The sequence below is a fragment of the Astatotilapia calliptera genome, chromosome 4, assembly GCF_964374335.1.
Source record: "Astatotilapia calliptera chromosome 4, fAstCal68.1, whole genome shotgun sequence".
NCBI classification, from domain to species: Eukaryota; Metazoa; Chordata; class Actinopteri; order Cichliformes; family Cichlidae; genus Astatotilapia; species Astatotilapia calliptera.
Window position 1 is genome coordinate 36,364,614 of NC_137425.1, and position 60,948 is coordinate 36,425,561.

Below are 60,948 nucleotides of genomic sequence, written 5' to 3' on the forward strand. Positions count from 1 at the left end.
GGTCTTCCTTGGTCTCTTGTGTTCTGGGGGCCTCTGGATGTCTGGAGTTTTGATCTCCTCCATACCTGCTTCATGCCCTGGAGGACGGGGCTGTGCCCCCCCCCCCCCCCCCCCCCCACACCCTCTAGCAGATCATTACATGAAGGAACCTTTTAAAAAACAAAAAACAAGCGCGTCCATGCTCACAGGTGTACACACGGGTGATCACACCCACAAACTACACCCTTTTTGGCTCCTACCTCAAAGCACACTGTGTTCTGTTGATCTTATGTGCTGCACAATAATGTTTAATATTTAGTATTTACTGTCATATTCCCATATATCATTGTGATGTTGTTTATTCTATTACTCTTGTTCTCTTCTGCTTGTTTTCTTTTTTCTTTCTCAGCAGGTGACCCAGGTGATTGATATATGCATTTTTTTCTTTTTTCTTTTTAGAGACTCTCCAAGATTATATTGATCAGTGCTTTCAGGATCTCGTGATGAAGAAGGCCCAGTGTGCAGCTTCCCCGGCCAAACCTGAGACGCCGTCGTCGAAAAGACAACGCCAGGCAGATTCCCCCGGCTCAACATCGCCAGCCGGCAAAGATATTGCCGACATATTGGAGTCAATCGACAAGCGATTGTCCAGTTTCGACGCAAGGCTGTCCTTGGTGGAGATTCTTCACCGAGAATTTAAATGCTTGCGAGAATCCCTGGAGTACAGCCAGCAGCAGGTGGAAACGCTTGCTGCTGAAAATGCCACGCTAAGGGAGTCGGTGAAATGTCTCACAGATAATGCTACCCAGCTCAATAGAGAAAATAAAAAAATAAAAGAAACAGTTATCGATCTACAAGCTCGTAGCATGCGTGATAATCTGGTATTTTCTGGTATTCCAGAAGCCGCTGGAGAGGACGCGGAGACCACGGTAAAAAGCTTCATCAAAACCCACCTGAAGCTGCCGGAGGACACTGTGAAGAACATCGTCTTCGATCGGGTACATCGCCTCGGCCTCATTCGGGCTACGGCCGGGAGACCACGTCCTATCGTGGCCAAATTCGGCCACTTCAAACAAAAGCAACATGTGAAAAGCCGCGGCAGGGAATTAAAAGGAACGGACTTCAGCGTGAACGACCAGTTCCCCAAAGAGATCTTGGAACGACGCAGGGTCCTCTTCCCAATCCGACGCGGCTTCATCCAGAAGGGCTCCCGCGCTGTCATCGCTGTGGACCGGCTGTACGTGGACGGACAGCTCCACCGCGACCCCAACATCACTCCGTGGCTGTATTAACCTCACACCAGATAAGAATCAGCTACACCATTTCCCTATCCACTCACACTAACTTGCATTAACATCTGTTTAACTTACCAGTATCAAATCGCATCTTAAAGTGTGATTTCATAGCAGAATTAACACCGTCACTCTCCGTCAGTGCTTTAATTGGAATGTTTACGTTTTGTTTTTGTTTGTTTTTTTCTCGTTTTTTCCCCCCTCTTGGTTTTATGCTGCTCACCCCTGTCCTTGGTTTCTTTCTTTATTCCTTTCACTGCCTCGATCACCTGCTTCGACACTCATCCGCAAACATCCTTTATTTCGACACATACGCACCATGCGCTCAACGGCAGCACATTTACATCAGTCAGACAGCGCACACAGTCATATAAGATACACACACACTTAAGCCAAGCCTACTCACATTAGTAACTATGCATACACAAAGTCAGACTCAGGGAGCATCTCGCCACACATTTTTTCTCTCTCTCCTTCTCTTTATTTATGAACAAGTGACGTATTCTCTCCACCTGGCTAAGCGACGCACACAGCATACATCCCTAGTTATACACAAACATCTATGGGTACACTGAGGTTCATTACATGGAATATAAATGGAGCTGGCTCCAGAGAAAAGAGGTTAAAAATATTTAACCAACTCAAAAAACTACAGGCGGATGTTGTCCTTTTACAAGAGACCCACAGACCTCTTAGAGGTTCGAATGAACTTAAAACACCGGAGTTTCCCAATGTGTTCTCAGCTTGTTATAATTCTAGACAAAGGGGAGCAGCAATTTTAATACATAAAAATATTAATTTCACAGTACTCGATACAGTTATAGATCCAGAGGGCAGATTCTTAATCATTAAACTATCTATACTTGATAAAAAGCTATGTATTGCAAGTGTATATGGTCCAAATGTTGATGATCCCTCATTCTTTCACGGTTTTTTCAGTGCACTCTCTGAACACTTAGATGGCACACTTGTTCTTGGAGGCGACCTCAACCTTGGACTAAATGAAGACATGGATAGGCTCAATACAGCGGGAACTCAGCGTAATTGGCAGTCCACAAATATAATCAAACAGTATATGAGCGACTTTGGTCTTTGCGATGCATGGCGCTCTCTTCACCCCACCAGTAAGGAATATACTTTTTTCTCACATGTCCATCACTCCTACTCTCGTCTGGATTATTTTTTGGTCAGCAGCTCACTGCTGAACGACATTTCAGACACTGAGATTCACCCTATAGCTGTCAGCGATCATGCTCCTGTATCTTTAACACTAATGCACAAGAATAATACTACGCCAAGAAAAAACTGGAGATTTAATATATCACTACTTAAAGATGAAGACTTTATTAAATATTTTAAAAAAGAGTGGACTTCATATTTGGACTATAATGACACTCCCGAAACATCAGCTTCTGTTCTATGGGAAGCAGGGAAAGCTGTGATGAGAGGTAAAATAATTTCTTTCTCATCACATAAAAAGAAAAAAGAAAACAAAAATATTCAGGAATTAGAAAAAAACATCAAATCACTAGAAGAAGCCTACGCGTCCCACCAAGATCAGGAAACATTGAACAAAATACGCAAAACAAAACTAGAATTAAATGAGATAATTGATAAAAAAACAAAATTCTTAGTACAAAGACTACGCCTACAAAATTATGAACATGGTAATAAATCCGGTCAATTTCTAGCAAACCAGCTAAAAATAAATAAAGAAAAAACAACTATATGTGCTGTTCAAGATTCATCTGGGAACACATTATATGATCCGATACAAATAAACAACATTTTCAGGGATTTCTATAAAACGTTTTGTTCACCACAAATAAACCCATCTAAAAAAGAAATTGATCAGTTTTTGGACAACATAACTCTTCCAAAATTATTGGACACTCAAGCAATGGCACTGGATTCGCCACTGACACCAGGTGAACTCCAGGAAGCTCTGATAAGTATGCCCAATAATAAGGCTCCAGGTCCAGACGGCTTTCCTGCAGAATTCTACAAAGAATTCTGGTCGATTCTAGCACCAGTTTTCTACAGAACGTTGTTGGAAATTAAAGAAAAGGGCAGACTTCCATCAAATATGAATTCTGCAAACATTAATCTCCTGCTAAAACCAAGCAAAGACCCTGTATATCCCTCAAGCTATCGTCCAATATCCCTTATAAATTTAGACCTTAAAATAATCTGCAAAGCTCTCTCAAAGAGACTGGAGAAAATAACCCCCCTCTTAATTCATCCTGACCAAACTGGTTTCATAAAAGGTAGGCACTCATCAACAAATACACGTAGATTACTTAATTTGATAGACTACTCATACAGTAAAAACCTAGAAACTACAATATTCTCTTTAGACGCAGAAAAAGCATTTGACAGAGTTAACTGGAAATTTCTATTTGCAACTTTACACAAATTTGGTTTTGGATCCTCTTTCATAAACTGGTTAAAAATATTATATAATTCCCCAACAGCTTGTGTTAGAACAAATGACCAGACATCAACCAGCTTCTGTCTCTTGAGGGGCACCAGGCAGGGATGCCCACTCTCCCCTTCACTGTTTGCAATTTTTATTGAACCACTAGCAGCAGCAATTAGACAGAATTCAGTAATTAAGGGCATAAAATGCAAGAACGTGGAACATAAAATCAGCCTTTATGCGGATGATGTGTTACTCTTTCTCCAAAATTCACAAACCAATATCTCTGGGGTGATTGAATTGATAAACTCTTTTGCAAGAATATCAGATTACTCAATTAACTGGTCAAAATCTACAGTCCTACCGATTAATTGCTCCTTCCATAATTCCTCTTCTACACCACTGCAATCGGGAAATATAAAATATTTAGGTATTAATGTTTCTCCCAAGCTTTCAGATCTAACTAAATTAAACCATATCCCACTTTTAAAGAAGGTAGAAGATGATCTGGCTAGATGGAAATGTCTACCCATATCACTCATGGGAAGGGTTGCCGCTATAAAAATGATGGTCTTACCAAAAATAAATTATTTATTCTCAATGATCCCAACTAAACCGCCACAAGATTGGTTCAGATCTCTAGATTCATGTATGTCCAAATTCCTTTGGAAAAATAAACCCCCACGTATAAGCTTAAAAACACTACAAAAGACCAAGGATAAAGGAGGACTAGAACTGCCTAACTTTCAGCACTACTTCTTAGCCAACAGGCTTCAGTTTATCTCAGGATGGCTAAAACACACCCTCTTAGATGAACCTTGGCTAGATGTAGAACAAGCACTTTGCAATAATCTAGAGATCTCAGACCTACCATTTATCAGCTCAAACATCCAACGACATGAATGCTTTAAAAGCATCAACATCAGCTCTTCTCTGACAGCATGGTGGGAGTTTCTAAAATTGACGGAGTCTTCATTAATCCCATGCAAACGTACACCTATCTGGAACAACCCTGACATATTACAAAACAATAATATGATAAACTTTTCAGATTGGAGTGGTAAAGGAATCAAATATTTAGAACATATACTAGAAGGAACAGAATTTATTTCATTTGACAGACTAGTTGAACAATATGGGATCAACAAGAAAAGATTTTTAGAATATCAACAAATTAAATCCATAGTAAAAAAGAAATTTAACCTCAGTCAAGTTGAACTACAAACACCACCAAGTGTGGTTCAATTTCTTACTCTTAAAACCCCCAAATTACTATCCAAAATATACAGAATGCTTTCTAAAACAGATGAATCAATATCACTTCCTATTGCAAAATGGGAAGCGGATTTATCAGTTAACTTAGACCTAAACTTCTGGTCTCAGATTTGCTTAAAAACCTTTCATCTAATTAGAAATCCCAGTCTTCAATTAATTCAATACAAAATATTACATAGAGTGCACTATACAGGTCATCGGATGTTCAAGATGGGCTTTACGTCTACCAACAACTGCTCACACTGCCAAACCAATTCACCAGACAATTACATCCACGCTCTTTGGTTCTGTCCACCAGTTCAGGAGTTTTGGCGCGAGATATGTGAAGACTTATCAAAGTGTCTGAAATGTAACATTCCAACTTCCCCCTTAGTGTGTTTGTTGGGCAGCTTAGATAATGTCACTACAGAAAAGAATATGGCCCATATGGTTTTCACTGCCCTATGCATAGCCAAGAAAACAGTCCTCATGAACTGGAAAAATAAAAATAATCTTAATTCTAACCAATATAGAAATTATCTATTAGATTACATTAGTCTTGATACAGCCTCTGCCACCACATCAGATCAATTGCTCTGGGCTCCTTTGATCAGCTCCATCACCTAGTGGGGGTGGGGGGGGGTCATAGTTTGGTCCCGCCTTCACTGTTGTGATTGGTGAGGGGGTAGGGACAGGCTTAGGGCGTCGGGGGGTTCCCCGGAGGCATTTTCCTTGGGGGGCTCAACCCGGGGTAGCGGTCATGTCCGGTTAGGGGCTCTGTTGGCTCTCAGGTGACTGTTTCCTCGCGGCTGCGTGCAGCGGGACTAGGGGAGGGTCTGTGCTGACGGACGTGGGTTACTGACCTGGTAGCCTGGCTGCCCCTGGGTGGGTCCGGGATGGGCGTGAGGTTCTGGGGGCGCTCCGTCTCTGGGCGGGGGCCCGGGCCGGGCCTCGGGGGCTTGGATCCTGGTTGGTGTGTTGCCGGGGTTGTGGGCGGGTGGGTGCATGGGGGCCCAGCCCTGGAGCAGGGTGCCGCCGGTGCATCGAGCCACCTGGGGGGCTCTTCAACTGGTGGGGGAGATGGTCACACCTTGCAGGAGCTTTCCTCTCCTCAGGGGCTCTCTCTACAGGAGGGGGAGATACAGGAGAGGTGGAGGAAGATCTCAGCCTGGGTGTTTATTGTCTTATGTAGTCTGGAAGAAGAGTGGATGGTGGGGTGGGTGCAGTTTTCTCTGTGGTGGGGTTGGGTGGACTGTCCTGGGCTCTTTGGGGGCGGGAGGCGCTGCTGCGCTGGGCCCCGGTCTGGATGGGCCTGGGCCCCCTTTCCCTGGTGGGTCGTGGAGTATGGGGGTGCCTACTGGGGTCAGCAGGGGAGCTGGCCCCAGGGAGGGGTCACTTGCCCCTTGCTTCCTTCCCTCCCCATCTCCAGCTGCCTCCCTCTTCCCGCTCCATCACAACCACCCACACATGCAGGGCCTTGGAGTAGGGGTATGTCACCAGGGTGCAGAGGAGGCCACCCCCCCCCCCCCCCCCCCCGTCCCCTTCTGGCTGCCCCTGCCTCAATTTTATCCCACAACTTAGACATTCACATTACTCACACTCTCATTACACATACATATAGGATCTTGGGGGTGGGCACGATACACGGAATCCAAAGTACCATCAGGGTGTAAACCCCACCCCTGGCGTCGTTGCCCACCTCTCAATGTTAAATACACGTAGACATTGAGGGCCAGCAGGAGGGACCATGCGCTTACCTGCTGCTCTCTGGCAGGTAGCTCCATGCCCTCCTGGGTTTTAAATGCACCTTAGAACACACATGCATCAACACTACAATGAGCGGGTGGAGGGAGGTTTGGAGTCTTCTCTCACCCCCATTCTCTGCGACCTGCTGGAGCGGGGGGGCTAGGAGGAGGAGTTGGCCGTCCGACTGCGGTCTGGAGTGTGGGGCCTCCCTGCTGCTGCGGAGTCGGGGCGGTCTGCCTCCCCCCACCGCAGGGAAAAGGGTAACACCACCTGGGTCTGGGTGCAGTTCCCCCCCCTCCAGGGGCAAGGGTACCTAGACCCGGGGCTTAGAGTACGCTTGGGGAGTGTGATCGTGTGTACAGCGTCTCTTTATGTCTGTCTCCACGTTGGTTGAGTGTGGAGTAAGTGCATATGAGAGCATGAGGGTGGGAATGGATGTTTGTATCTGTGTGTGCCTGTATTTCTGTGTCTATATGTCAGGTTGGGTGTCAGGCGCCACCTCTCTGGGGACATCTCAGGCCCTCCAAGGTATGGAGGCCTATCTCCCCCCACCACTTCCCCTGCCAGTGGCGGACTCCCTCAGACGTCGGTGCGTTGGTGGTTCTTTGTGTCCGGGGATGGGCGTCCAGGTACACACCGGCTCACTCCTTGGCGGCCGCTTATCGGGGCCTGGAGCCTGGGGCTTGCTCGGGCCACTTCGGAGGTGGGGTGCCCCCGGCCTCTCGGCCTGGGGCTCGGTCACTCAGGCACAGCTGGCTGCCGGCGGAGCTCATGGGCGCGTCACTGCAACTCCCCCTGGCTTCTGCTCCGCGGCTGCTGAGTGAGCCCTCATCTGGGACTCTCCTCAGCTCTTTCTGGGACAGTGGCGCGGCTGCCCCTCTGTTGGTCTTCCTTGGTCTCTTGTGTTCTGGGGGCCTCTGGATGTCTGGAGTTTTGATCTCCTCCATACCTGCTTCATGCCCTGGAGGACGGGGCTGTGCCCCCCCCCCCCCCCCCCCCACACCCTCTAGCAGATCATTACATGAAGGAACCTTTTAAAAAACAAAAAACAAGCGCGTCCATGCTCACAGGTGTACACACGGGTGATCACACCCACAAACTACACCCTTTTTGGCTCCTACCTCAAAGCACACTGTGTTCTGTTGATCTTATGTGCTGCACAATAATGTTTAATATTTAGTATTTACTGTCATATTCCCATATATCATTGTGATGTTGTTTATTCTATTACTCTTGTTCTCTTCTGCTTGTTTTCTTTTTTCTTTCTCAGCAGGTGACCCAGGTGATTGATATATGCATTTTTTTCTTTTTTTCTTCTTTTTTTCTTTTTCTGCTCATTCTGTTGGTTTTTGGTTTTTACCCTTCTCCCCCGTCCCTCTTCTCAGCTGTTTCTCTTTCCCTCTTTCTTTCTCCCCTTCTTTCCCCCAGTCAAGTCTGTCCCATGTTCAGTAAGTGAAAATAAAATAAACAATAAAAGGTGAATCAAATGGACCATTATGGCAAGGCTGGGATGGTCAATTTGGTAAAGTAAATCCGTTGGGCATCTTTCTTTGCCTTTAGACAACAATTCTGATGCAAAAGAGCCAAACGGGACAGGCAAAAAAAAAAAAGAAAAAGAAAAAAAAGAAAAAAAGAAAACATTCAAACGTACAGCTCTGCTATCACTTCCAACATAAATGAAGACACGAAACTAAACAGCAGTGACGTTTGTAGGGTTACTGAAGTTGGGCTAGCTGGTATTTAATGATGTGCTACGTGATCGCTAGCGACACAGCTATGTTAGCATAACATAAACAGTGACGCTGGAGGATGAACGCTAACACTTTTCCACTCGATAAAATTAAACGTGAAGCTTCCTGATGGTTAGAGACAAATGCAGTCGCATGGCAGGATGCTGTAAACGGACCAAACTTCAGTCAGGAGAACAACTGAGATAATCCATCCACAATACGAGGTTAGTCATTAATATACTGCAACAACATGGGAATAGAGCAGCTGTGATAGAATACAGCATTAATGAATCGATGGGACAGAAATGGAGGAAGCAAGAAGAATGAGTTGAATAAAGTTTGATTTATCTGACTGCTTTGTTTCGCTTGATGTGTCTTATAATCCCGTGCACCTTATGATATAAAGTGCACAGGATTAAAAATACGTATTTGACTTTTTTATTTGGCACACTGCAGTTTAATGTTGCAAAGCACCTCTTTTTAACTTCAGTGGATATTATACATGGTTATGCTCAGGATATGTCAGCCCATTTCTACTGGAAATGCCTTTTGGTTAAACTTTCAGCAAGGAATTTGCATTTGCACTGTTACATTTTTATAAAGCTTTAATGCACATAAAAACAGCTGCTTGTTTAAGTGACAATAAATGGATGGGTTCTTTGTGCTAGTAAAGTTGTGGAGTTGTATTTTGTCTCGCATCAATTATATCGTCAGTTATATCGTTATTGCAAATTTTCAAATATATATCATGATAAATATTTTTGGCCATATCGCCCTGCTCTAGACCAAGGGTCAGTTAACTTATTCAAAGAGTTGTCTTGATGCATGCTCAATCCAGGTAAGTAAATCCCAAAAGGTTGATTCTGTTCATCTGGGTCAGTACTACAAGCAAAAACATGGGTGCACTATGGGTTTCCCAGTCTCCCCCACTGTATCCGATTTGTACATGGAAGAAGTGGAAAAGAGGGCTTTTCTATCCTACCCTGGAACACCACCAAGCCATTGGTTCAGGTATGTGGATGACACCTGGGTGAAAATCAAATTTCAGCACGTACCAAAATTCACGGATCACATTAACTCGGTGGACCAACACATCAAATTCACCAGGGAGGATATGAAAAGTGGCAGGTTAGCCTTCTTAGACTGTGAGATTTCCATCAGTAATGGGGGACATTAAAAGCTGATGTGTACCGTAAACCTACACATACAGATCAGTATTTAAGGTTTGACTCTCATCATCCGCTGGAGCATAAACTGGGTGTCATCAGGACGCTACAACATCGTCCCCACAGACACAGCAGCCAGGGAGGCAGAAGAACATCACATCAAGAAGGCCCTTAGCAAATGTGGTTATCCCAGCTGGACTTTTGTCAAAGCTGGGAAGGCTCCCAGCTTTGAAGGACAACCGCTGCCTAAGCGAAAACCCGTAGTGATCCAGTACGTGTCAGGAATACTGGAACAGCTGAGTCGCATTTTCTCTAAACACCGGGTCTCTGTGGCTTTCAAACCCCAAAACTTGGTCCACCCCAAGGACACAAACAGACACAAACAGAGTAACATAGTGTACGCTGTTAAGTGCAGGAGGATTGCCAGGATTTATACATCGGGGAAAACAAACAACCTCTGGCAAAGAGGATGGCACAACACAGAAGAGCCACCTCGTCACGCCTGGACTCGGCTGTCTATTTACACCTACAGGCCAGTGGACACTCTTTCAATGATGAGGATGTACACATCCTGGACAGGGAGGAACGCTGGTTTGAGGTGACCGTGGCTCAGGGGGTTGGGAATCGCATCTGTAACCGGAAGGTCGCCGGTTCGATCCCTGGGCTCTCTGTCCTGGTCGTTGTGTCCTTGGGCAAGACACTTTACCCTACCGCCTACTGGTGTTGGCCAGAGGGGCCGATGGTGTGATATGGCAGCCTTGCTTCTGTCAGTCTGCCCCAGGGCAGCTGTGGCTACAACTGTAGCTTGCCTCCACCAGTGTATGAATGTGAGAGTGAATGAATAGTGGTATTGTAAAGCGCTTTGGGTGCCTTGAAAAGCGCTATATAAATCCAATCCATTATTATTATTATTTGAGGGCGGAGTCAAGGAGGCCATTTACGTGAAAAGGGAAAGACCATCTCTGAATCGAGGAGGGCGCCTAAGGGTTCATCTGTCATCTTACAATGCTGTGATTGCAGCCATTCCCCATCTCTCTGTGAATGGTACTCATGGGCATTGATCAGTAGTTTTTGATCAGTGGGTTTTTATCAATGGGCTTTGATCAGTGGCGGCTGATCAATGGTCATGACAATTTGCATATTTAGGATCAAGGAACTGACCTCACAGCCAGTTGTTCCCATTGTTATTGCATGCAGACAATCGAGAGGCTGGTTGGTCAGATCAGGTCCTGGCCGACACCAATGCCACCCGTGCCCGTGACCCTCGACTGTGCAGGAGCTGCTGAGATCCAGACTGCTCCAATACCCGTGCTGGTCCCCAGGGTGAGGCCAGCCCAGACACAGCCTACCAGATGCCGGGGGGCACCGACGGTCAGGGCGTAGGATTGGCTCCCCGGTATAAGTCAGGCAATGGGGGTATGTGGTGGGGCGTGGTCACTGTGAGGGAGGCGGACGCACCGGGCAGCATCTGCAGTCACGCCTCGCCGGCTTTAAAATCTGTACTGGGTCCTGAGATTGTGTTGTTGTTGGTGTGTATGTTTGGCTGGCAAAGCCACAGCCGCATGTGAACAGGAACCAGAGAGTAATAAAAGATGCTGGAAAGCATGAATGTGTGGACGGATCTGCCGTGTGTTCTCTACAACCTGTGTTTATGATGGAATAAACATCATAAAAACAGGTTTTGTGGGCAAAAACTTTTTTAAGCAGTTTGAACTAAGAGTTTCAATTTCTACTCATACTAAAAAAAATGTGCCCCTTATTACACGAACAGTGTCATTTCAACAGATTAATCGCAGATAAGGTTTCTTAGCGCAGACACCTGTCAGGATCTTCATTTTCAGCTAATTAATGTGTTTCCATGCACTTGAAAATTATTGATTGTTTGATCATTCTGATAAGGGCTCAAGTTTATTAAGGGATTTATGATTGATTAGTCAGCCCAATTCCAAGTTTGTGTGTGTGTGTGTGTGTGTGTGTGTGTGTGTGTGTGTGTGTGTGTGTGTGTGTGTGTGTGTGTGTGTGTGTGTGTATAGGGTGAGAGAGATGAAATATCATGTAAATATTGCCGTTCTTCATCCTACACTTCTCCACAGCTGGTGCTAGCAACAGCAGTCTCCTCTGACTGTGACAGCTACTACAACTGCTAGTAGTTCTGGCTGGTACTATGATGACGGTGCATCAGCAGCCCTGATAGTTAACATGTTGGTTAATTTGACACATATTACTGCATTTGTTTTTAGTTTCTTTTTAAAATTTTTATTATTTCTCAGCTTTGCAGCTCGGCCACAGTAAGGTAGAGGATGGCCTGGTTGCGAGAGATTTATACAATAGTGTCCAATCAAAATTGGACAGTGCCAGTAATTAAACACTGTCAGCATGTGTAGCGCGAGGGCAAAAATCAGGAAAGTGTATCAGCCCACCTGCAAATTACTAGTCCAGCCCTGATAATGTCCAAAGAATGGAATCTATGGCGTGAATCCTTCAGCAACTTGACTGCCTGCTTTATACTTATTAGGGACCCTTCGAGGGAGACTTATGGCATCTATATACACTTTGAAGTCTGCCTCTATGATATGCTTGGAATGTCTAAACCTTTCATGAGGGAATAGTGCCTGCAATAAATTCTGATTTGTTACATTATTGTAACTCTGACTAGAGAAGAGGTTGAAACTCAGCAAGGGAGTGCATTAAGTGATTCATATCAGCCTTTCATGTGTTTATGACGTTTGGAGAGTCATGCAGATGTTTATCATTTGTAAAAATGATTTGAAAACTTATAACTAAAAAACAACCTTGCAGGCCACACCAGCCTGGCTGTTTAAACCGGTGTTGTCTGCGTTCCATCGCTGATCCCTTGTGACTCACTCGGAATCGTGTTCTGCATGTCACTGTGTTGGAGCTTGGCCCACATTTTTTAGGAGAGCGTTTTTGCATCCCTCACTCTTACTTTTCATTCTAACGCAGCTATAGGGTGAAAGGCCAGAGCACATTGTACACCCTTGTTGTCTATCTGAGCATCAAACTGGAAGTCTTATTACTGCATCTTGCAATAGCTGGCATGAACCGAAGTGACACAACCTTCAACCTCAACTGCTGTCTGGATTTTCAGCAGTACCTGGTCCCTGCCACTGTTTGTGTTTCCAGCTGGTTCTCTGGAGATCTCTGATCAGCAGCCAAAGATTGTTTGTCCGTGGGACCGCTCCAGCCTTCATCGGCTTCGTCTGTCTGGATCAAACTTTTCACTTGGGGTTACATGTTTGATTTTTGGGTGGGGGGAAATGTTACGTTTCGGTGTTGTCAGTGTTTTGTTTTTTGCGTGACTGTCATGTATTTCCTGCTTTACTTTGAAAGTCTGTGTTATCTCAGTGTGTTCAGTTTACGTTTCCTTGTCTCGTCAGGTCTAATTTGCCCCAGCTGTGTTTCCCTCCTGTGGTCCATTCCCTGATTGCTCCTTCTATGTATTTAAGCCTTGTGTTTCAGTATGTCATGGTCGCGATCTCCCCCCGTGTTGTAAATAAATAGTTTGTTGTAAATAGCTGTGAATGGATTTGTCAATACTTTCGTTTTGAGATACTTTCGTTTTGAGATACTTTCGTTTTGCGATTATTTTTGTGGAAGCCCGTATTAGTCTTTTTTATGAGTTCGCCCTCCTTAAGAGCAGTGAGCTTGGGGGCCCTTTTCCCCTTATTTCTATTATTCCTGAGTTGCACGCTGGTTGCCTAGGCCGGGGTGTAACACATTCAAAAACAAAACAAAAACAAATCAGCGACCAATATAGCCACCTTTCTTTGCAAGGACACTCAAAAGCCTGCCATCCATGGATTCTGTCAGTGTTTTGATCTGTTCACCATCAACATTGCGTGCAGCAGCAACCACAGCCTCCCAGACACTGTTCAGAGAGGTGTACTGTTTTCCCTCCTTGTAAATCTCACATTTGATGATGGACCACAGGTTCTCAATGGGGTTCAGATCAGGTGAACAAGGAGGCCATGTCATTAGTTTTTCTTCTTTTATACCCTTTCTTACCAGCCACGCTGTGGAGTACTTGGACGCGTGTGATGGAGCATTGTCCTGCATGAAAATCATGTTTTTCTTGAAGGATGCAGACTTCTTCCTGTACCACTGCTTGAAGAAGGTGTCTTCCAGAAACTGGCAGTAGGACTGGGAGTTGAGCTTGACTCCATCCTCAACCCGAAAAGGCCCCACAAGCTCATCTTTGATGATACCAGCCCAAACCAGTACTCCACCTCCACCTTGCTGGCGTCTGAGTGGGACTGGAGCTCTCTGCCCTTTACCAATCCAGCCACGGGCCCATCCATCTGGCCCATCAAGACTCACTCTCATTTCATCAGTCCATAAAACCTTAGAAAAACCAGTCTTGAGATATTTCTTGGCCCAGTCTTGACGTTTCAGCTTGTGTGTCTTGTTCAGTGGTGGTCGTCTTTCAGCCTTTCTTACCTTGGCCATGTCTCTGAGTATTGCACACCTTGTGCTTTTGGGCACTCCAGTGATGTTGCAGCTCTGAAATATGGCCAAACTGGTGGCAAGTGGCATCTTGGCAGCTGCACGCTTGACTTTTCTCAGTTCATGGGCAGTTATTTGACGCCTTGGTTTTTCCACACGCTTCTTGCGACCCTGTTGACTATTTTGAATGAAACGCTCGATTGTTCGATGATCACGCTTCAGAAGCTTTGCAATTTTGAGACTGCTGCATCCCTCTGCAAGATATCTCACTATTTTTGACTTTTCTGAGCCTGTCAAGTCCTTCTTTTGACCCATTTTGCCAAAGGAAAGGACGTTGCCTAATAATTATGCACACCTGATATAGGGTGTTGATGTCATTAGACCACACCCCTTCTCATTACAGAGATGCACATCACCTAATATGCTTAATTGGTAGTAGGCTTTCGAGCCTATACAGCTTGGAGTCAGACAACATGCATGAAGAGGATGATGTGGACAAAATACTCATTTGCCTAATAATTCTGCACTCCCTGTATATGAGAGATAAGATAAGATAAGATAAGATAAGATAAGATAAGATAAGATAAGATAAGATAACCTTTATTAGTCCCACACATGGGAAATTTGTTTTGTCACAGCAGGAAGTGGACAGTGCAAAAGTTATGACGCAAAAATTAGAATACAATAAGAATAAATACAGTACACAGCTGTACAGAATAGAATAAAATAATATACTATATACAGTAGAATAAAATAGAATAAAAATATACAATAAGATAAAAATAGAATACGAATGCTATATACAACTGAGTAAAAATACAACGATGCCAGAAAAGATTATTGCACTTAGTGTTATTGCACATGTGTGGATGTGTGTGTTTGTTCAGTTAAAGTCTTTGTTGTGGAGTCTGACAGCAGTGGGGAGGAAAGACCTGCGAAATCTCTCCGTCCCACACCGTGGGTGCCGCAGTCTCCCACTGAAGGAGCTGCTCAGTGCTGTCACAGTCTGCTGCATGGGGTGGGAGATGTTGTCCAACAGGGATGACAGCTTAGCCGCCATTCTCCTGTCACTCACCACCTCCACTGGGTCCAGAGGGCATCCTAGAACAGAGCTGGCCCTTCGGATCACCCTGTTCAGTCTCTTCCTGTCCCCAGCAGAGATGCTGCCGCCCCAGCAGACCACACCATAAAAGATAGCAGAAGCCACCACAGAGTCATAGAAGGTCTTCAGGAGTGGGCCCTCCACCCCAAACGACCTGAGTCTCCGCAGCAGGTACAACCTGCTCTGCCCTTTCCTGTAGAGGGCGTCTGAGTTATGAGTCCAGTCCAGTCTGTTGTTCAGATGAACACCAAGGTACCTGTAGCTGTCCACAGCCTCAATGTCCATACCCTGGATGTTCAGTGGTTGCAGTGGAGAATGCTTGTGCCTGCGGAAGTCTACCACCAGCTCCTTGGTTTTACTGGCGTTGATCTGGAGGTAGTTCAGCTGGCACCAGTCCACAAAGTCTTGAGTCAGTCCTCTGTACTCCTTGTCGTCCCCATCAGTGATGAGGCCGACTATTGCAGAGTCATCAGAGAACTTCTGCAGGAAGCACTGGGTGGAATTGTGGGAGAAGTCTGCAGTGTAGATGGTGAAGAGGAACGGAGCCAGAACCGTTCCCTGTGGGGCCCCCGTACTGCAGACGACCCTGTCCGACACACAGCCCTGAGTCCTCACATACTGTGGTCGGTCGGTGAGGTAGTCCAAAATCCAGGTAGTGAGGTGATGGTCCACTCCAGAGTTCTCCAGCTTGTCCTTCAAAACCGAGGGAAGAATAGTGTTGAAGGCACTGGAGAAATCAAAGAACATGATTCTCACAGTGCTTCCAGCGGTCTCCAGGTGAGCGAGGGAACGATGTAGGAGGTGAATGACGGCATCGTCCGCTCCAATGCCAGGCTGGTAGGCAAACTGAAGTGGGTCCAGTGATGAGCTTGTTAGGCGCCGAAGCTGAGCCAGGACCAACCGCTCCAGGGTCTTCATCAGGTGGGATGTCAGAGCCACCGGCCTGTAGCTGTTGAGGTCCTTGGGGCGTGAAGTCTTTGGCACTGGTACAACACAGGAGGTTTTCCAGAGCTGTGGGACTCTTCCCAACCTCAGGCTCAGGTTGAAGAGGTGCTCCATCACCCCACACAGTTGGTCCGCGCAGGACCTGACGACCCTCGAGCTGATGCCATCTGGACCCGCTGCCTTCTTGCCATTAATCCTGAATCCTGATCACTGAGTAAAAATAAGTTTTTGCAACATTCATATTTAAATTACTACGTATATGATTAAAATTTCGATTATTAAATCTAAGTACCTGGGACACTTCATTTATGTGACTCTTGAAGGATAATGTTGGGTCTAGAATGACCCCAAGATATTTAAATTCTGGAGCTAATTCAATGCTAATCTTATGTCTTGTACCGGTGTAAAGTGTCCAACTTCACATATATATATATATATATATATATATATATATATATATATGTGAAGCCTCTCATGCAGCATACTCTGGTATCCACTGGCAGCAATATGACATCACACCAAGAAAATGTAAGTGATTTTGGAATGGAGTGAAGTGCTCCAATCCTTGTTGGAGGGGGACTTACCATCTGAGATGGTCATGTGTCCCAGATAGGCGACTTTCTTTGAAGCAATTGTAATTTGGAGAGGCTTACCCTAGGACTGTCCTCAGTGAGTTTTCGTAGTGTTTTTGTTTCAATCTCACAGGCCTGCTTAGTATGGAACGCCAGGACTGCCATAATGAATTAATTAAATACACCATTAAATAATTAATTAAATGTGGCAATAATTAATTAAAATTGGAATTAATTAATTAAATAAATAGTTATGATATATGTAATTAATTAATTATTGACACATTTAATTAATTATTTATGTATTTCACGTTTTAATTAATTATTGACACATTTAATTAATTAGTTATTGACATATTTAATTAATTATTTATGTATTTCACATTTTAATTAATTATTGACACATTTAATTAATTATTGACACATTTAATTAATTATTTAATGATATATTTATTTATTTCATTTTGGCAGTCCTGACGCCTGGCTCTCATCATGAAATAATTTTATCTGTCAGCCTCACCCATCAAACTCAGGGGGCGGGGTTAACGCTGATCGAGTCAAAACCATTGCTTTGGCCTGGTGGCCATTGTTTCTAGCACACAACAACCGGCATGTGGAAGCTAACAGAACTGAGCTTTGAAAAACCCTGTTTGTGTGTTACCAAATACCGTTTTAATATTTTTTTAGCCGAGAATGTAGTGGTTTAATCTTCATGTGTCTGGTCGGTTTGTCAAGATACAGCCTCTTTGCAAAAGTGTTTCGATGATTTCGGAGATGTCTGCCCAGTCTCACGGCAAAGCGTGGGATAGACCCGCTCGCCTCGCAAGCAATCCCACCGACAAAGCGCAGGCCCCGGTACACAGCTGTAGTAACCCCCGCTGACTTCTTTTACTGAGGTTATATTTATCGGTGTTTTATTTCCTGATGTTCTTATGTGTCCTACGTGTTTCAGTCGCCAATTCTGAATTATAACTAACATTAAAAACATGTTTAAGGAGGAGAGAGAGCAAATAAATCTGTTTAACATCTGATCTTTGGGTTTTTGTTCAGTAATCAGCGTGACCTGTGTATAAACGCATAAAAGAGATAACGTTGGTGTTTCCGTCATGTAGTAACTGCTGGCTTTAACTGTACAAAGGTTGTTCGACACTATGAAACACATACAGACTTCATGATGTTCGGCTAATATTTTTATTGTGAATATTAATCATGCTGACCTCGCTGTGTACACCACGGAGCGAGGTCAGCATATCCACGATATCCTCAGCTCCATGAGTTAACACAAAGTTTCCCAGCTGACTATCTAACTGCCAACTATTCCAGAGACGTGAAAATATACAGCATAAAGAAAAGTGTAAGAGACTCAGCAGCAGATTAGAATAACAGTTTGTGGCGTGAATAAGACACGGCGGGACCACGGAGCAACGTTCAGAGTCATCTTTATTTACATCTCACCACACCACAACACCCCCAAACCCCTCAGTCCCCGTGTTTTTAACTAGGCGCCACCGCCAGTGGGAGAGGGAATCAGCCCGGACAGCTGGCACCCCCAGGCCCCGGCCAAGCGACGGGGAGGTGCGAGTTCAGGCGGCCGCCCGCGAATCCAGCGGCGCAGGCAAAGCTGGTTCGGAAGTCGGACACGTGACAGGTGCACCCGGCGCGGCCGGCACAAGCGTGAGCCCCAGCTCACAGGTGGCTGGGCAGAGGTGTGGCGTGTACAGGCCTCTGGTGGTGGTGAGGCCGGTCTGGCGAGCACGGCGATCTCAAGCGTGGCGCCCGCCTCGCTCGCCAGTTCCACTCGAGCAAGCTCCCCTGGCACTGGGACCTCCAGCTCCTTGCGCGGCCCCTCCGTCACCGCTGTCGCTCCCTGCTGGAGCAGCCCATAGCGCGACTCCTCCGTCACTACTGCTCCCTCCGCCGCCACTCCCGGCTCGAGCAGCCCCTCGTGCAGCTCCTCTTTCTCCAACCGGCGCAGACCCTCGCGCACCTCGTCTGCCGCCTCCGGTTGGAGCGGCTCATCCACCACTCCCGGCAGGAGCAGCCCTTCACCTGGCTGTTCCCCCTCCTCCGGCAGGCGCAGATCCCCGCGCGCCTCGTCTGCCACCTCCGGCTGCTGAGGTGCCTCACGCGGCTCCTCCACCGCTTCACTGTCCTCGGGACACACCTGTGGGGGTGGCGCCCAGGCCCAGAGCAGCGCCGCCAGCTCCCCAATCCTTTCCAGGTGCCGCTCGGACTGGTCCTGCAGCTCTTCCTGCTGGCGACGCACCTCCGCCGCCTGCTCCCGCTGGGCGGCCGCCATTTCGGCCACCCTCTGGGCCAGCTCCTCCATTCCCTGGCTCCGATATGGACCCGCCGTGCTGCCTCCTGGGTTTCGGCACCAATGTGGCGTGAATAAGACACGGCGGGACCACGGAGCAACGTTCAGAGTCATCTTTATTTACATCTCACCACACCACAACACCCCCAAACCCCTCAGTCCCCGTGTTTTTAACTAGGCGGGCGTGATTAAGGATGCCGTGCAGGTGCGTCCGCCCTCCCTGCACTGCACCGCAGACCACGCCCCACCACACAGTTATACATTTAATAAATCACCAAATGAATTCAAGAAACGAGCAAACCTGTTCCGACAATTTGAATTTGTATTCCCTCAGCTGCAGACTCGCTGCTGTTTAAATGTTTGAAAAGGAAGATTAGATATAAACAAACGTCAAACATAGACTCAGTCTGCCTTCACATTTGATATGAGGCCAGCACGTATAGTGGCCTCAGCAGGCTATTACTGAAATACACGTGCTATATCATAAACTATGATATAAACAGGGAGGTCCTATTAACATGTTTAGTTTTAAAGGACACCTTCCTGCCTTTAGTCTCATTCATGAGCAGTATTAGTTTTCTTCTAACATCCAGAAGTCTGCACAATGTGTTTCATAGTTTGTAACAAGCCTTTGACAGGTAAACATAACATGACCGAAAAAGCAAAAAAAAAAAAAAAGAGAGAGAGAGAGAGAGAGAGAGAGAGAGAGAGAGTGTTGACATAAGAAGAGAAAATGCTCTCAATTATGGAGACAGGCAAATGGTTCATTTATGTTTGATGTGTGTTTATTCCTCCCTAAATATCGTCGGTGAAGTTTGCCATGCACGTCAGATTTTGCTGCGCATTTTTATACCTCTGCCAACAGAGAGAGAAAAAAAAATCACATTCTAACAGACAGCTGGTGCTTAGAATACAGTTGAATAACTATTAAAAAACAGATGATATTTAGATGATAGTTCAGTCTAACACATGTGCCAGTGGTTCATTAAACGTCTGTGAAACTATGGAGTTATGAAACGTAACTTTAACCTCAGCCAAACCGATTTGCTCAGTTGTAAATAAAACAGCGAAGTAAACGTGACCCGACAGACAGAACCTGAGTGAATGAAGTCCAGCGTTTAACCACTGAGAGCTAAAACTCAGCTGAGGTTTGAAAGCTGTGTGCTGGTGATTGGACATCAGCCGCTGATAAAGCTGGCTCGCCTATAAAGTGCTCTGTAAGGAAACAAGCTCCAGCAGCTCTGCGCTCGGGGAAAATACTATATTTACTTATCTTGTGCAGTTAAACTGTGACTATCACCAGGTAACGTAGGCGTGTTTCTTGAATTAGCAGCAGGTGTTAAACAGCTGACAGATGAGGAGGAGGATGCATGCAGGTAAACTGAGGGTCTGCTGAGCTGATCGCTGGTTTCGTGAGAAAAATGTCAGCTCGTTCTTTATGTTACAGAAGCACAGAGACACAAGACCAGGCGGAAAGAGATGATTGTTCGGTGAAAATGAGAATCTGCGAATGCAACATGTGGAACACGGAGAGTGGAATATGTAAACAAACCGGTTAACGTAACCCCCTCGGTGCGCTCTGCATGCTAACTGTTAGCAGAGCTAGTGAAATCTCTGAAAACATCTGAGCACTTTTGCAAACATGTTCTATGTTGACAACCTGACCAGACATACGGCGCGACATTCGCGGCTAAAACACTGTTAAAAGTGTAGCTGGTGACAGAAAAACGGCCTGTGATTTGATCTGCATTCTGGGATAACTGGCTGCCCCAAGTCTACACAAGCAATCGATTATCTAGGATCGACCTGTTTTGACTTACTTTGCACGGCAACCAATCAAATGTTAGAGAAGCTGCATGGGCAGCGTTAACCCCGCCCCCTGAGTTTGATGGGTGAGGCTGACAGATAAAATTATTTCATGACGAGAGCCAGGCGTCAGGACTGCCAAAATGAAATAAATAAATATATCATTAAATAATTAATTAAATGTGTCAATAATTAATTAAATGTGTCAATAATTAATTAAAATGTGAAATACATAAATAATTAATTAAATGTGTCAATAATTAATTAATTAAATGTGTCAATAATTAATTAAAATGTGAAATACATAAATAATTAATTAAATGTGTCAATAATTAATTAATTACATGTGTCATAACTATTTATTTAATTAATTAATTCCAATTTTAATTAATTATTGCCACATTTAATTAATTATTTAATGGTGTATTTAATTAATTCATTATGGCAGTCCTGGCGTTCCATAGCTTAGAAGGAGAAAACATAATTAAATCATACACTGCAAAAACTCAAAATCTTAACAATTATATATCTTATATTATTTCTAATCAAAAGTATCTCATCACACTTAAAATAAGACACAATCAGCTACAGAGTAACAGTGTTTCAGTGATATATACGAACTTGTTTTTAGACAGTGCATCTTGGATCTGGAGAATTTTCACTTGTTCTATTGGCAGATTTTTTCTTCACTTAACACAAGATATTTTTGCTTCAAATAAGTGGAAAACATCTGCCAACTGAACAAGTGAAAATTCTCCAGATCCAAGATGTACTGTCTAAAAACAAGACCACCAGCACTGTTTTACCAAACACAGGATGATTTCAAATTCTTTAAATCAAATTTCAGATTGTATTTTAATTTTTCCAGGACAAATTATTTAAGTCGGTCTCAATCGCTCTTCACTCTGGATTCTTTATCAACTAAGATTTCAGTGGTGATTCTGTCTGCTCTCAGTTGTCGAACACTCGTCACCTCAATAATTTCCTCTGAGGTAATCACTCTTTAATTTTCTGAGATTTATTGAAAGAAGAAAGTTAAAAGAACTGAACTCCCTACAGCTCAGTTCTCATGTAGGCACTGGCCTGATAATGAAGGAACAGTGCATCATGACCTTGAACTTGAAACCTTTTATTAAGTCAATACATATACAGACTTTGGGTGTTTATTTGGTTACACACACACTTACCTTACATATTTGGCGGAAAGAGTTTTGTCATATGTAGAAAAAAATAGGGCGCTAATGGCATGTGTAACACAGTAAGGGGAATTGTTGAAAAGAATATATCAATGGGCCAATAGGCTCGACTATAGGAGCACAGGGGTGTGTTCAAATGAGACACAGAGACAAGAATGTAACTCAAAAGAACCAGCCAACTTTAGTGACATAAACCATAAGGTTGACAAGCACAGGTTAAAGACACTTTACAATGGTAGAAAGGAAACTTACAAAAATTAAAAGAAAAGTAAAACACAAACTACTAAAGCAATGACTTGGCCAAGTGTTATTTTTGGTTTTCAATGTTCGGGTTTCAATGCTCGGGTGCACCCTAGTAACCTGACTCCTTAACTCTTATAGAAACAGATTACACAAATCCAATGTACATTCAAATGAAAATCTCACACTCTTTTCACATGTGGAGAATGCTCTACACAACAGCTCATTATTTAAAGTCCCAAATAAAAAATGTCCAAGGGGTAAAGTCCAAAAAATTCCCAGGGTGTGAAAGAAAATAGGGATGAGAGAATGTCAGTCAGTGGTCTTATGTATAACCAGCTGTGCGTGAAAGTGTGAGTGATACAGTCCTACCACACCGCAAGGTGCAGCAGATCATCAAGTGGAAAAGAAGCGAATCTCAGTCTCTCTAAGTCCAGGTGGGAAGGCTCGCCATCTATTTCACCGGAGGAATCCACCTCAGGAACAATTCAGCATACAAAAAAACCCCTGATCTGTCAACGGACAGGGTCAGAAGAGCAATTCAAATATTAATTATGCTGTTCTAGCTATAATTCACGACTTAGGATTTTGTTTAAATCACATTCAACATAAATTTGCAATAAAAATACTCAAATTTGCAAAAATAAAACATTTCTCTTACACAAACTATGCATTAACCCAAGTAAAGTCAGTGCATATGCATATATGTCGCATAGGCGACAATTATTAATCAAACAATTGAGATTAATTCAGTTTCTCAACGATAAAATGTGAAACAGACGTGAACTAACTGAGACATACAACATGTGCTCACCGATCTCAGTGCATCACGGCCGAAGACAATGGCATGGTGTCTCTCGGTCGGAAAATGCAGGGCTCTAAATAACGTAACAGGACATGTTGTTTTCTCTTTAATAACCGTAATACGACATTAAGAAAAAATAAACATAAGTTGCGCTTCAAGTGTTACCTTACTTCTGGAAGCAGATTGAGATGAACTTTCAGGCAGTTGATAGCAACCAGAGCTAACAAAGGCTAACAGTTTAGCTCCACGCGGTACTTTCTAAAGTCACCAGAAAAATGCAGCATTTGCCTGTTTACTCACTGTGGCTACTTTTAACATGAAAGGTAGCTGATAACCAGTGAACTTATGTGCAACACAGTTGGTTGCAACTTATATCTAATACTTTTTTCCAGCTCAAAAGCTTCAGTCTCTCTTTTCACCTGCCAGCACGCGACTACCTCCACACATAGCAGCAAACACAGAGCACGTAGGTGGGACATACAGCGGCAGACTGCTCTCCCATTGGTCAAAACATACTGGGACCTGTGCATTTCGATTGGTTGGGCAGGCTGTCCATCTCTCCTCATATCAGTCCTTAAAGTGGTACCCCCATTTTATGTGGGTTACACATGCTACTACACAAGTAGCCCCAGCGGGAGCGGAAGAAGGGACTGCTCTCACAGCTAGAGATTGATCAGGTACAACACACATGCTACAGCAAGGGGGCGGCAGGATGGCAGGTCAGGGGGATATATCATCACCCTCACCCGAGATTGGGTACCAAGCCCCAAGTGTGATGGAAGTAGGATCGCTTAGTGCGAGAGAAACGGACCTGAAAGACTGCATGAAGTACCTTCAGAAGATCGGAAGATCTACTAGATGGTGTGAATGCAGCACTACCGCTACGATACCATTACCAATACTAACTAGCTGATCTATACTACGGCAGCAGTGATCAGTGAGATGCTTGGCTACAAGCTAAACAGCCACAAGGAGCAGTACCCTCCATTGAGAAGGACACTAGAGGCTAAGATCAAAGTAGCATGGAGGGAGGTTAGCCAACTAGCTGGAGAAAGGTGCGACAAAGACAGTGCCTTAGAATTACAGCAAGCTGTCCAGCCTGTTACAGCAGCTCTGCTCATTCTGAGTTTCTTTCTTTCTTATCTTTTTTCTCGTAATTTTTTTATAACTAACGTATTAGTAATTAGACTCTGCAAATAATTAACAAATTTCCCACGTGTGGGACTAATAAAGGTTATCTTATCTTATACCTGAGTCCTTGGAAACTGCCAAGCAAAGACTCACAGCATTTGCCAGCCGTGTAAAGAGATACACCAGAGAGATCGAAGGCAGGAGAATAAACCAGCTGTTCTCCATGGAGCCAGCCAGGTGTACTCTCAGGGGCAGGGGAACAATATGAGAACAGCACCACCAAGGCTGGAGACGGAGCAATACTGGAAGAGCACATGGGAGAAGGATGGAACAAATAACAACAATGCTCAGGGGCTAGTGGATCTAAGAACAGACCAAATCAGCCTCCCTGAACACGGTCCAGTAACCATCACAGTGGCGCACATCCAAGAAAGGGGCACCGATGTGGTTCACGCCTACTGGCTGAAGAAGCTGACTGCACTCCATGAGCATCTGGCAGCACAAATGAAGCAGCTGCACACTGACGAGTGGCATCCGGAATGGCTAACCTCAAGGACCCCTAGAAGGGACCAGTCCCATTGAACGACCAGCCAATAACCTGCCTCAGTATCACAGGGAAGGTCCTATCAGGCATCCTAGCGCCTAAGATGAACAGGCACATGGCTCAATACATGAGTGGGCCACAGGAAGAAATTGGCAAGAATACCAGAGGCGCAAAACACCACCTACTGGTAGACCGAGCAGTGAGCCGAGACTGCAAGACTAGGCTGATCAACCCATGCCTGGATTGAGTACAAGAAGACCTATGACTCGATGCCCCACACCTGGATCCTGGAATGCCTAGAACTATACGAGATCAACAGGACCCTAAGGGCCTTCATCAGGAACTCAATGGGGATGTGGCGTACAACACTGGAGGCCAACTTCAAGCCCATAGCCCAAGTCACCTTCAAGTGCAGGATCTACCAAGAAGATGTCCTGTCCTCTCTGCCGTTCTGCATAGGCCTGAACACCCTCAGTGAGATCTCTTACAAGACTGGCTATGGATTCCAACTACAGAGTGGAGCAGTTGTCAGTCACCTCCTGTACATGGATGACATCAAGCTGTATGCCAAGAGTGAACAAGACATCGATTCACTGATCCACACTACCAGGCTATACAAAAATGACAATGGAATGTCGTTTAGACTGGAGAAGTGTAGTCAGATGGTAACAAAGAGAGGGAAGGTAGTCAGAACTGAGGGGATCAAACTACCAAAAAGCAACATTGCAGACACTGAGGACAGCTACAAGTACCTGGGGATCCCACAGGCAAATGGAAATTATGAAGAGGCCGCTAGGAAAGCTGCAACCACCAAGTACCTGCAAAGGGTCAGGCAAGTCCCAAGGAGTGAGCTGAATGGTATGAAGAAGATCCGGGTTATCAACACCTACGCCCTGCTCGTGATCAGGTACCCTGCTGGGGTAATAAGCTGGCCAAAGGAGGAGATAGAAACCACTGACATCAAGACAAGGAAGCCCCTGACCATGTATGGAGGGTTTCACCCCAAGTCCCGAACTCTGGAAGATGGCCTTAACCGACCAGTGGGGAATTTTTAAAAAAAATATATTTTAAAATAAATACCCTCTCGCCCCTGCGGGCAGTTTATCCTCCAAGCTTGGGTCCTCTACATGAAGCCTGGGAGCTTGAGGGTCCTGCGCAGTATACAGTTATGCCGTTTGGGTTGCGTATTGCACCTGCTATATTTTAGCATGACATGGTCAGGGTACTTGCTGGAATGAATAACTGCGATGCCTATCTGGATGAGGTCTGACCATTAAGTTCAACCGTTTCCATGAAGCATCACTTACTTTAAACCTCACTAAATTTGAATTTGGCAAAGCTACAGTCACATACCTGGGAAAACGAGTGGGACAGGGATAGGTACGTCCAGTGGAGGCAAAAATTCAGGCTATTGTTGAGTTTCTGGCCGATTTCTGGGGATGTGTGGCTATTATAGAGGATTCTGTAAAAACTTCTCTAATGTTTTAACTCCCTTCACTGATTTGGTCAGCCCAGTGAAACAGTTTCTTTGGACTCCTGCTTGTCAGAAACCAATTTGGGACTGCTTGTCAGCTCATACGCTTCACAAAGCAAATGAGCACATGAGAAACCAAGTTACCAACATATCACTACCACATTTCACTAGCTGGGACCACATCCTAGGTAACAATGGGCAATGAGGGAGTATGACCTGGTCCTGCGGTTTGGGGAAGGCCTCGAAGGGGACTGGCAACGGCTCCCAGGCCGAGCAGATCCCCATGTACTAACGAGAAGTGAATGAAGGAAAGGAAGAGAGGAGAAGAGAGGGAAAGGGGAGTGGGAAGGGGGGGCATGAAAATGAGAACAGCAGGTATTGGTGAAGGGGGGCTTTTATAGCCTGAGGCTGGAGTGGGCGTGAAAGAGGAGTGGTCCCACTCCTGAAATTCAGATAATATCTCCACAACAAACTTGTGGAGAATAACAGACTTCAGTCCTCACATACACAGCAAAATGAGTAGATGCAACAGGTCCAGAGAAGCCTGAGAGGGCAGCCCAGCCCAGCCATCTCTCACAGCCCTGAGAGATGGCTGTTTGCTTGTTGATATTCCAGGCTCCGCTTCCCTTGGTAATCTTCTAATTTATGGGTCATATATCAATTAACAGTATCCTCTGCTCTTATTCATAATCACTTTCATCACTCACCTGGAAGTCACTGCCCTGAGTGCTCCAATTGCCACGTGGACCACTGTGTGCTTCACCCCCCACATCTTCTCAAGTTCCTCTCTCAGACGTTGTTATTTCTCTAGCTTGGTATTTCTCCAGACTGCATAGAGGGTCATTAACACTGCCCAAAAAATCTTTGGCTGCCCTCTGTCACCCCTGGAAGCTATCCCAGTTCTCCCTGTCCCAGGGAAACCAGAGCCATCACAGCTAGGTATCTGATCATCAGCATGGTGTAGGTATTGATTGTCTTGATCTTGTTCTTTCCATTCAGCTGACTCCTCAGGACTTGCATTACTCTCTGCAGGGATTTGGTTGTTGCGGCTTTCCTAGTGGCTTCTTCATGGTTCCCGTTTGCCTGTGGGATTCCCAGACTACTTTCCCTCTCTTTCTTACCACTCGGCAACACTTCTCCAATTCGATTGACATCCCAGTGTCGTTGCTGTAGATCCTCAAGTGGTGGATCTGTGAAGTGAGGTTTACTCTATTCACTCTTGGCATACAGCTTGATGTCATCCATGTAGAGGAGGTGGCTGACAATTGCTCCATTTCATAGTTGTTATCTATAGCTAGTCTTGTAAGAGATCTCATTGAGGGGGTTCAGGCCTATGCAGAACAGCAGTGAGGAAGGGACATCTCCTTGGTAAATCCTGCAGTTAATGATGTCTTGAGCAACTGGCTTGAGTGCCCTTTAGTTGTTGTTTGGCACATGCCCATTAAATACAGATAAAGGCTCTTAGTAGTGATGCGCGAATTATGAACGAATCGTTCAATACTCGAGAATCACTTTACTGACTCATGAATCATGATTCACAAGCCCAACTAACTCACTGACTCATCCCTGTTGCTGTTAGCAGCAATATATCTAGCTTATAATTAAAATTTTGGAGAAAAACAACATCCAGTATCTTAACAAAAAAATTTCTGCTCTGAACTGGAAGAAAAAAACCCTGAGTAGAAGCTCACATCAAGACAATAGCTTCTCGGTTCACAGTAGCATCGCTCTGCTAACATGCTAACAGCACATTTGAGCTACTCACCCCCTCCCTTCCTGTGCTGAATCGTAAGCCTAAGCGAATCACTCAGGACTCACTAACCCCCTCCCTCCTGTGCTGAATCATAGAGCGAGCGAACGAATCACTCACTCGCTCACCCCCTCCCTCCTGGCTCACAGCTTCTTCTTCTTCATGGTTGGCAACCAATGTTAAGGCGCATTTCCGCCCCCTGGCTCACAGCTCAGTGGACATTTAGATGAGAAAATATATATTTAACACATTTAAGGAAAATACTAATAAAATAAAAATACACAAAATAAATGTTTATTTAGCAATTTTGATAAGAAATAGCTTAATTTTAGAAATGTTTTTGCTCTTTTTTTCTATATAAAATAGTTGTTTTCTTTTAGAATCACTCATCTTAGCAGTAGGATTTACATGAAAAGAGAAACAAATTAAGTTTGAGTGAAAATGTACATTTTTTGCACTCTCTGGTCAACTGACTCAGTGAATCAAATGACTCAAAAAAGCCGATTCACTTTGGTGAGTGACTCATTAAAACTCAATTCAGTAAAAAGAATCAAATTTACCATCACTAGCTCTCAGGGTCCTGTTGATCTTGTACAGTTTATGCATTCCAGGATCCAGGTATGAGGCATAGGTTTTCTCGTAAGCAACCCAGGCGGTGCAGAGGTTGGTGAGCCTGGCCTCGGAGTCTGTTCTATCTAACAGTAGCTGGTGTTTTGCCCCTCTGGTGTTCCTGCCTAATTCGTTCTGTGCCCCGCTCATGTACTGAGCCATATGCCTGTTCACCTCAGCCACTATAATGCCTGATAGGAGCTTTCATGTTGTACTGAGGCAGGTTATTGGCTGATAGTTGGATGGGACCTGTGGGGATCATCTGGGATCAGGACTGTCCAGCAATCAGTTAGCCATTCTGGGTATCGAATCTACTAGCAGCTGGTTCATTTGTGCAGCCATGCACTCATGAAGTGCAGTCAGCTTCTTCTGCAAGTAGGTGTGCATCATATCAGGGTCTAGTGCTGTCCAACTCTTCATACTGGAGACCCTTTCCTGGATGTCAGCCAGTGTGATGCTCACTGGGAGGTTGCTGTGGTCTGCTCATAGATTCACAAGCCACTGAGCATTGCTGTTATTGGTTGCATACTTCACCCATATGCTCTTCAAATATTGCTCCGGCTCCAGTCTTTTTTTTCATGCCACTGAGAGTACACCTTGGCAGGCTCATTAGAGTGCAGCTGATTTATATACCTCTTCAAGTGGCTGGCCAAGGCTGTGAGTCTTTGCTTGGCAATTGTCCCGAAACCAGCTACAGCTGCTGTCTGCTAGGCCTCATCTTTGTAGTGGACCTTTAGACTACTTTTGTTATTGGTGTTATTTGTTTTGGGTCCAAAAAACGAACATGAAAGCAGCCAGAACGCTAAAGTTCTAAAATATAGTGTCCAAAAAGCAATCTTGTATCTACACATTATGCTGTAAAATGTGACATGAAGATGTGTGCGGGAATGACAAATAATCATTAAGAAAAACAAAAAACAGGACAAATGTAAAAAATTTTGGCATTTGCTTTTAATTCTTTTATTAACTTTTTTAAATTATTTTTTTTATTGTTATTTTGTTTTTAGTATTATTCTTTTTTAAAGGATGATCTATCAATTCGGAAGGAGAGCTGCTCAGGCAAATCAGCATTCACAGCATTCACACTGTTTGACAGCAGTTTTTTTTTTCACAAATGTTGAATTTTCATAGTTTCACCTTTGTTCTTTTACATGTTTCAAAACTAGAAAAAGGTAAATAATTAACATTCCATTCAGATATATTTTATACAGTTCTTGATTCTTTTTCTCTTTCCATTGCAGTGACAACAAAATCAGATCCAAGATCAGCTTTTTAGAGTGTAACTAATTCATTCATGTAGGGAAGCCTCTCATCTTTCTGTTGCAGTCATCTTTCTTAGCTCTGCCTTTTCACTATCAACAAAAAAGCAAAAAAACAAAAAACAAAAAAACAGAAAAGTGGAACTAAAACGACCTAAAGCAGATGCAGTTCTTTAAATAGTAATAGTATTTTAGCTGCTGATGTCTCATCATGAGGACAGAAACACAGAGTTTTGTGACAGAGTCCACCCTACCAAAAGAGACACTGACTTTATTTTTTTGTACTTTCATGTTCAGAGACATCTGAATTAGGTGCATCAACCATCTAAACCACATTTGTCTTCAGATAGTGCTGCTGCCTCTGTGGCTTATAAATTACAGTATTATATTATTTGTTGGTTATAAAATTTCTTTTAAAATCTGACACAAAAAGTAAGAAAATAGGACTGCTTTCTGTCAAAGGAGGGGAGGCTTCCCTTCACCAGGTCATTCACACTATGTTAACGTCATTATTTTGATGTTTCTCATGCATGCATTTGGAATTAACCTCCAAAAATATAATACAAAAATACAGGAACAAGGGATGCAAAAAGAAAAAAAAGCTTCTTCTTTAAAGTAACTGAAGGAAGGCATCAGGAAAGAAAGAGAACAAAGAGGAGAAGACGTTTAAGATAGAGGAAAAGCAAGGCGCCTGGAATGGAGATGTTGCTGCAGAAAATATGGGTTGAAGTTTTAGACCTTAACATGCTAAAACTGACACAAAAAGTTCTCCATGCTAAGCATAAAAGCCTATTTCTTTTTTATCACTGTTTATGGTTTTAAGCTAGTGGACTTAATTATCCAAATAATATAGCCTAATGGCACTAGGACAGAGTAACTAACCATGGTAAGTCTGTTTTTACCAGTTTATTTAAAAAAAAAAATCTAATAAAGCTAGACCAGTTAATACAGCCGGTGTACAAAAATGCTACATCAATTCTAGCTAGTCAGATCGTTTGAATATAAAATCTAATTTTGTTCCTTACAACACCCACATATAATTTCAGATCACTTTACCCAGACTTGGAGAGCTAGCCAAAATTCACTAAATATCCTGTGAGCAATCAAGCAAATAGCTTTGGAAGTGGTGATGGTGTATTGACTTTACTGACTGTCAGAACTGCCGGTGTCTTATCAGTTTGCTGGTAAGCTGTCGATCTGTTTGCAAAAAAACCTAAATCACTATTGTATCCTGATACTGTCTTTTATTAGGCCTATGAATTCATAACAAGCCTGTAAGCTACATGGTGTACACGACACCCCCAGTTCTCAGAGTGTCACAGACACCAATATTTTAATGCTTCAGAAAAGAGAAACCACCACAATGAAGATTTTGGAATGAACATGTCTTCATCTTGTCATATGATCTTTTGACTGACCAGGCCAACATAGAACCTATTTGCTTTTCCCTCAACATAGACTTTTATTTGACTTTGTACTTCTTCTCTTGCACACTTAATTCGTGATACTTTTTGAACTAGCCAAAGGGTGCTTTCAAGTAACCTAATCCTCCAAAACTGATAAGGGTGATATTTCTTTGTCTATTTGTTATAACACTTTTCTACTTTTTAGAAACATGTCAGCAACCTCGTTAATTCTCATTTCCATGCAAGACTGGATGTCAGACTGGCTACACTCATGAACCATACTGAAATGAAGAGAATTTAGAATCTAAAGCTATCGATGTTTTCTCAGTGTTGGCACTCGTAATCTGAATTCAGATCATGAAAGTCATGTATATCGGTTAGATTTGGTGAGACAAGCAAAAGGAGTTTCACCACAGTGTTGCAAAAAGAAAAGTTTATCTAGTCCAGACCTAAACTGTCTTAATAATCCTGCTAGCTCAGCCTAAAATGTGAAAAATATTTATGTAAACTTCTGCTCTACATGGGTTAAACTTTTGCACACAGGACCTTTTACCACACCTGAGCCCTGTCACACCACTCACTTTCTAATTTTGTGTTCTTCTAGGATGGGGCCAAATGTACACTACACATTGAAATTTTAACCCATGTCTCAGCCCTGCTGGATTAACTAACCAAAAACCTGACTTAGCTAACTACTTAAAATACTTGTATAGGCTACAAAATTCATTATGGTTTGGGTTTAAAGCAAAAGTAGCACTATTGGCTAGTTAGTGGTCCATCTGGGCACAGGGACATTGTCTAGTTCAGTCTGCAAAGCATTCCTGTCGTACATGTTTTATACACAAACACCTTAACACCTACATATGTACATAACTGGAAATCCTGAAAAATAACATAAACCAGGGAGCCCTGTTCCATTATTACTTTATCCTAAGAACTTCCTACGTGTTTCTACAATCTAACAGTCTTTACTGGCTTTTAATGCTTCATTATGTTTTTAAGTGGGTTAGTGGACAAGTGGTGGCCTGGTTGACACAACATGGCTGATGAATTATGGGAGTGGTTGGCGATGGTGATGAGGTGATGGGGTAAAGCTCACTGTGATACAGGTTTGTGTTCATGTCCCAAAACCTTCCGAAGCATTTTTTCATACGTGTGGAATGGATTAGACATCATTTTGGAAACACCGAAAAGCAAAAATTTAAAATATTCACAAACTGAAGATGTCAGAGAACCAAATATCACAACAAATTTTACTCGTCAAAGACCCATTATGCAGTTTTTGGACTTGTGTTAGTTTTGGAATAGAATCAAAACTATTCCAAGACTTCAAATAAAACATCAGATCACGTCTCCAGTGAGTACAATTGGCATAAGTTTTAAAAACTAATGGATGGATGTTTATCTTGGTGTAGCTACAATACAGTACATAAAATCCTCTTGTTCATTTTGACACGGCTGAAGCTGAAGTAATATACAGTGTTAAGCAAACAACTGATCTAAAACACTGGAACCAATTCTTCTTATCCCATGCAATATCACTAAAGTCAGAGATGCTAGCGCATTGAGTTTAGTCAGAAAAATCTACTTCAAGCCTCCAAGTTAACTTCCACAGAGCCACATGTACTCACTGAATTCCTCGGATTTAGTACTGCAGCATCCTAACATCCTGATGTTTTGATAGAATACTATATACCTGAGATACCCTGGGTTACCACCAAAATTAAGAATCACCATAAATTATGTTGAAAAAAGTAACATTTATTATAAAACATATTGTTATCATCATCCATAACCTCAGCTTCAGCTACCATGGCTGCTAAGCAATAAATGATAAATGTATTGTTTAAATGGATATATACATACATTTTTATTAATCCTAAATATCACAGCAGTATTTCCAAAGCAGAGTCTTGCTATTGATTAGCAAGGCACGGAGAGCAATAATCTAAAGATATAGTACATAAATTCAAATCTCTCAGGATAACGATCAATCTTTTTTTTCTACGTGGCCTCTAATTTTAGCTCTGTGGCTCTTATATAAGCAGACAGGTGAGTTTAGCGACTTCAGCTGAAAGTGCTTGCTTGCCTTCAAATAAACAGATTTTTTCAAATGTTTCATTTTTGACATTTTTCATAGGAAACATGTTTTTCATTATGTTTTGATTTGACGTTTGGTGTCCTACTGTATGTCTGCCATAGAATAAAAAATCTACTCACAGAATTTGAGGCCTCAGGCATCGCCATGTAAAAGCCCACTCCTACCCCTCCATCTACCCCAGTCAGAATGCAGTCAGACACTTTAAAGAAAATAAGAAGGTGAACATGGTCGTCTTTTTCTTCTGTTAAAGTTTTGGGCCTCTCACTGATATTTTTTAACTTTATTTATTGTCTCTTTTTTAGTTGTTTTTAGTTCTGTTTTGTCTCTTGAGGTGATTTTTAATCTCTTTACAGTTATTATGAGCCTCCAACTGTCATTGTAGTCATTATCATCATCACTGTAGACTCTCTGGATCTATTTGTGGGTAAGGGGTGTTCTATTTGTCTTTTTAGTTATTAAAATCTCTCTTTAGTTGTTTTGTACGGCTTTGTAGTTGCCTTTTTTGTCATTTCTTTGACGTTCATGAAATAAGAGATTCTAATAATAATGTAATGCAGCTCAGGAGGTGGAGCAGGTCATCGACTAATCGGGAGATTCAAACCCTGGCTGCTCTAGCCTGCATTTCAGATATACTTGGGTGAGATGATAACCTCAACTTGCTCTTCACTGCATCGATCAGAGTGTGAATGTGAGTGAATGTTAGATTAAAACACTTGGGCATGGGAAAAATACCTTCTGTTATCAGGTGAATGAGGCATGCTGTATAAAGCGCTCTGAGTGCTCGAATAGAAAAGCGCTATACGTATGAACCAGTCCATTTACCCAGCATCATGAGCAAAAATCAATGTATAATAGAGACAACACAGAGCAATTCATATGAATGAAACAGTATAAAAATGAGAGGCACAATTAAAATCCAGATAATTTAACAAACATATTTCTTATAATAATCTTTTTTCTATCTGTCAGAGGAGCATGTCTTACACTTGTGCATACTCTGCTCCTACAGTGTTTCAGCAGACTTTGTTTGACTCAAATAGTGTATTTTGGCACAATTCTCTTTAAATATTTCAAACAACAGTTTTCCCAACCTCTTTTTACTTATTAACTTGTAGCCTAATTTTTCAGCTGGTACACTATTTGCTATGACAGCCTACTAAAGATATCATAAATGGACTCATCAGGCGAGGTCATTAGTAGCCAGCACCTTTGCAGGCTGTTTTTTTCCAAAACTATGGAAACTCCAGGTATAAGTTTTATGAAATGGGCTCATGGATAAGAGTAATATAAATGTAGTGATTACATATTTCATTCAGCCAACAAATATTCAAATATGCAACTTGAGAAACTCCACCAAGGTATTTCTTTTTCTTTTTGTCCCTGAACCATTGTGAAAATTAAAGAAAGAGGTTATTCCAGATCAAGACAAAAAGATACACCAAATATACCGAACAGTGATGATGGGGTTGTGTATTTCTCTTAAAGAGTCATTTGTCCAAGCTACACCATGAAATCAAACATCTGCAGATGACATCTTTCAGTGTCTGTCAGACTGTCCCCCTCATCAAGTGTGAGGCATTGTGTACCTTTTCATCTGATGAAGGCATCTGATCAGCTTGGATTACTTTGAGAGTATGTACAAACGAACAAATAAAGCAACAGTAGACCTTCTCCTGAAGTAACCTGAACCCCACACCTCTGATGGTTCTTTGGAAGGTCCTCAAGACCTTGGAAGCAATATTTAGGTCAAGGACAAAGTAACTAAAAGAACAACGTAACCTTTTCAGTTTGACTGCACAGGATAATGACATCTTTGAATGGACAACTTTCAGTCCGGAAACAGCAGTGATTGTAGAGATTAACAGCTAGGGACTCTACTAAGAGGCTTCAATAAGAAGAAGAGATAGTAATAATAAGAAAAAGGCAGAATAGCAGCCAGGTGAAAGGTTGAAGCAATAGCAGAATAAATACTTGCAAAAGTTGAAGAGGACTCCTCTTGGATTTAAGAAAGCTATATTATTGGGTGTCCTAAGACATCTTAAAGAGAACTACACAGGGTTCACCTTTTTTTTCTTAATGGTGTTTTACCATGTTAATCAAATGGATGAAATCGTTATTCCTACACACTTATCTGTACGCATTCTATTGCATATAACATAACATTATTACATTTTCACACACACACACACACACAAAAACCAGTTTCTAGCCCTGTTATTCATGAGAGAAAAGAGTGACTTGCAAAAGTCATGCACATTATTCATGCTGATAAACAATGTCAGAAAAATGAATTTCTAATTTGCAATCACTGCCATTTTTTGTCCCTCAAATAGTTTGTAAAAGATGTTTGCCTGCTCAGTTTCACACCTCCAAACAGATATGGTGTGTATGGTCTCCTTTTTCTCTGGGAGGAGGGTGCTCATCCTCCTCCACCATGTTTTCTTAGCTCCTTAGCAGTAAGTAGTTAAAACGTATCTTGGATGATAGTGATGCTACCATTACACTAACAATGCTGAAAGAAAAATTAACTATGCCCCCCTCCCCCCATTAATACAGATTTCCATGCAGATTTTCTAAAGGGGAGGAGCAATAACAATGCAGAGATGCAGTTAAGGGTGGCGGGGGTACTCGGGTAAGATACCATAAAATCTCAAGAAGGAACAAGTGAGAAAGAGAGCCTATCCCATGGCTGTCATCAGTGATGCCTGAAGACAGCCATGTGACCTTATGGCCAGTTTAGTGCCTTTGAGTGTTTCTGTTCATCTCAACTAATGCATCCATCCAAGTGTCTGTAGTCTTTGGGTTACATCATCCGAACTAACATGCTGATGTCTTGCTGAATTTCAAGTCCCCAGATGTTGTCTCGATGCCTCCTGGGAGATTCAGCTAGTATAAAACATAAATGACTGTGTGATGTGCATATAAGTGTGAAAGCTGCTGTTTTTTGATATGTATGAATTGACTTCAGCTTGCTGTTTCTCAGCTGAGATTAACAGGGCAGCCTAGCAGTCGCTGGACATCGTGATAGACTCCCTCACCTTGCATAGTGCTTTGAGTGCCAAAATAATGGATGATTCCTGGGAATCAGTCGCAGTTTATGCAGTCTCTTGAAAAAAAAAGGTAAGTAAAGCAATATGACAACTAAATTACATAAAATTGTGACTAAAACACCGAAGACATCCAGAAGACACGAGGTTTCCACATACAAGACCATCGGGCAGGAAGCCCTCTGGCAGCTCAGCTGAGAGAATCTATGTAGCCATTCGCTCTGGAAATCAGTTCAGAGGATGTGAAATTGTTTGGTCTTCCAAGTTAATATGGCTTACATTTACTAACAGCCACTTTCTCCATTAGGTTGCATGTGATGATGGAACTGTGAACACCATTGTTGTTCTTCTCTTTCTCTCTATCTCCCTCCCAGTTTCTACGGTGAATCCCATCAGCAGAGACAGACGAGCAGCAGTTTACAGTTAATAGTTTTCCTCTTCTTGTAGAGGAATGGGTGAGTTTGTTAAAAACTCAGCACTGAAAGGGAAAAAGAAAAGAGAATTTTGTGAGGAGATGAAGTAAATATGTGACACCAGATCTTGGAATAGTCAGTGTGGGGCATCAAAAAGCCTAAAGGCAACAAAATGTGTTAAAGAAAACAATGAAAATGGATGAGCTTTCCTAGTCATTTCTTTCAATGTCTTTCTTATGTTTCAGATTTCATGTGGACCAAATATCATTTACTCATTCATTGTAATGATGCTAATGGCTAAGTAATGCTTTCTTTGCTTTTGGGGTATTTTGGCGACACCAGCAGTTCAAACTTATTCCTAAACCTTGAAAAATGGCATCACTATGGTTACAATAAATCCTTGATTGAATTTATATAACTGAATATACACACACAGCAACTACCAGATATAACAGTAAGTATGTAACTGGCAAACCTGGTTTTATGTTAATATGATTGTTGTTAAGAATGAAAGAATTATTGTGGGTTATTGTATTTGTCAATAACAATTAATTTAATGTATTTAAAGACAAATATCAGTGTCAGAGGAAAAACACAATGATTGCTAAAAAAAGAAAAACGGCATTTATCCTAAACTGATTGGAACAGAAGTTACAAACTAAAGTTGTGATTTTAAAATATTTTTCATTGAATTCTGCTGTACTTGCACATATAATAATCCTTTCCAGTCCTTGAGAAAATTTACAAAAATATAGGAGGGGCAGAGAATTACTGGACTAAATGACATAATTAGTTCCACTTTGACCATTTTCAAAAGTATCACGTTAACAGAATACATCGTGATATGTTTTTCTGTAAAATCTTTTACTTTTGGTGCCTAGCGCGCAGTTTTCTGATGCAGGGATTTGAGCTGATATTTATATCCATGCTTCTGTTGCTGTTTTGTTTGCTTTCCTACACCACTCCTGTTTTACGATGACTAAAACAAAGAGCAAACTGCTTCTGGGTGATTCTCCCAGACAGCCTCCTGTTGGACCTTTTTTGGGAAAAAAAAAGACCTATAATAATTATTTCTCTAATGTCTTAGTCCAGTAGATGATTACTTACATATTTCAAAAATACAATTTCCCACCTCAGGCATTATTAAGCATTCATTTCTCACTAAACTTCACTTTGACTTCAACCCTAATCCAAACAATCTGAACCATGAGTGATCATGATTTATACATTCTTGGAGAAACAATCAGGGACATTATGATAGTCTCGGGGTTGATGGGATGAGTAATATTTCAATATGATATCAGTTCAGTTACCAAAGAAATATAAGGCTCAGCAACAATGGGAAGGGAATTTATTTGGATCTTTAAGGTTCAATATGTTTTGGATTTTTCTTAAAGTTTTCTCTCTTTTTTAAGTACATGGTTGAGTTTTGCTTTTTCTTGATACATTTTGAATTTAACTCTTTTTACCCTCCAAAAATTGTCAGTTGCCTTTCCTGTGGAAAACTAAGTACACCCCATGGTTCAGCACCTTTACAACAACTTTCAAGCAGCTGTAACTTAAAGTAATTGCCTTTAGCAGTCTGTCACATTGTTCTCGGGGAACTTTGAACCATGTTTCTTTATGGTGTTGCTTAAGTTTACTTAGGTTTGCAAAACCTTGATTCTTTTCCTTTTCAGCCATTCTGATGTTGGTTTGTTGCACAACCCTATTTGGGCCAGGATTTAGTTATCAGACATAAAACCTTGACTCTAAAATACTTGCTATATACAGTGGGTGGGGCAATTGTTTGATCCCCTGCTGAATGTAAAAGTTTGTTTAAAAAGAAACGGACATTCTCTAATTTCTATGGTCATTTTAATTGATAGAGACAGAATATAAATCACAAATCAAGAAAAACTGCATGACTTATATTTACTTCTTCTTTAACCTCTCCTTTGTTGCCTTGGTTGCCTTGCAACATTTCCCAAACTTAAGATGGGTCTGTACGTGTGCCTTCTTGCAAAGGAGGACCTTGTAAAATATATATCTGCTATGAAATAGGGTAAGCACTTTCCGTGGACAATCTTGTCCCTGACAGGTGGTGGAAAGGTTGGAATGAAATAATCTGATTATGTGGATAGTTATGCTTTAGTCACATAAACCGAAAGTAGGAGTATCTGTCATTTGTTTTGATTGATTGATTGATTATAATCTGTTTGCCACAACCACCAACACAACCAATTTCTGGGAGCAAGAACTCTGCCTTGACTGTAGGCGATCAAATATTTATTTCATTCAATGACATACAAATCATGCGGTGTGGTCAGTCTCCACTTTGGTCTGTGCATCACTTTATGTGATCTGTTCAGATGCAACTTTGCAAACCTAAGCCATACTTGTCTTGATGCATGCTCAATCATCCAGGTAAGGAAATCCCAAAAGGCTGATTCTGTTGACCTGAACGTAGCGTTTTCAGTGAGAGAAACGTTTGGTCACTCATCCAAGTGACTTCTTCTGTGGTCATTGATTGATGGCCTTTGATCAATGAGCTTTGATCAGTGGTTGTTGATCAATGGTCATGCCAATGTGCATATTAATGATCAAGGAACTGACCTTCCAGCCATTGTTCCTTCAGTGGTGCTGGTTTCAGTCGTTGTGTAAATGTGCTGTTTATAAGGTTGGGGAAACAGTCAGCCGAGACTGAAGAAGTCACTTGGATGAGTGACGAAATCAACTTTTTGGGCAAAGCCACACACAGCTTTTTCCTGCCAATCATTACACGCCATACTTTAACTTTTAATCTAACAGAAGCCTGTGGAGTCCGACATGTATGTCTGTATTTGCAGTTACTGTCTTTCCTTTTTGAAATGAACAAACACTTGAATGCTCCAGACCAGCAAATTGAGAACATTTTATAAAGGTGGTCACGCTGTTGACACTGAATCGGATTTGATTAGCAGCACCTGGCTGTTAATTACTACTTAAGCAGAAATCGGTGTACTTAGTTTTTCACATGACTGTATCGTATATCTCTCACTTAAGTCGCTTTTCTCCTTTTCCTTGACTCGGTGTCCCTTTTCAACCTCACACATTCGCTTGGAATTTATTTCTCCATTCTCTGTGGATCTGCATTCCTTTTTGCTCTGTATTGTTTTTGCCCCTGTGCTGCAGATTTTTTAGTGTAGTGTAGTCGCTGTGAGAGTTCCTTTAGCATTACCTATATCTATGTTAGACAATAGAGAAAGATTTGTTTATGTTTGATCTCCAGTGTTGGCTGTAAAAAGTTGTTTGTACATTACGGAAACTGAAACCTGACACATCAACGCAAGGAAATAATAGCCCAAACACACTGAAAAGCAAAGGAGAAAAAAAGATTTCATCACAAAGCTTACAGAGTCCAGCCAACATGCAAGGACACTGATACCACAGCATGAATGTCACACATTTTTCTTTCTGTGACCCACATACACACAGATATGTAACAATATGCAGAGGTCTTCGAGGGGACTATTTACACCTCTGATGGAACAAATACTTATACGACAGACAAGGAGCTGAGAGACACTGAGCTCGGAGACTGAAAGTGAAATTGAAGAGATTCAGCGCTCAAAGCAGAGGACTGCAGCCAATCAGGACTGGATTGGAATTCAGACTAAGAACTGAAAGCAGAACATCTCAGCTGATGTGTCCCGCAAAGCACAGACCAGACCTTGGCCAAATAACAGTAGTTTTGGAATTTTTAAAAATGAATCCCACTTTAACCATCAGACATGCAGTGTTTGCCTTATTTATTAATTTGGCCGCAGTTTGGCCAAATGACAAACTATAAGTCACCTGCACCTGTGTGGGATAGAATAAGCCATAGTTAGTGTTCACAAACACTCTTTGACCCAGGTGTGGTGCTCACAAAGGCTATGAAAAAGAAAGATGAGAACAACACAATATAAAAAAACAAAGAAGATAACACGATGTCACACCGAAACACAGTATGTGAGGAAGTACACAGAAGAAGCAAACAGTGCAAGAGAGCAATAGTGAGGGACACATTCTTACATGGAGAAGCGATTTGTGCTTCTTTCTTTCCTCCTCCAACACTTTCTGTGTTGCCCAAACTTTTCCTCCTCCATCTCCTCTCTTTGATGCTGCTCAGCTGACAATCCACTCAGGACACGAGTTTTCAACACATTTGTTCATCTGCATCTGTTTACAACATATCATTACCCTCTTTTTTATTCTTTTTATTGTCCATTCCTATCTTCATCCTCAGCGAAGTCCACTGTCAGGCCAATAGTTTTTGTTTTTCCAATGCGAAGGTGCTCTAATTTACACGTTTTCCTTTTTGGCTTCAGTTTTCTGGCTTGAAGAATGGATGGATGGTGTCCCATAGAAAGTGAGATACAGTTACTGGGACAGAGAAGAAAGGTGAGGAGAAATACAAGGAGAAGACAAGGGAGCACATTCGGAAAAACAAAGCAAGGACAGCAGTTTTGTAGAAGGAACCCTAAAACAGAGCACATGGTATTCACAGAAAACCTTTTTCAGTGTTTTTTTCTAGTCCTTCAGTTTGTCATATCTGAGAAAGCATGGGCGACCAGATACAGATGGGCACAGGTTAAGAGAGCTATACCTGAGTAGATGGAGGAAACACAGATCACAAACATGACACAAAGAAAAAGCCAGCGACAATTCACATGAAACACTCTTCAAGCTCTAACTTTTGAGCGTTGCTCCAGCAATAATGGTTCTCACTAGGAATTCACAAATCTTGAGACTTTTAAAACGAAGCAATCAAATAGTCTGTGGTTCATCCAGAAAAACAAAGGGCTTCTATACATTACAAGATACAATGAGCTACTTTCCTAAGACCAGTATAAATCTCCATCATTTTTAAAAATTTGTCATCTTGGCTAAATTATATTGATAGGATTCTTGCATGTGTTAGTCATGGATTGATTACGACTGACTGTAGATGTGGCCCTTTTGACCAATCACATCCATATATTTATGGATTCTATGACAGGAATGGCTTCATGGACTTTCTTTTCCTCTTTACTGGGAAAAGAAAGAAGGGACATCGGGTCACTGGGACATCAAAAGAAGGAAATTGTTTGTATGCTGCTGAAGGAAAGATGGATAATTAGGAATTGCTCTTTGTTCAGAAGGTGCAGCGAATTATTGCATTACAGAGAGGTGTCTTTTGGACATATTACAGTTTACAGAACAGGAAAGGGCAGATGGAAACGACACATGACGTGAACACAAAATTAAGGTGCAAATGAATGAAAAGATGAACGGGGGAAATGAAACAATGATGGAAGAAGCTGGATTTTTTAGCATTAGTTCACAGTTACTGTTACTTTTTTGCATATATCTGATAAGTACACAGCTTTCAGAACACTCTTTGTGAACGGAGAAGCTAAAAAAAGAAGAAAAAGCTACAACTGTTAATGTTTACCTTGTAAGTCTCTCAAGAGTGATAAGAAAGCAACAGTAGAAGACGTAACCCCTCCCCATCCTGCAAAAATAAACTTTCCCACCCTCGCCCTGCCCTATTACAGTACCTAACTTGGTCTGGTCTGACCAGTATCATTGTAGCATCTAGTCATGCATAATGTCCATCGACCTCTTCCTGCATTCAGAGGTGACCATTTTTTGTGTTGCATGCTTTTGTTAGTGCATATGCAAGTACCTCAACATATACATCCACGCACATGTGGTAATCTAGACAGTGCCATTAGGCTTGAGACTAAAACGTTATCAAATTAGCATCCTTATTGATTGTGACAGAAACCCATGCAGGTTTATCTACAACACAAACTTTACATATATACACTGTCACAACAAAAGAAACCAAAGGGGAAAAGTGACAGATGCACTCTGTACAAATGGATGCTGGGAAAAGGAGAGGATGAAATGAGGTGTGTAAATGTGTTCCTGGTTTTCATGAATCCCCCAGTGGACTGAAATATCCACGTTATTCATTACTGCACCACAGAGGGGTTGAGCATCAGGATAAACGGGAACAATAGAAAACCTTGCCTGACATAAAACACATAGAATAGCTACACACTTTGGACAAATCTGTACATCACTTTCTTGCCAACGGCAGCTTGAGCAGTTGTGCCTGAAAAACAGCCAGCAGGTGATAAATGAAGTTAGCTTAGCATAAATATTCAAAACTGGGATGCAGTTAACACCTCTAACAAACCTGAAAATTAACCTGAAAATAATAACAAGCTGTCATCATGTTCCCACACTATATTAGGTAATGAAACTGGGAGTTGTTATTTTCCTTTCCATCTAAGGTAAGCTCAGACTTTCTAGCCATAGCTCCAAACTTAGCAGCCAGACTGTAGACTGCTGTGGCAAGAAAGTAAACATACATTTAAACATAAACAAGATATTTGTTTAAAAAACAAACAAACAAACAAAAACATACATGAGCATTCAAAAATGATGTCTATAAGCAGTGCTCTCACCTTCTGTAACTCACAGTCTGAATGTAAAAAAGTATGAGGAAGGACATACCTCCCACTGTACACTTATTTTGGTGCAATTTTCTAAATACTCTCTGAATTTTAAAGCAAATTTGCATCATTTTGATTTTTCTTTGATGTGTAAACAAATGAAACATTCTATTCTACTTTCTGCTGGGAGAGAAAAAAGGAGAGAGCAAGAGTTGTGCACAGGGGAATCAAAAAGATACAACTTAACCAACGGACCGTCTTTTTCCAAATGCACTCAAATAAATTTTTCCACAAAAATCTTCATCAGGAATCAAGAAGAACATGTGAGGGGAGATATGTTCTTCCTTGCTGAATTTATTGGCTTTAGTACAGAGGTAGCTGCAGGTCTGGGCACGCATGCACATAAAAACACTGATGCGGACTTTGTCTAGATTGTGTTTTTCTCTGTCCGTCCTTTGTTTGCTGTCTTCTTCCTGTGTGGTTTTTGGCATCTGCTCTTCTTCTACCATGGGCTGTCACTCCAGTAGCCGTTCACTGTACCTCCCACTGAGCAGCCGCAGCCAAAAACAAAGAAGAGATGGAAGGACAGGAGAAGAAGGGTAGGATGGGGTTCAGGAGTAAAAGACAGGCAAAAACAGGGAAAGAACAAGAAGCGAAATGGGGAGAAAACGAAAAATATTGCCACTGGCCACATTAGAGTCAGTGATAGTAGTGATGGTGCAGCAGCAGTGATGGTGGTGGTCTGGTGAACATAAGCCTAAAGAAAACTGCTTCAAACTCTCAGGTGCAGCTGCAATGTCTGGAGCTTTTATAGATAAATCCATCCAGCTATTTTCCTAAGCATCAGGGGTGCTGCAGTCTTTTCCAGCTGTCACAGGGAGAGAGGCAGGGAATACCCCGGAAAGGTGGCTAGTCTATTGCAGGACATTTTTCCACGTACAGAGAAAGGAAAGAAACAGCTAGTTGGAAGATTTGCTGATTTCTTTCCTTTCTTCCAGTAAGTTCATGTCTTCACTGTAGTCAGGGTTAACCCCTACAAACTAAAAGTCACTGCTTCAATGTGTTTCTTTTTATCTACACATAAACATGAGAGCATGCATTTTGTGGTGATGCAGGGGGACAATCAGCTTACAGTCCTGTCAATTCATTGACCCCAGTCTGGTGAAAAAACCCCAAAGAAGCTTTCTTTGTAGTTTTCTTTTTGAAAGTAGTTAACAAAGACAAAGAAACAAGAAAGTGATCATCTCTGATGGCTCAAGCAGATGTAATAAGATCATATGATATGATCAATGACATATTTATATCTATATATGTGTGTGTGTAAAGTTTCAGACCACAGGGAGCACTTATCCCTAGTCCTTGTCCCTGCTGCTTTGTACTTTTAGCTGTGTAAAACTTGACATTCTATAATGTTTGTCCTACATTTATTATGTGTAATGAGTTTGTAACTAGCTTTACTGCACAATAGTGCTTGCATGGTTAAATCAGCATAATGTACAATTCTGTTATGGGAAAATACATTATATCTGTACATTATAACTCCTTACTGGTAGGGACAAATGAAAAACCACAGTACTTTGTCCACCATACTAACAGGTCCTTCTATATTAATTACCAGGAAGCAGGAGAAAGGGCACAAGGGCTCAGAAGCTGGTGTTGGAGTTGACATATATGGGAGCCTGTCTCTTTTCGGCTATATTAAATGGTTGATGATGTGTTAGCACATCACCTTCTACAGCAAACAAATTGAAGTTGCAGAGGAGCTACATTAAGGGGCATTTAAATACAAAATACGTTTGCTTCTAAGTCACTTATAGGCTAGTGTATATTCTTATTCTGGAGTAAAAACACACATGCTGCTGTAATATGTTGGTGTCTGTGTGTCACTGTATGCATTCTTAGGCTTCATATTAGAAGATTTCTAACTCCTCTTAGGTGCCAAGGTTAAAGTGTTGATGTACAAGTGCAGTTGAAGTACAGGCAAGGCGTAGCACAGGAAAACTAGAGGTAAACTAACTCTTCTATTATTCTACTGTAAACTAAACTCTATTCATGTTAGTAAGGCAAATTTGCCACATTTATTTCAGTAAGGTTCAGCTAATCTTTCTTGAAATTATTAAATGGGGCCTCTAGGGGCTCCATGAACTTGCATTTATTGTTGTTTCAGATCAAGAACAAAACACAAGGCATGAATGCAGAATGACAGAGCGGCCTGGAAAAACTGTAATTCCTGTGTGTTGGCTTTTTTTTCAAGCAAAAACAAATAATCAGACAAAAAAATCTTTCTAAATGTTACTGTTGCTGCTGTTGTTGTTAAATCTGGTGGCTATCTGTGGGCTATGCTACAAGATTGAAGGGATGGGTGAATGACATCGCCTGAGGCCGGGCGGCTCAAAGGGTTCAAAGGTGGAATTGGTGATGGGAGTGAGGCGCAGCGGGACGCCTGTCATTCCAGAGATGTTATTGAGGCTACGTGACTTCTCATAACCTGTGGCTACATGAGAATGGCATGCACAGGTAAAAGGTTATGAAGGGTCAGTCATAATAAGATATGAAAACATGAGCATTTTTATGATGAGGCAGATAGATGGAATGGTAGAAAATATTGCCAAGATTTATATTAATAAATGTTATGAGAGCATTGCACATCATATATAGAACATATCAACCATTTTTTACAGTGACAAGAATTTGTAAATGAAACAAATAATAGTATAAAAGGAAAACATCAGAAAATAGGGAACATTTTATAGGCCAAAGGAGGATTTTTGGGAAAACAAAAAAACAGACAGATGAATGGAGAGACAAACAGATGGACAGACAGACACAGACAGACACAGACAAGACAAAACAGGAATATGTGTTACAAAAATTAACTGTCATTGGCCAAAATATCTATACCTACAGAGGGAATCAGTCCAGTGGAAGTAGACAAGGCTCTTTGATGCAAACACAGCATTTGTATATGTGCGCATGCTTTGCAGTACACAGGTGGTAACACATTGTATTCAGGAACAAAAATCACTGCAAGGCTTAGCTGTTTGATGATTTTGGGAAATTCGGAGCAGCTCATTTAGGTAAATCATCTGAAGCTGACCACAATCAATATATATATATAGTCCACCACTGTGTTTAAAAACATCTGGATCTCAGTTTCCAGGGGTTTTAGCCAGTCTACTGGCGATAAACTGCTGTTAACAGTGAATCCGTCAGTTAGAGAGAAAGACAGACAGAGGGCAAAATCCTTTGTGAGTTCAGGTTCAAAGTATACTGCTAGTTTTAAGCTGATCTCATCTATGTTGTTTGATGGTTTCTTTTTCAAGTGTGTCTAAACCTTTCTAGCTGAAGTTAATTTTGAATAAATAAAAAAAACATCACAAGCAGTCTGGCAAGTGTGTTGGGTGATGACATGAGATCACATTGGTATGAGTTAGCAGTAATGTCTCTGGCCATGAAAATGAGGTTACAGAACTAGATGTTTGCTTTTATGTCTGTAGTGAAGTTTCAGATCAAGGTTGGAGTGATCAGCACAAAATTCTCTGGAGCAATCTAAAACAGAAGCTGTGTTGAAAGGAGTTCAGAGGTGTATAAGGAGTAGGCGCACTTCATTTGAATTAATTTAATATTTATGTGGAGAGACATTGAATTTTCACCTCTGTGAATCACCGCCTTACCATGGTGGAGGGTTTTGTGTGATCCCACCTGAGCACATCCTGAAGAAGCTACTTGGCCATGCCCTCTGGTAGGCTGACCACCCAAAGGAGACGCCATAGGGATCGGGTGCATTGTGTCAGGTGGCTAGCTATCGAGGCTGGTTATCAAGGCTGGGACTTCTTCGAGTCTGAGCTAGTGTGTGAGGTATAATGACTAGGTATAGTTGGGCTCAACTCAACGCACAGCTCAGGTTCTGAAAACAGTCTCCTGGAGAGTGGCTGGACTTTGTTCCAGTCTGGAGTTGCCATCGGTGAGAAGCTGTGGAGTTGCTGTACCGGGTGACTTTGTTGTCCTTGTGGGTGACTTCAGTGCTCACATTGGCAATGACAGCGAGACCTGGAGGGACATGACTAGGAGGAATGGCCTCCTAGTCAGGTTTCAGGTGCCTTCACCCGAAACCTGTGCTGATAATGACCCACACCCTTTTTCACACATTGGCTCATGTGACAAGACACATGATCAATAGTGGGTCAATTACCTTCTTAAGGGATAACTTCCACCAGGGCTTAAATACCTTGTTCTCTCCACCATTTTTCTTAGAACAGAAGAAGCTTCTCAGATGAGAGGTGAAACGTCTTCAAGAAACTTAAAGAAGTCCAGACGCTTTTCTTTTCAAGCTCCTTAGACTACCATGACTTGGATGACTGAGAACTTACACAGACATATGTACAAATAACAGTTTTTAATGAACACCATGTTTGAAAATAAGGATGTCTATAAGGGCACGTGGGACCAGAAACCCTAGGGCGCAGGTCAATGATCTCTTTGTAATCTTATCATTGCGTCTGCATTTTGGACACATTAGTTGAAGAGAGGAGCTGATCTGTCAACTTGATCCAACTCTGGTATTGAGTTGGATCAAGTTGTGGGAAAAGATGCTGGAAAGACCCAGAACCCCTAAATGTATTGCAAGCTTTTGCTAGGTGTTCCCAGCTTTAACTCGCACTTCCAGCAGAACTTCAACAGCATTCTGAGGGAGGTTGGGGACATTGAGTCTGCACCTCCATTGCTGAGGCTGCCGGAAGGAGCTGCAGCTGCAAAGTGCCTGTCATGGTGGTAAGCCCGGAAACAGATGGTGGACACAGGAGGTGAAGGACACAATCAAGCTGAAGAAGGAGTCCTATTTAACTTGGTTAGCTTCTGGAACTTCAGAAGCAGCTGATGTGATGGGTACCGACAGACCAAGCAGAATGTGGCCTGTGAGGTAGCTGACGCCAAAATTAGGGTATGGGAGGAGTTTGGTGAGTTTGGTGAGGCCATGAAACTGCCTCAAAGGGATTCTGGCAAACCGTCAGATGACTCAGGAGGGGAAAGCAGTGTGCTATTCTTGTGGTTTTTAGTGTGGGTGGGATGTTGCTGACTTCACCTGAGGACATAGTTGGACTGTGGAAGAATACGCCGAGGACCTCCTTAGTCCTACTGACACATCTTCCGTAGAGGAAGCAGAGCCTAGACACGAGGTGGATGATTCATCCATCACAGGTAGCAAGGTCTCTGAGGCAGTTAAACACCAACTTCCTAAAGGTTCTGGATGTTGTAGGGCTGTCCCAGTTGACACACCTCTACAACGTTGTGTGGAGATCTGTGGTGCTGCCTCTGGACTAGCAGGTCGGGGCGGGGGTCCCATGTTTAATAATAATAATAATAATAATGGATTGGATTTATATAGCGCTTTTCAAGGCACCCAAAGCGCTTTACAATACCACTATTCATTCACTCTCACATTCATACACTGGTGGAGGCAGCTACAGTTGTAGCCACAGCTGCCCTGGGGCAGACTGACAGAAGCGAGGCTGCCATATCGCGCCATCGGCCCCTCTGGCCAACACCAGTAGGCAAGTAGGGGTACAAGAGGATGTGCTCCAATACAGGGGGACCACACTCCTTAGCCTCTCTGGAAAGATCTATGCTAGGGTACTGGAGAGGAGAGTTTGGCCGTTAGTCGAATGTCAGATACAGGAGGAAAAAGGTGATTTTAATTGTGTAAGTGGAACACTACACAGAGATTACATCTCTTGGCTGGCCTGGGAATGCAATGTTCCACTGGACAATCTTAACAAGCTGGATGGGGAGTGGGAGGTCTAGGCATCCTGGGTTAGGCAACCAGGCCGAAGATAAGCAGAAAAAAATGGATGGATGCATGAATAATGACATTTTGCATATTCTATAGTTCACAATGTTCACTATTATTATTAGTAGTAGTATTGTGAGTTAACGTGTCAATATTTGCAGATGAACTCTAAATATTCCTGACACTGCAAGTAATCAATACACAAGTGGTAGGTAATTTTTTAATACGAATTTTTTTCCTTCTTTTTTTTGCTTTTACAAAGTAAATAAACATTATTTCTTTCAGTCCTGTACAATGTTGTTTTGTTTTCTAAACAATCTCCTCTGTGATATGTATTGAGAGTGACATTTAAGTATTAAGAGATACCTGTGATCTCAGGACACACTATGCAAAGGCAGCACTATTTCTAAATTTCTACAGACTCACCACAGGCTCACCGTAGGCTTTGTGTTGGGTCACACAATTCACCTACTTATAACGTAATTGATTATAGTCTGATGTAATCCCACCATACCAATTTTTTAACCTGGCTGGCTGTGTGCGTATAGTCAAAACCATTCTTAATCAACACAGTGGCTTTTCCTCTACTTAAATAAAAGAACAGCGCCACCAAGGAATGAGACAGAGCAATAGTGAAAGAGTATATGGAAGAAGGCTGCAACCCATAAAGGCAATGCTTATAGCAATCACAGCGACCTCCCTGAACAGGCTCCAGTAACCATCATTCACACCTACTGGCTAAAGAAGCTGAGTGCACTCCATGATGAACACATGGTAGAACAAATGAATCAGCTGCTAGTAGATGAGACACCCAGAATGGATAACTGAAGACCGGACAGTCCTGATCCCCAAGGATCCCCAGAAGGGACTGGTCCCATCCAACTACAAGCCAATAATCTGCCTCAGCACCACATGGAAGCGCCTGTCAGGCATCATAGCGACTAAGATGAACAGGCGCATGGCTCAATACATGAGCGGGCCACAGAAAGGAATAGGTATACCAGAAGGGCAAAACACAAGCTGCTGGTAGACAGAACAGTTGCTTGAGACTGTAAGACCAGAATGACCAAGCTATGGCTCAATGCCCCATACCTGAATCCTGGAATGCCTAGAACTATACAAGATCAAGATCCCAAAAGAGTTCATCGGGAGCTCAAAGGGGATGTGGCATACACCACTGGAGACCAACTTCATGCCAGTTGTACAAGTTGAACTGAAGAAGTGTAGTCGGAGGGATTGTTGGAGGGAAGGCAGTCAAAACTGACTGGATTGCACTACCAGAAGGCAACACTGAAGACACTGAGGACAGTGCAGAGGGTCAGACAAGTCCTGAAGAGTCAGCTGAACGGGAAGAACAAGATCTGGGCTATCAACACCTACGCCCTACCGGTGATCAGGCACCTTGCTGGGATTATAAGCTGGCCAAAGGAGGAGATAGAAGCAACTGACATCAAGACAAGGAAGCTTCTTACCATTCACCCACCGAGTCCAGCACCCTGAAGCTGTACGCTAAGTGAAAGGTAGGACGCCGGGGACTGGTGAGTGTCAGCACCACAGTCCAGGAGGAGAAAACAAGCATCCTGATGAGTACATCAGAAAGATGGCCACAACTGACCATGTGCTTAGTGAATACCTCAGGCAGCAGCAACCCAAGAAAGAAGAGGGGGCGACCATGGAAGGACAGGCCCCTGCACGGTATGCACCACTGGCAGATAGAGGAAAGGGCTGACATCCTGAAGTCCTACCAGTGGCTGGACAAATCTGGACTGAAGGACAGTCCAGAGGCACTAATCATGGCAGCACAGGAACATGCTCTGAGTACAACATCCATAGAGGCTGGGGTCTATCACACCACGAAAGACCCCAGTTGCAGGCCGTGTAAGATGTCACTGAAACAATCCAGCACATAACAGCAGGGTGCATACATGGACACCATAACCAAGTGGCCGGCATAGTCTAGAGAAAAGTTTTCTGATCAGATGAACTACCTCCAGGTCTTTTAACTGCTCTTAAAATCACCAGATAAATGATTAAAATATGGAAATCATTGGGTTTTTCAACAAAACAGTCTTCAATCTTATTGAAAATTTGAAGACACACTTAAAAGCTGGGTCCATGCACCCAATTATTGTCTTTTAAGTTATCATTAAAGGGCCAAATGTACCATGACATTCATGCCCATGATGAGTCTATTTGACTTCTGACCAGGTTTTCTGTGAGACATCATATCAACTCCTACAACAAATGTAGTGGGGAAATAATTATTTGAGTCTCCAAATTTGTTAGTTTGCTCACTTACAAAGAAATGCACAGCCCCAGGTTTTTGTGGTAGTTTCATTTTAATGAAGGGAGACAGAAAATCAACTAAAAATCAGTCAGCCAGTTAGTCAATCAATAATCAGTCAGTCGGTAGTCCTGATCTCAACTTGTTATGTGTACTAGGACATCCATCCAGAGCATAGCTGGACTGGCCATCGGGCATACCGGGCATTTGCCCGGTGGGCTGCTGGCGATTTTTTGTTTTTATGGGCCGATGGATTTTTTTTTTTTTTTTTTTTTTTTTTTAGGAAGGGTATATATAATGAAAGGTGTTGGATTGGCCAATTGGTCATGATCGACTCTGGGCTGGACCAATTACAGCTGAGGAGGCCGGATGCACCTGCCCCCTTGTTTAGCAATCACGTGATTTTCGCGCATTGCATGCCGGGAACTCGTGGCAAAACAATCCAAGTACCGCATCAAATGCAAGCATTTGCAGCACCGCAAAACGTTCATTCTCTGGTTCCAATGCCTTGTTTTTTCTTTGCCGCACAAAAAAGGAATGTACAAAACAGAAGGAGAACAATGCCGGTCCGTACAAAGACAGACTCGACAAAAAGACAAAGAAAGGATACGAGGAAAAAATCAAAGGAGTGAAAGGGTCAGACCCTCACGAGCACACAGAGGGACAAAAGACGTTAGCGTGCTGCCCAACTTTCACCACGCTCAGATTTATAATCATACGGTTCTTGGAGTGAGTGCATACACTCATGAAGTTTAGTAACTTCAGGTCACTGCAACAAGCCCAGGTACAGTTTACCGACGGATGGGTGCAGGACCTTGAAATGCACCGTGTAGAACGAAAGACCATCGTACGAACAAAGGTAAGTTTACCAGTGTTACGGTTCGGCGTTGGCAGTGTATTGTTTTAGGCGTTTTGTTTTGGCGTGACTGTTATGTGTTTCCTGTTTTACTTTGAAAGTCTGTGTTATCTTAGTGTTCAGTTTACGTTTCCTTGTCTCGTCAGGTCTAATTTGCCCCAGCTGTGTTTCCCTCCTGTGGGCCATTCCCTAATTGCTCCTATGTATTTAAGCCCTGTGTTTCTGTATGTCATGTTCGCGATCTTCCCCCCCGTTGTAAATAGTTTGGCGCCTTGTGTTTGGTGATGTAAATAAATGTCGTATCTTGCTTTAAATGTCGTTTTGGGATTATTTTTGTGGAAGCCCGTATTAGTTTTTTCTCGTGTGTTTTTGCCTTATTTTTACTTTTTTCGTGTTGCACTCCGGTTGCCTAGGCCGGGGTGTAACATATGGGGGCTCGTCCAATCGCTGAGGGGTCCGAGGACCGCTTCAGCCGTCCGCCGTCGCTGGAGGGTCCGAGGGAGGGACCGCTTCAGCCGTCTGTCTTCGCTGGAGGGTCCGAGGGCCGGTCCAGCCTTCATCCGCCTTCGCTGGAGGGTCCGAGGGACCGCCCCAGCCTTCGTCGTCTGCTGGAGGGTCCGAGGGACTGCTCCAGCCTCCATCCGCCTTCGCTGGAGGGTCCGGGGAACCGCTCCAGCCTTCTGCAGCTGGTGGGCTGCGTGTCCGTGTTTGCAGCTGGTGGGCTGCTCGTCTGTCTTCGCAGCTGGTGGGCTGCTCGTCTGTCTTCGCTGGAGGACCCGTGGGACTGCTCCAGCCTTTCGTCTGTCTTCGCTTCCACTGGAGGACCCGTCCAGCCATCAGCGTCGCCTGCGGGACGGCGGCCGGTGCCGTATGGGCTGGACATGGAACAAACATTTTTCGTTGGGGTTGTATGTTTTAAATGTTTGTTTTTTTTGGGTGGGGGCGTATGTTACGGTTCGGCGTTGGCAGTGTATTGTTTTAGGCGTTTTGTTTTGGCGTGACTGTTATGTGTTTCCTGTTTTACTTTGAAAGTCTGTGTTATCTTAGTGTTCAGTTTACGTTTCCTTGTCTCGTCAGGTCTAATTTGCCCCAGCTGTGTTTCCCTCCTGTGGGCCATTCCCTAATTGCTCCTATGTATTTAAGCCCTGTGTTTCTGTATGTCATGTTCGCGATCTTCCCCCCCGTTGTAAATAGTTTGGCGCCTTGTGTTTGGTGATGTAAATAAATGTCGTATCTTGCTTTAAATGTCGTTTTGGGATTATTTTTGTGGAAGCCCGTATTAGTTTTTTCTCGTGTGTTTTTGCCTTATTTTTACTTTTTTCGTGTTGCACTCCGGTTGCCTAGGCCGGGGTGTAACAACCAGTCTCACAAATCGTCTTCATAAATACACATTCCTTAACCGTTTATTAATAGGACCTTTGAGCTCAACGGTAATTAATTAGTAGTGGAAATAATTTCTGGTAGCATCACAGAAATGTAGCAGTGACAACAATATTGTATGTTGTAATCGTACTGGACAATTAGTGATACAAAACAACTGTTTTATCCTGTGAATAAAAGTATATGTTTTTGTCAATGTACCATAATAACAGAAGCGAAACACAATATTGTGTCAGGACAATTCACTATTTATGCACAATAAACAAAGGAGCATAGCGCGACAATTTCTGTTCAGCGCCAGACTTGCTTGTAACCTATATCACCAATTATGTTAAGAAAAATGACGTATTAACTACTACAAAACTCTGACCTTTGTGGGAATGCTTGGAGCAGACTAACCTGTGAGCTGGAGTGTTCTGAAATGTTATATTTGGTATATCCAGACCATCCGTCGGCTCTTACTTCGGAAACATGGCTTAAAAAATTTCTCTTCAACGACGTAATCCAATAAAAAAACAAAACAATGTCTTTACCCGTCGGCTTCCCGTGGCTGTCATGCGACCGGCTATTGCAGTTAATAATACAACAGCTTCTTGCCATTTTTTGGGTTTCTTTTTATCGCTGTGTAACTGAGTTCAATTGAAAGCCTGCGTGCGCTAGTACCTCTTGCCACAAGTTCCCCAAATCCTTTGCGGTTTTACCCCTGAATGACGTCACATTTTCAATCTTTATCCTGGTGGGCCGGTCTCTAGTCAAAATGCCCGGGCCGATTTTTTGTCCCAGTCCAGCCTTGATCCAGAGAATGAATTCCTTCCATTCCAGTTTCTCCACGCTATGTGCAAGGCCAAAGACCTATCAAAGGACGTCAGCGACAACATGTATGTGGGACATGCACAAGGCTGGGATGGCTTACAAGACCATCAGCAAGAAGCTTAGTGCAATGATGACAACTGTTAGTGCATTCAGAAATTCAGAAGTGGATAAAATATAAAGTCCTTAGTCTCAAGCTCCATGGAAAATCTTGCTTCAGGGGGTTAGGATGATCATAAGAAAGGTGGAGGTTTCATGTTAATGAACCAGCTTCCAGTTTGGATTCAGGAGACAGACACTATCTCTACTTTCAAGATCAGGCTTCAAACTTTCCTTTTTGCTAAAGCATATAGTTAGGGCTGGACCAGGTGACCCTGAATCCTCCCTTAGTTATGCTGCAATAGATGTAGGCTGCCGGGGATTCCCATGATGCATTGAGTTTTTCCTTTCCAGTCACCTTTCTCACTCACTATGTATTAACAGACCTCTCTGCATTGAATCATATCTGTTATTAATCTCTGTCTCTCTTCCACAGCATGTCTTTATCCTGTCTTCCTTCTCTCACCCCAACCAATCGCAGCAGATGGCCCCGCCCCTCCCTGAGCCTGGTTCTGCCGGAGGTTTCTTCCTGTTAAAAGGGAGTTTTTCCTTCCCACTGTTGCCAAAGTGCTTGCTCATAGGGGGTCATATGATTGTTGGGTTTTTCTCTGTATCTATGAAGCGCCTTGAGGCGACTTTTGTTGTGATTTGGCGCTATATAAATAAAACTGAATTGAATTGAATTGAATCTGAAGGCAACTGGGACCACAGTCACCATGAACACCACTAGTAACACACTAAGCTCTGATGGACTGAAATCTTGCTGCCAGAACACTGAAAATAGGTTTGGATTGGCCTTGTAGAATGACAATGACCCAAGACATACTTCGAAGATGAAGAAAAAAGTAAAGGACTAGAGAAGAAGCATATTCAGGTCATTAAGTGGCCTAGTCAGTCTCTAGAACTCAATTCTAGAGAGATGGCTGACACTTCAGGTTCAAGTGGCAGTCAAGAAATCTAAAGGATATAGAGAGTTGCTTTCAAACTAAAAGAAATGCCTTACCACTGCCAACGAAGGTACTAAATCATCAAGTACATAGTTATGTTTTGCTTGGGGATTAAATATCTATTTCACTTAGTGGTATGCAAATTAATTTCTAACTTTTATATAATGAGTTTTGTGCTGGATTTTTGGTTGACATTCTGTCCATTAAAATGAGACTATTCATGTCTAAGTGACCAAAATTCAATATTCAACAAGAGATCAAATAATTATTTCACCTCCCTCTAAAGCAGCAGCACTGCTCCTCTCATACACAAAGGAGCAACAGAGAACTGAATAACTGGAATCAATAACCTAAAGCGACCTGTAATTGCCTCAAGGCGACTTGTTGTGATTTGGTGCTATATAATTGATTTAAATGGCTTTCTGATAAAGATAGCTATCATAAGATTGTTCTTTTTTGTCTTCTGTTTTACAAATGATTCTGATCATGAGCAGCAGTGTGTATGACCAAAATCTGACCTACAGGGAGTGCAGAATTATTAGGCAAATGAGTATTTTGTCCACATCATCCTCTCCATGCATGTTGTCTGACTCCAAGCTGTATAGGCTCGAAAGCCTACTACCAATTAAGCATATTAGGTGATGTGCATCTCTGTAATGAGAAGGGGTGTGGTCTAATGACATCAACACCCTATATCAGGTGTGCATAATTATTAGGCAACGTCCTTTCCTTTGGCAAAATGGGTCAAAAGAAGGACTTGACAGGCTCAGAAAAGTCAAAAATAGTGAGATATCTTGCAGAGGGATGCAGCAGTCTCAAAATTGCAAAGCTTCTGCAGCGTGATCATCGAACAATCAAGCGTTTCATTCAAAATAGTCAACAGGGTCGCAAGAAGCGTGTGGAAAAACCAAGGCGCAAAATAACTGCCCATGAACTGAGAAAAGTCAAGCGTGCAGCTGCCAAGATGCCACTTGCCACCAGTTTGGCCATATTTCAGAGCTGCAACATCACTGGAGTGCCCAAAAGCACAAGGTGTGCAATACTCAGAGACATGGCCAAGGTAAGAAAGGCTGAAAGACGACCACCACTGAACAAGACACACAAGCTGAAACGTCAAGACTGGGCCAAGAAATATCTCAAGACTGGTTTTTCTAAGGTTTTATGGACTGATGAAATGAGAGTGAGTCTTGATGGGCCAGATGGATGGGCCCGTGGCTGGATTGGTAAAGGGCAGAGAGCTCCAGTCCCACTCAGACGCCAGCAAGGTGGAGGTGGAGTACTGGTTTGGGCTGGTATCATCAAAGATGAGCTTGTGGGGCCTTTTCGGGTTGAGGATGGAGTCAAGCTCAACTCCCAGTCCTACTGCCAGTTTCTGGAAGACACCTTCTTCAAGCAGTGGTACAGGAAGAAGTCTGCATCCTTCAAGAAAAACATGATTTTCATGCAGGACAATGCTCCATCACACGCGTCCAAGTACTCCACAGCGTGGCTGCAAGAAAGGGTATAAAAGAAGAAAAACTAATGACATGGCCTCCTTGTTCACCTGATCTGAACCCCATTGAGAACCTGTGGTCCATCATCAAATGTGAGATTTACAAGGAGGGAAAACAGTACACCTCTCTGAACAGTGTCTGGGAGGCTGTGGTTGCTGCTGCACGCAATGTTGATGGTGAACAGATCAAAACACTGACAGAATCCATGGATGGCAGGCTTTTGAGTGTCCTTGCAAAGAAAGGTGGCTATATTGGTCGCTGATTTGTTTTTGTTTTGTTTTTGAATGTCAGAAATGTATATTTGTGGATGTGGAGATGTTATATTGGTTTCACTGGTAAAAATAAATAATTGAAATGGGTATATATTTGTTTTTTGTTAAGTTGCCTAATAATTATGCACAGTAATAGTCACCTGCACACACAGATATCCCCCTAAAATAGCTAAAACTAAAAACTACTTCCAAAAACATTCAGCTTTGATATTAATGATTTTTTTGGGTTCATTGAGAACATGGTTGTTGTTCAATAATAAAATTATTCCTCAAAAATACAACTTGCCTAATAATTCTGCGCTCCCTCTATTAATAGAAGAAGAAAGGCAAAATCTATTGTTCTGTATTGCTTATGTGAGTAGTTTTTAAGACAAAGAATTTTAAGACAATCAAAATTCAGTGCCAGCTTCTACCATAGCACTCATATAGCACAGGCTAGCTGAAAGATGCTGAGCCTCCATAATGAGAGTCTAACTGCAGTTTGCACTGCAGATCTTCCACTATTTGTCGTTGTGGTGTTTTTCAAAGCCTTTGAAGCTAGCCCATCTTGTTTTATAATATATAATATAGTGCCGGTTATCAAATGACCTTAATTTTTTTACCTGCAAGCAAGCAATTTATTTATATAGCACTTTCAGATCAGCCACCAGCTGAACACAAAGTGCTGTACACTTGACATGCCAAAAATGATACATTGAGCATGTTAAGAAAAAGAGAAAAATAGTAATAATAATATAAGATAAGTAAAATATATATATATATATAAAAAAGAAAAATCACTGAGTAATCACACCTTGCTGTCTTTTATAATAAGAGATGTCATTGGCAATGTAATTTAGCAATGGCATCAGAAAATGTGCTTGGTGTTCCTATTGCTAAATATGTGAAAATATGTGGAAAGTAATTAAAAATGTCTCTGGCATGATAAAGTAGAACAATGTAATGCAATCATCTGTAACATTCACAGTGAAATGTCCACAGTGCAGGAGAGCCAGCCTGTGAGGCACCTGGAAATTCTTCAAGCACAACATGTCATGTGTCATAAAAGCACATAATTCCACTCCCAAAAGTGGGAAGATAAGATGTCAAAAGATAGTCAAAACAAAAATCTTGACTGAAACTTGACTCGACTTTTAGTGTACAAAAAAGCCTCTTGAAAACAAACTGTGAAAGGGGGAGAAAATGTAGATAGCAAACAACCAAGGAGGAAAGTCGCTCAGCCGACAGTGACACAAATGTTGGCCAAGACAACTGCATGTATGATAAAAGTCCAGAAGAATCAAGTGGTCAAATTGCTGGTAGAGTGTAATCTAAAATATATCAATTTACTGATTACTTTTTGAGGTTTCAGAAGATGAACTTGAGGCAAGATTCTTGAAGAGAGCCTAGCTGGAGTAACCAATGAATGAAGAAATCTCTCAGAGAGAGATGTTGTGAAAGTTTCCAATACCAACCACAGCTGGTGGAATAGCCAGATGGGAAAACCAGCTCATCTTTCTGTTCTCTCTTGAAAACCATGAAAATCAGCTTGTTGACAGCATAATTTTCATTTCCATGGGGACACAACAATCTAGTGTTTATATAATTATTGTTTAAAATAAAAAGACTTAATCATCAATTAAAAACTGGCTACCCCATTCTCCCCAACATGTGGAGCGCACGGACAGACGTGGCTTCTAATTGATAAGCATTTTATGTATGTATGTATATTGTATGTAACTCCAATATATATTTATAAGCATATAAAAAACATCTCCCTTTGCAGGCATTCACCTTATTGCAACTTAAGCCTGCATGTCTATTTACTCTTATTGGAGGCAAAGATAAGATAAGATAAGATAACCTTTATTAGTCCCACACGTGGGAAATTTGTTTTGAAATCGTGATAGTTGCATGGATATTGCTTTGCCGTGACATTGGGTTGTTTATACAGACACGATGGAATTACTGGTTTTATTAACTTCAGTGTTAACCCTGGGTTTTCAGTATTAAAGGCAGTTCTCTGTGATAACTGGTGCAAAATCATTTCTGAGCTGATATCCATGCTTGTGTGACGTGTTAGCCTGACTATGTACAGCGAAGCATATTGGAAGGCTATCCTGGGTATGGTGAACTTGTTTCGTATTACGGCCTGCCATCTTCCCTGGCTAACTAGCCACTGGTCCACAGGCAGGAACTACCTGGGTTAAATAATGTGAAATCATGCCATGATCACATTTGACTAAGTTTAGCTGATTGTTTACCAGTTAAACCAAGTCTAAACTGGGCCTACAGGTATATAGCTGTTAAAGTAAGCTAGCTTGAAACTTTGAGGCTATTGAGGACCAATAACAATAATAATAATAATAATAGTAATAATATAGTAATAATAGTAATAATAGTAATAATAATAACAATAATAATATTAGTAATAATAATAATAATAATATAATAATAAAAACTATGGTTATTCTGCTATATGTCTGGCCCACCAAGCAGTATTATTAGTATTATTTCTCTTTAAATACTAAGCAAGCAAATAAACATGGGCTTACATTAGCAATGTTAGCAGTGCTGTCATGGTGACTTGCTGTACATACCTCAATTCAATCAGACTTTAGAAACACAACGGAGGGGGAGAGACTGAGGAGGATAGCCTGAGAATGGGATGATACACCAGTGTTAGAATGAGATGACAAGATATAAAGGAGGAGGGGAGGGAAGCGGAAAGAGGGGAGGTACTTGGGATGGCAAGAAAAGGAGGAAGGGGTGATTGAGTGCAGTGAAAGGAATGGAACAAGCTAAATACGTTTTCATAGCCATCTTATTATTAGATTACTTTTCATGTTTACTTACACCTGAAAAAACAGTTTTGGTCTCAAAACTTAGTTTCTCGTTTTGGTTACAACTGTACAAGGATTTAGTGTTTTATACACTCACATTATATTAAATTTTAAAATGATCCATTATGACACTTTGAAGTGGGTGTAATAATGGGAACTGTTGGTCGCTGTAAGTGCTCTGTGTTAACTAAACGGCAAACCCTAAAAGGAAAATGAATATATTCGGATTTTTAGGATCGTCCCTAGCTTTACTTTACCTAACCAGTTTCACATTTTACAACTGACAGATTACTCTGAACTGGTAATTAAACATGCATCTCACTTACATTTTGAAGGCAACTCTGCCACTTGAGTACAACACATCCTACAATACATTCTACTATTTCCCCTGTAAGAGTGAAAAAATCAAATTACTTCCAAGCTTTAATCTATTTTTTAAGAGTCATGTGGATGTTAAAGAGTTTATTTTTTGAGCCCTGTTACATATTCCTGGTCTGTAATGTGCATACTAATATTAGACGTTCACCTAAAAGTTCCCAGTCAGTAGATAAACCAGTTTGACAGTGTGTCTGTTTTTGCTTACTGAGCTAGCCATTGTGTTTTCAAACTGACAGCCATCCCATGAGACTCCTAAAAATATATATACAACATACATACATGTTTTATTTTCAACTGTGAGGATAGCAGAGTCTTATCTATGATTGTTGAACTGGATTAATGAGGCTTGAATAAGGCAAAGAACAGAGCATGAACATGAAAATGAGGGGAAAAGCATGTGATGGTGGAAAGGGGGCGGAAGGTTTGAGGAACAGGAAAAGGAAAGACTTTGGGGTTGAGGAAGAGTACACATTGGGAAACAACCAAGTAAAATATATAAGTGCCCCCCCCCCCCCAAAAAAAAATCAAACAAATAAACCAAAACAAACAAACATGTCAACATGTATTTCATTGTATAAAAAAGGTTCCAAATGAAAAAATAAATAT

At 42.2% G+C, this 60,948-nt stretch overlaps 1 long non-coding RNA gene across 1 annotated transcript; it reads right to left on the reverse strand.

Annotated features, from left to right (window-relative positions):
• Nucleotides 1-29,477: 29,477 nt before the first annotated feature.
• On the reverse strand, nucleotides 29,478-47,538 carry LOC145428442 (uncharacterized). Its single transcript, XR_013908735.1, has 2 exons — nucleotides 40,803-47,538; nucleotides 29,478-36,832 (listed from the first exon to the last, which is right to left on the reverse strand). It is a non-coding gene; the product is annotated as an uncharacterized LOC145428442 (long non-coding RNA).
• Between the last annotated feature and the right edge of the window lie 13,410 nt (nucleotides 47,539-60,948).